We start from the raw sequence: 72,089 nt of genomic DNA, 5'->3' as shown, positions 1-72,089 counted from the left end.
TGTGAAAACTGAACAGTGACATTCCCTCGGTACCTATTTCCAAGCACCTTAAAAGCATACCCCGCGTGTTAGCCATTTTGTCCCTGGGAAAAAAAGCCTCGGGTTATCCACACGATCAATGCCGCTCATCATCTTATACATATAATTATAGTAGAAACGTCCGATCCTATTCAATGGGATCTCCCTGATGAAGTGTGTCGGCCCGGAACATTGACTGTTTACTCTTTTGCATAGATTCTGCCCGGCTTGCTGAGCTCCTTAGGATTGTGTGGGTATTACTTTGATTTACAGCGTCTGCAGATGTTCCCCAGTTTGCGATTAGACTTGGACAACAGTCAACAACATTGGAAACTGCGCTGCCTACACGAGGCAAAATTAACCCCAGGTCATTACCAACTCCGGAATGCGATGGTCTTGTCATTTAATCTTGCCAGGCAATTATGTTGTAGTCTTTAAGCTACTCAATCTGATTGGGAGTTAAATTGGACAAGGCTAGAATGACGTCGCTTGGGATTCCCGCTGCTTTGGTGTTCACGGTGGCCGGAGATGGAACACAATCCTTACGTATCACTGGAAACATTATTTATGATAAAACATTGAGTTAGTATTAACTGGCGCGAGGTGCATAAATCTATTCAGCGCTCGAAAAGATATCTGTCATGTCGACTGTTACTTCCGTCAGCACCGAGCGAGGAGAATCACCGGTGTTGTATAACACTGATCGGTGGCAGGACAGACATCAGTGCGACGGAAGTGGAAATGCGAAAGAGTCAGTATCGTTCCAAAGAAAGCGGTACAACATCTTTCAAAGTAATTTTAATTCATATTTCCAGTATCATTCATTTATTTTTCATACATCGATACAACTTCCAGATAGAGCTTAGTTAATTGGAGAGAGAAAAAAAATAAACAAATAACTTTTTATCGTAGCTCTGGAAGTTGATTAAATTTCAGTGTACATTGATGATCGATATAAATATATGTTCCTGCAATGAGATTTCCTTTGCTCAGTACGCGACCGGACGGAAGGTGTGGTCAGACAGAAACAGAGAACAGAGGGAAAGAAAGAGACTGTGACGGGGCCTCGGGATGTGAACAGAGATAAAGCCGGAGAGATGCGGGAACAACGAGGGAGCAGGTCGGAGATGGAGATGGGGTTGACAAAGAAGGAAAATAACGCACACACACTCTGTTCCAGTCCGATCATGTTTCCCTCACGGTGAAACTCACTAGTCCACGATGATATTAGATTTTGTTCAGATCGGGACCGGACGTGTGGACGGAGAGAAACAGCGAATAGAGGAAACAGATTTTCACGGGACCTCAGGATGTGAACGGAGATAAATTGGCAGATATGAAAGGACAAAGCGGAACAGTCCGGAGATGGAAAAGCAGTTGGATAAGAAAAGAAACACACACACACACACACACACACACACACACACACACACACACACACACACACACACACACACACACACACACACACACACACACACACACACACACACACACACACACACACACACACACACACCTCCGCTATGTTTCAGTCTGATCACGTTCCCCTTGCCGGGGTGGGGGAAGGAGTGAGGGAGGACAACGTGAGGGATATTGGGAGTAAAACACCGTGAGCGTCACTGAAAAGGACGAATCAGAAACAACGGAGAGAATAGAGAAAAGGGAGAGGATTCCTCCTAACTGGACCAACACAGAGTAAAACGCTGTCAGATGTTATGGAGTTTATTACAATAAAAGAAGAGGGACCTGACTATATAGACCCTCCATCGGGGTGAATTACAGCTGAGGTGACCGCTACATATTCCATATTCGATGAAGGACACATTTCACCTGTACGGGGTAAACAGCGAGTGAAATATATCATCACAAAACGCATGCGTATTTCACAGCGCTCAGTTGTTACCCGTGGTTCTACATATCGGCAAGTGGATAGATTATGGAGGAAACATGGTGTTTGACTGAAATCTCCCTCAGAAAGAAACAAATCGCTCTATGATTTAAGGAATTTGGTTAAGAGTTTCAGCGGGTATTTCACCGCGTTCATCAGCTCCTCTCTGAACTTGCTCTGAGTCACGGCGTAAATACATGTGTTGGTGCAGGAGCTGAGGATCTGCAGCATCATCGCCGTGGATTCTGCGATATAAATGGGATCCGTGGCCGAGTAACGAGGGCTGTTTGCAATCCGTATGTAAATATCAAATACTACCCGTGTTAACCACAGAAATATAAAACTACCGGTTATACTGAATAGTAAAACCACCGATTTCCTTCGGTTCTCCATCTCCGGGTCCTTGTCATTCTTTCCGATACTGCGGCCCCGGAAACCCATCCGGACTTTATTGGCGGAAAAAATCCGTCTAACTGTCAGAGCATTGAACAATAAAATCAGAACAAACGGGAGACAAGGCAGGAAAATACGATGAATCATCTCAAGTGCGGCCCACGAGGGAGACGTATAGAAACTCTCTTTGGTCACACAACCATAGAAAACGCCATTACTTATTAACCAAGGATCCAATGTAAAGTAGAAAGGGATACTTTCTAAACAGCCCAGAACACTCACTGTCCCGATAACCACAGACGCCGTTCTTTCGGTGCAATATTTTGTTTTCAGCTTTTCACAACAAATGGCCACAAATCTGTCACAGGTGAACGCGACTGTCAGCCAGACAGAGACCCCGGTGCTTGCTAAAAGCAGGCAACGAACAACCCTGCAAACGGGAGTTCTATAGAGGAAGGAAGACCTAAAGTATATGAAAACAGTCCACTTCAGCAGAGGGTCAGAGATAACGACCAGGAGATCGGCCGCTGCCATTCCCAGCAGGTAGTGAGTGATGCATTTGGAGAGACCGCACTTTCCTCGGGACAGGATAACAATCGCCACCAGGTTAACTGCAAGAGGGCGAGAAAGAAGCAGAGAAATTACTGACTTGTCAGGTAATACAGGAAAAATTATAATAGTCTTAGACTTGATCTTGTACTTTTTCCCCCTGCTACAAATGGTGGAATCCGGACATATGAAGCCACTGAGAGTGTGAAATATCGGCATGACGGAGAACTTTCCGCCAGTTCTGTAAATGGGTTAAATTGACAGCTGTCTTAATGCCCCCTTGTCCGCAGTAAATATCACTGGCTCTGACCGGCAGAGGAATGAAATGAAATCCACATCTGCAGAGTCCCATTCGCGTCGTTCCGTCACTCAGTCACGCAATTCACAGTCGATTTATACGGACAGAACAGAAGGTCGGCTGGCTCCCACGGATACAGTATAGCCCGGTGTCCTCCTGTGCAGACATTTCCATTCACAATTATTACATGATATCGAGCCAGCAGAGAGGATTTCAGTCAAAGGCAGCATCTCGGCTCCAATATGGAGCGCTGCCTGCTACGAAAGCAATGGGATTAATATTGTCAGCGCCTTCCGCCCATCACTGAAATGCGGGGACTGGGCAGGTGGCTGTGGAAACAAGTAGCGAGAGTAACACTTCAGAACATCGGAATTAACTCTCAGTTTCCGCCGGTTGCAGGTTTGACAGCGGCTTACCGGGAATCCCATCGGCTGAAATAACAGGGTAATAAATGTCTTCAATCCGCCAGATTACTGGATATCCCATTTGAGTGACGCAGTGAACGCGATTGCTCCGAATTCCACAGCTCGGCAAGACACTCTGGGCTGACGTACTGCAACAGGCTCTGATTTATTCAGGGGATCGATCTCCAGTGACAAGGTTCCACATTTGAGGGTTGTTATTGAACAAACAAATTACATCACCGGCGGTGTCTCAGGTGCAAATACTGTTGGCATGGAGCAGGAACACGTCAGTATCACTGGCATTACCTCAGTCAGATCCCTCTGTAATACGACCAAAATGTGCAATGAGACCAGTAAATGAGCAGTGAGCGGCTTCATTTGCAACATTCCACAGTTGAAATAGCAGCGGTCACGCCGGCTCACATTTTCCAACCTGAAACTTTAATTATGATTCTCTTTCCACAAGCATCCCGGAATCGATGTTTCCAGATATAAAACATACCGGCTGTGTACAGAGACACCCTGTCCAGTTCCCCATCAGTCACCAAACCCACCCCACCCCGTCCCACTATGTGCCACCAGATATAAAACATACCGGCTGTGTACAGAGACACCCTGTCCAGTTCCCCATCAGTCACCAAACCCACCCCACCCCGTCCCACTATGTGCCATCAGATATAAAACATACCCGCTGTGTACAGAGACACCCTGTCCAGTTCCCCATCAGTCACCAAACCCACCCCACCCCGTCCCACTATGTGCCACCAGATATAAAACATACCGGCTGTGTACAGAGACACCCTGTCCAGTTCCCCATCAGTCACCAAACCCACCCCACCCCCGTCCCACTATGTGCCATCAGATATAAAACATACCCGCTGTGTACAGAGACACCCTGTCCAGTTCCCCATCAGACACCAAACCCACCCCACCCCGTCCGACCATGTGTAATCAGATATAAAACATACCCGCTGTGTACAGAGATACCCTGTCCAGTTCCCCATCAGACACCAAACCCACCCCACCCCGTCCCACTATGTGCCATCAGATATAAAACACATACCCGCTGTGTACAGAGACACCCTGTCCTGTTCCCCATCAGACACCAAACCCAGCCCACCCCGTCCCACCATGTGCCATCAGATATAAAACATACCCGCTGTGTACAGAGACACCCTGTCCAGTTCCCCATCAGACACCAAACCCACCCCACCCCGCCCCACGATGTGCGATCAGATATAAAACATACCGGCTGTGTACAGAGATACCCTGTCCAGTTCCCCATCAGACACCAAACCCACCCCACCCCGTCCCACTATGTGCCATCAGATATAAAACACATACCCGCTGTGTACAGAGACACCCTGTCCTGTTCCCCATCAGACACCAAACCCAGCCCACCCCGTCCCACCATGTGCCATCAGATATAAAACATACCCGCTGTGTACAGAGACACCCTGTCCAGTTCCCCATCAGACACCAAACCCACCCCACCCCGCCCCACGATGTGCGATCAGATATAAAACATACCCTCAGTGTACAGAGACACCCTGTCCAGTTCCCCATCAGACATCAAACCCACCGCACCCCGTCTCACTATGTGCCATCAGATATAAAACATACCCGCTGTGTACAGAGACTCCCTGTCCAGTTCCCCATCAGACACCAACCACCCCCCACCCCGTCCCACTATATGCCATCAGATATAAAATATAACCGCTGTGTACAGAGATACCCTGTCCAGTTCTCCATCAGACACCAAAGCCTCCCCACCCCGTCCCACTATGTGCCACCAGATATAAAACATACACGCTGTGTACAGAGACACCCTGTCCAGTTCCCCATCAGACACCAAACCCACCCCACCCCATCCCACTATGTGCCATCAGATATAAAACATACCCGCTGTGTACAGAGACACCCTGTCCAGTTCCCCATCAGACACCAAACACACCACACCTCGTCCCACTATGTGCCATCAGATATAAAACATACCCGCTGTGTACAGAGACACCCTGTCCAGTTCCCCATCAGTCACCAAACCCACCCCACCCCGTCCCACTATGTGCCATCAGATATAAAACATACCCGCTGTGTACAGAGACACCCTGTCCTGTTCCCCATCAGACACCAAACCCAACAGACCCCGTCCCACTATGTGCCATCAGATATAAAACATACCTGCTGTGTACAGAGACACCCTGTCCAGGTCCCCATCAGACTTCAGGGACATCGATGTTCTCCTCAGTGTGATGAGTTTCTCCATGATTATGATTACTTCCGTTATCTTGAAGTCCAGATCTGCCCCCCCCCCCCCTTAAACTCTCTTCTCTGTTGAATCTGACTGAGGAACAGTTAGATGCTCAAATACTGTGGCGTTCTATTAGCTGTAGGAATATAATGGGCTGATATGTCCATTGACTGTGGGTTAAGAACGAAACCAGCAACGGGTTTGTCTCTGGTGAAAATACAGGCATCATTGAACAGAATATTCTCTGTCATGTATAGATTCCACTCGGTAAACAGAGGTCTTCATCTGCTGCTTTAACATAGAAATACACGTGTCCTTGTCATTCCCTCCGAGGTGCCCTTGTAGAAATAAATGCAGGATCGCCAGGTAAGGTCACATCATCAGATAAGGTCATATTAGAAACCGTTGTAATCACGTTCACGCGCGCACACACACACACACACACACACACACACACACACACACACACACACACACACACACACACACACACACACACACACACACACACACACACACACACACACACACTCACACACAAATAAACGGTAGGTCCTCTGTTAAATTATTTGCCTATTTCCCTGTCCATTCCCTTCTCTTCTCCCACTGAACCCGTTAACCAGGGTATTTTACGACCAATCGTATCATTTATAAAAGGATAGAGGAAACAGAAAAGATATTTAAACAGCCGCAGTACCATATTGCAAAACCTAGAGAAAGAAAATGAATAGTGAGTTGGGAGAATATAGCGTAATTTCTCAGTCTGCCGGAGAGCAAAGTATTTATTATGCAGTAAGCTTCAAGCTGAAAATGAAGAGAGAGTTCATATGCATTTCACATGAAATAAAGAACTGTGAGAGAGAACGGCAACAATGCAGAGATAAGCAACTAACGGGAGACTTTCAGTCGGATAATAAGAGAGTGTTGGTTTAAATCTCGACTTGATTGTCACCGGTATAATGTTCAAGTGTGGTTCATTTTATACCCACCTGTCTCCGGGGCAATGTGAGAGTGCGGGGTTCATTTTGTAGATATCAGAACCCTGGTACAGATTGAGAGCGTGGCCTTCTGCATGTGCAACTCTCTGGTTCAGTATGCGAAAATGCATTTTACTCTGTATCTATCAGTCTCTGCGACAGTGTGAGAGTTTGGGTTTCATTCTGTATCTGTCAGTCTCTGTTACAGTGTGAGAGTGTGGGTTTCATTCTGTATCTGTCATTCTCTGCTACAGTGTGAGAGTATGGGTTTCATTCTGTATCTGACAGTCTCTGTTACAGTGTGAGAGTGTGGGTTTCATTCTGTATCTGCCAGTCTCTGCTACAGTGTGAGAGTGTGGGTTTCATTCTGTATCTGTCAGTCTCTGTTACAGTGTGAGAGTGTGGGTTTCATTCTGTATCTGACAGTCTCTGTTACAGTGTGAGAGTGTGGGTTTCATTCTGTATCTGCCAGTCTCTGCTACAGTGTGAGAGTGTGGGTTTCATTCTGTATCTGTCAGTCTCTGTTACAGTGTGAGAGTGTGGGTTTCATTCTGTATCTGTCAGTCTCTGTTACAGTGTGAGAGTGTGGGTTTCATTCTGTATCTGTCAGTCTCTGCTACAGTGTGTGAGTGTAGGGTCCTGTCTGTATCTGCCTGTCTCTGCTCGAGTATTACGTGTGTCGTCTCAGTCCTGTACCTGTGAGACTCTGATTCAGTGTGAGTGGGTCTATTTTACCTCCGTCTTTCCCGCTGTTCCTCAAATTCAGTAAGTACTCTGAAAATATATTCAGTATTCCCTGAGCTATTTTTTGAACAGGTGTCTCCTGCATTTGGTTTATGTTAAAATTGTGAGAGAGACAGTGCACTGATGATGATGATGGTTGTATGGAGCAGTACATTCTGTGTAATGGAGTCTTATGGCAAGCAGACCGTTCGGCCCGGCATCATTCTGCATGCGATTCGTTCTTAAACTACATGGAGCCAAACGAACAGCACCTGATCCGTATCTTTCTATGGTTTGTTAAAACAATCTCTAAATGCTGAAATAAAATAAGGAAAATAAATATTTTTAAATATGTTAATTAAATAAGTGCAGAACTATATTAATGAATTGATTGAAATAAAGCCGACAGACGCTGCGAGTTTCATGTTGGAGCAGCATTTATATGCATTTCTCTCATCACATTCTACAGGGGTTGTATTGAGAGCATCCTGAGCATCTGCATCACTGCCTGGTTCGGAAATCTCACCATCTCAGATCGCAAGACCTTGCAGCGGATAGTGAGGTCAGCTGAGAAGATCATCGGTATCTCTCTTCCCGCCATTTCGGACACTACCCGCTGCATCCGCAAAGGAAAGAGCATTATGAAGGACCCCACACCCCTCATACAAACTCCTCTCCCTCCTGCCATCTGAGAAAAGGCACCGAAGCATTCCGGCTCTCACGACCAGAGCATGTAACAGTTTCTTCCCCCAAGCTATCAGACTCCTCAATACCCAGAGCATGGATTTACACCAACTTACTGCTTTCTACAGTGCCTGTTGTCTCGTTTATTATGTATTGTAATGCCTGCACTGTTTTGTTCACTTTATGCTGTCCTGGGTAGGTCTGTAGTCTGGTTTAGTTTTATTCTGTGTTTTGTTTTTCTTACGTAGTTCAGTGTAGTTTTTGTACTGTTTCATGTAACACCATGGTCCTGAAAAACGTTGTCTCGTTTTTACTGTGTACTATGCCAGCAGTTCTGGTCGAACTGACAATAAAAAATGACTTGACTTGACATGAACAGTTCTAAATTGCGCCCTTCACCGTGTATTCCGCACTCTTATGTTTGTCGATTCTGTCACATATTCCTCAATGTGCACCTGTCCATGAATTAACTAGAGTTATTTCCCACTCACAAATAATATTATATTCATTTCGATTTTCTTATCTGTCAGTCTCTGCTACAGTGTGAGATGTTGGGGGTCAGTCTTTATCTGTCAGTCTCTTCTCGAGCATTTCGTGATCCATATCAGTCCTGTACCTGTGAGCTTCTGATTCAGTGTGAGCGGGTCTATATTCCTCCTTCTTTCCCGCTGTTCCTCAAATTCAGCAAATACAGTTAAAATAGATTCTGTATTCCCTCCGCTATTTTTAGAACATCAGTCTCCTGCAGTTGGTTTATGTTAAAATTGTGAGAGAGGCAGCGCACTGATGAATGATGACAGTTTTATGGAGCAGTACATCCTGTGTAATAGGGTCACATGGCAAATAGTCCGTTCGGCCCTGCATCTGTCTATATGCGATTCGTGATTCATTGCTGAACCACATAGAGCCAAACGAACAGCACCCGATCCGAATATTTCTATGGTTTGGTAAAATAATCTCTAAAATGTCGAATAAAAATGAGAAAAATAAATATTTCATTAATTTAATTAAGTAAGTACATACCTAAATTCATAAATTGATTGAAATAAAACCCACAGAGGTAGCGAGTTTCATGTTCGAGCAGCATTTACATGCATTTCTCTCACAGTTCTAAATTGCTGCCTTCGCCGTGTATTCCGCACTCTTATGTTTGCCCATTCGGTCACTTATTCCTCAATGTGCACCAGACCATGAATTAACTAGAGTTATTTCCCACTCACAAATAATATAATATTAATTTCGATTTTCTTATGACAGCCTCAGACTGCTCTGTAATATGCCATGGATTTTTCATTGATAAAATAGTGACAGCCTTGTTCCGTGCAGCACTGAGAGAGTTTGTGAGTGGGAATGCGAGGGAAGCTCAGTTTCACATTTGGAATCATCCAAAGCTGCTCACTGCAGCACGCGGTTGATGGAAGAATCCTGAGAAATTGGCGTCACTGATTACGTCACTGCACAGCCGGGAATGTTCCCCCCGTCAGGGACATGGTGGGCGGAAGAGTTGTTCCTGTGTTGCAGGATACAGTGTCCTACATTACATCCATCAGTGCAGAAGAACGAGATGAATGTAGGTGAATGGACAGAACAGATTGGTGAACAGACTGATATTACAAAGGGAACACATCACCTGGACGTGTTGGGATCATGGAACAGCAGAAAACAGGAACAAGCCCTGTGACTCACCACTCCTGCGCTGAACAAGATACCGAATGAGACTAAACTCTGTTCACTGTCCGGTACCCATCTCCATTCATTCACTGCATGTCATGTGCTGAGCCATCAGCGTCGTAAACAACAATGTATTACCGACTGCCGATTTTCCAGGCACCCACCATTATCAGTGAAAAACAAACTTGTCCCGCGCATCTGGACACTTCGAAGCCCAGAGGCAGAAGCAGGAAGATTTCGGAGCAGGGCTGGGCACAGTTGGACTGTGGCTCACAATTCAGGTCCCGGCAACTTAGGATGGATGTGGACGTCTCCGTCATGTAGCCGAGAATATTCCTGGGAATATTTCCACCGGTAAGGGTCCTCAGACGCAGGTTAGACTGGAAAAGCTGTTATTACTCGTCCTGGAGCAGAGAAGCCGAAGAAGTGTACAAAGGATGTAGTAGATCCAGTCAAGAAGAAAGGAAGAGCTTACGAAAGGTTCAAAAATCTAGGTAATGATAGAGAGCTGGAAGATTATAACGTTAGCAGGAAGCAGCTCAAGAAAGAAATTAGGAGAGCTGGAAGGGGCCATGAGAAGGCCTTGATGGACAGGATTAAGGAAAACCCCAAGGCATTCTACAAGTAGGTGAAGAGAAAGAGGATAAGAAATGAGAGAATAGAACCAATCAAGTGTGACCGTGGAAAAGAGTGTATAGAGCCAGGGGAGATAACGGAGGTACTTAATGAGTACTTTGCTTCAGTATTCACTACGGAAAAAGGATCTTGGCGTTTGTAGGAATGACCTACAGCGAAATGAAAAGCTTGAACATGTAAATATTAAGGAAGAGGATGTGATGGAGCTTTTGGAAAGCATCAAGTTGGATAAGTCACCCGGACTGTTCAAGGCCTACAGCAGCAACGATCCCCAAATCATCCAACGCTACATCGACGATTGCATAGTTGCTGCTTCCCGCACTCGTGCTGAGCTCGTCCATTTATTCAACTTTGCCTCCAACTTCCACCCTGCCCTCAAATTTACCTGGTCCACTTCCGACAACTCTTTCCCCTTTCTCCATCTCTGCCTCCATCTCCGGAGACAGTCTATACGCTGGTATATTTTATAAACCTACTACCTCACAGCAGTCCGGACGGTACCTCTTTCTACCCTGCCATTTGTAAATAAAGCCACCCCTTCTTTCAGCTCCTCCGTCCCCTCTGTATCTGCTCTCAGGCTGAGGCTTTTCATTCCAGAGCAACTGAGATGTCCTCCTTCTTCAAAGAAAGGGGCTTCCTCTCCCCCAACATGAACTCTGCCTCACCCGCATCTCTTCCATTTCACACACATCTGCCCTTACACCATCCTCCCGCCGCCCCATCATGGATAGAGTTCCTCTTGTCCTCACTTACCGCGCCACAATGCACATTCTGCACATAATTACACATATCTTCCACCACCTCCAACGGGATCCCACCACCGAGCACATCTTAGTGGGGTGTGTCAGGAATGGACAGGAGGAGGAGTATAGGAAACTGATACAGGACTTTGTGATATGGTGCAACTCAAACTACCTGCGTCTCAATGTCACCAAGACCAAGGAGATGGTGGTGGACTTTAGGAGATCTAGGCCTCATATGGAGCCAGTGATCATTAATGGAGAATGTGTGGAGCAGGTTAAGACCTACAAGTATCTGGGAGTACAGTTGGACGAGAAGCTAGACTGGACTGCCAACACAGATGCCTTGTGCAGGAAGGCACAGAGTCGACTGTACTTCCTTAGAAGGTTGGCGTCATTCAATGTCTGCAGTGAGATGCTGATGATGTTCTATAGGTCAGTTGTTGAGAGCGCCCTCTTCTTTGTGGAGGAAGCATTAAGAAGAAGGACGCCTCACGTCTTAATAAGCTGATAAGGAAGGCGGGCTCTGTCGTGGGCAAAGTACTGGAGAGTTTAACATCGGTAGCTGAGCGAAGGGCGCTGAGTAGGCTACGGTCAATTATGGAAAACCCTGAACATCCTCTACATAGCACCATCCAGAGGCAGAGAAGCAGTTTCAGCGACAGGTTACTGTCGATGCAATGCTCCTCAGACAGGATGAAGAGGTCAATACTCCCCAATGCCATTAGGCTTTACAATTCAACTGCCAGGACTTAAGAACTTTTTTTTTTTAAAGCTATTATTAATGCTTTTTGAGTTAGTGATTTAGATGCATATCATATTATTACTGAGTTAAGTATTGTATGTACAACAAGTGTATGGGACATTGGAAAAAATGTTGAATTTCCCCATGGGGATGAATAAAGTATCTATCTATCTATCTATCTATCTATCTATCTTCCCATCCTCATACAACTCCCGACCATTTCTGCTTTCTGCAGGGATGACTCCCTGTGTGACTCCCTAGTCCTTCCCCACTGATCTTCCTCCTGGCACTTATCATTACAACTGGAACAAGCGCAACGTCTGCCCTTGCACCCACCTCCCTCAGGCCCCAAACAGTCCTTCCAGGTGTGGCGACACTTCACCTGCGAGTCTGTTAGGGTCATCTACTGTATCCGGTTGTTGAGAGCTTCTATATATCAGTGAGACCCAACGTAGATCGGAAGACCCCTCCCCCTCGTCAAGCACCTGCCCCGAAAAGCGGTGGCCTCCCATTTCAATTCTGCTTCCCGTTCCCATTCTGACAAGCCCGTCCGCGGCCTCCTCTACTGCCAAGGCGGCGACACACAGGTTCGAGTACTGACACCTTGTATTCCGTCAGGGTAGCCTCCAATATTATGGCATGAACATTGATTCCTCTAACGTCTGGTCATTGCCCACACTCACCCCCACAACTTCTTCACCATTCCGCATTCATGTCCCCCTTTCACAACTTCTTACCTGATTATCCCCACAACTTATATATAAATAACAATACCTCATATCCTGAAATAATGGAAAGGCTGAACTGCTGGGAACAACAACGTTTTCAGGAAGTTCAATCTATTCATGTGCTTGTGGAGCAGGTGTGGATTTATTTTCGGAATGTCAAAATTACTTGACCCTTTCGACCGAGCGGTAGAGACTTCTAAAATGTTTCAAAACAAAAGTAGCGGGGGAGATCAAAAGAACTTCCAACTGCTCTCTGAATCGGGTCTGGGTCACTCCGTAGATAAATGTATTCGTGCAGCTGCTGAAATTCTGAATCACAGAACCCCAAAACTGTGCCTGAAAAAGCCGAATGGACATTTCCAGGTCTGTGTAGAGGCATCGCATGAGAATGAAGACCAGAGTGGTTGTCGCCCAACAGAGAAGGAAACTCGCCGACAGGCTGAAGAGCAGAATGATGGATTGTCTCCGACTCTCCATCTCCGGATCTCGCTGTTTCCCGCAATTTCCCCGTCCCTTCAGCCCCCTGCGGACTCTGCTCGCCGCCAGTATCTGTCTGACGGTCAGAGCATTGAGGGTCAAAATGAGGAAGAAAGGAAGTAACGGATTCAACAGACGGTCCACCCAATAAAACCCCTCAAACGATGGCGAGAAAGGCACTACAGGTCTACTGAAACAAATCCAATTACCCCTCACCAACAACGCTATTCTTTCCATATACATGAAATAAAATGGTATGTTTATAAAAAAGAAACCGAGAGATAGTGCGCCCATCACCATACCCGCAATTTTGGGGGTGCAGTATTTTGCTTGAAAAGTGGGCGAGCAAATGACCACAAAGCGATCGAAAGTGAAAGCGACAGTAAACCACACGGAACAGTCAACGGTCATGTGACACAGGACGTAGTGGACAAGGCAGAACGGAGCGTTGTACAGGCAGGACTCCGTAATGAAATCCGTATGCTCGACCCAGATGGTACAACAGGACTTCGATAATCACCACCATTAGATCCGCCGCAGCCATCGCCACCAGGTACCGCGTGACGCATTTGGAGAGACCGCAGTTTCCTCGGCTGAGAATGATGATCGCCACAAGGTTAACTGCAGTGAGACAAAAAGGACCAAAATTAAGAATTTAACAAAACCAAACACATTTTGCGTGGAGATACAGCCATGATCTGTTCGCTTGAAGTAAAATCCGTTGTTCATCTCTGCTGGACATTATCAGTGGAAGTAAAGAATACCTGTGTTTTTGCGGTTTGTTTGAAAGCCTGACCGCAGCACAAAGCGCTTTACAGGAGCACCTGCTGCTTTGTCTCCTCACGTTCACCGATGCAGCAGCGATGAGTAGAGTCCAAGAATGATAGATCTCAGAAACGATCCCTTCGGCCCATATCTCCATGCCGACCGGCACGGCCATCTGAGTTGATCGCGTTCGTTCGGGTTTGGATCACATCTCTCTAAGGCTTTCACATTTGTCAAATTGCCCAGGTGTATTTTAAATATTGTTAATGACTCTCTATCGCCCATTTCCTTTGTCAGGCTGTTCAATACACAGAACAACTTCTATGTGAGAAAACGTCGCTCGGAATCCAACTACTATTCTGCCCTCTGATCTTAAATATACCCCCTTTTGTTCGCGATCACCCAACCACACGGAGATGAATGACTGTATCTATACATTATCATAGCTTTATGCATCTTTATTGAGCCATCCGCGAATTGCCTGCCTCAAAGAATAAAATGCCTTCTGCCGAACCTCTCCCTGTAACTCAAGCCCTGGAGTTCCGGCAGCATCTTTGTAAATATCTTTACATTCCGTTCAGCGTACATCTGCCTTTCCTATAACAGGGCGACCAAAACTGTTCACAGAACTCCAAGCGTGGTTTCTCCAAGGAGAGGGGGAGTGTAATTGAAGTGCGCATCTACGCTTCTTTCGAGAGGCTTTAGTTATTATTCGATTGCAAGGTCAGATTCTGAAACCAAGATCTCGCACCCCAGCAACCTTCCCTCTGTTTTATTTTACTGATTCAGGGACAAACCATTTCTCTGAACAAAACATTGTTACCCGGTCTTAAAAGTGCACGGCACTTGTAATGTTTTTTTAAATATGTAATATCCATGTCAAACAATGATAAAACACAACACAACACAGGTAAATGCAGTCAGGAAGTCACCTCTGACAGGGGGTATGCCAAAGTGAAATGTTCTGACTGAACGGCGTTGGTGGTTTCTGTCTTTATTGTGACCATTTCTGACAGTGTTGCAACCTGAAATAATGACAACGCAAATAGGTTGAAGCTCTAAAATGTTCCAATGTAAATGTGGTACGTTTAGTATTTAGCACATTTATGGATTATATTCAGTAATACAGTTAATTTCACGGTATTTCATAATTATATTAACAATGATTTCAAAAAAATATTTACAGAGTGACCCATTTCAGTTCTGGCGCAGCTGCGTACACGCGCATCTGCGAGGGAACAGTGCTGACACCAAGGAACATAGATCAGAATTTGAGACTGGAAAAACTTGGGAATTGTCAAAGAGTAGAAAATGGAGCGTCCTTTAATTGAACAGTGCTGGGAGGGGAAAATAGAAGAGGAAAATGAGTTTACCTTTCAGAAACAGGGAAGAGAAATTCTTGGTAAAAATTGATAAATTTCCAGTTGGGCGCACAGCCGCTGGAAGATGCGTGCGCGAGTGTTTGAGGAGCGACAAGAGTCTCTGGATCACAGCCGTGGCGGCGCATCGTTTATGGTGACATGGAATCCGACCGCACGGTTAGATCTTTAGACGAGTCTCTTTCACCCTTCCCTAACAAGCCGGCCTCGGTGATGAAGCACACGACACTACTGAGCTGCTTAAAGCCGCATTTGTTTCACAAATGTCCTTTAGGGATGGAGAATATTCGCCTTTATCTGGATTTTATGTGACTGTAGACCCAAGAATGCTGCGGATTGTTACGTTAATCATCCGATCGGGAAAATTAGAGAGACAGTAATAATATCAGAATTGCCTGTGATGCTCACTTCCCGTGAACCTGAACCAGAAAAGGGAACAGAATTTCACAAGTTGAAATCAAAGATATTTCCTGCCAGTTTAAACTTTAATCTTCTGCTCACGTGACAGGGTTGGAAGGAATACGGTCCGCTCATGACGGGAGGTTTCGATAGACATGGATTGTGTGTGTTACGTCCGTGCAGGTCGAGTTCTCACGTCACAGCTGAGAAGACTACAGGCAGTTCCAGTGACAAGTCTGCATGAACCAGGTTAAAATATTAACAGGGCGCAGGAGATTGAGAGGAACGAGACGGCATTTTAGGGATTTTTAATAAACACCGATTAAAATCACATCAGCAGTAGCAGAGAGCGGCGGGAGGTCTCTGCTTCCGTATAAGTAATCGAAAGGCACTTACCCGGGATGCCGACAATTGTAATCACTGTGTAACAAATAACCCTGTCTTCAAACATTGTTAATCCAAGGCTGTTAGTATTTGCAATTGTTTTCGGAATATTCCCAATTTCTAAATATCATAAAAGTTGTAAATAGCCACTAAGTAAACTCAAACAGTTATAACAAAGCCCAGAGAGCAAATTTCTTTTACGCCTGCAAAGTAAAACCCTTCACCGATCGCACGTTGTTGAGAGTCCACCGCGTCTGGATGTTTCCGTCCTCAATCTAGCTGAAGCACAGAATGACATTCTTTCTTAGAATAATCGGTTACTAATGATGAAAACAACTTGTACATTACTACTATTTACTACTAATAATTACTACTAATTAGCAATTATTTCTCTGTTTTAGCGAACCATAATGCCAATGGGGAAATAACACGCCTTATTTCATTGAACTGAAAACAACACCAGTCTTGAAGCCTCAAGTGACGGCTAACGCTGGGACTATATCACCTTTGCCCAGTAACTCGTTTTATTGCACATGTTAAATACAGCAAAATAATACAGAAAGACATGGCAAAAGTAAAGGCAAACAAATGAGGTGACAGCAAATTTCACTTTTGCCCAGTAACAAGCCTTATTGCATTTCGTTGTAGCTGTCGTCCCTTTCATCGGTGAAGACACAGCGGATGTAGGAACTGTTTCCAGCGTCACCCCTCTGTGGGAGTGGGGAAGATGTTGTGCAGTGGTGCATTGGGGCCACCCGGTGGTCTGTGTGTCCGTGTGTGTTGCTATTGTAGTGGCTGTGAAGCTGGTATTGTGGCGGTGAAAAGTACTCGGGGTGAGCCATCATATTACTCATCACTGCAAATCCCTCTGCAACAGAGTTAGTCAGTTTTTCAATGTTCGTCGTCAGTCGGGTCATACTATCCGTGAACTCCCTGTCGGTTGCCTCCATACGCTCCGGTGTTTGCTTTTTTTAGCTCCTCCTGCGCGAGAGCAAACAGCTGTCCGTCGTTTGGCAATTTCCTTTTCTCGTTTTTCTAGCCGCACCAACGCGCAGCAAATCCTTCACGGCGAGATTCGACAACAAACATGTCGCTTGATTTCGGTAAATGTGGCCTGCGCATGCCCAGTAGGAGAAGATTCGCCCAAATAACCATTTTAATGTGGACGGAGGTACATTCAAAAACGCCTGGTGTGGACGCCTATCGTTTTTACACGAAACCGGCGTTTTCAAAATTATCCGGTATAATGTGGACGTAGCTTATGAATCACTTACTTTGCTACGGTGACTTTTTCCTGGATATGATACATTGACATTAATGTTTTGCTTTTTGGCGCAAACCCTCACTGTTTGCACTGTCACCGGAGTCAGTCGCAAACACAGATGTTGGCAAGTATGTGGCGCGAAATGCAAACCAATGACCCCAGCATTACAGACATTGTCCGCTGCTGTACCCGACAGAGAGAAAAAATAGAAAGCATTGTATCAACATCGGTGTAAATGCAAATAAGTACCAGTAAAGATATTACAGAGTAACCAGGTTGGATTTCAGAAAGAAATTGATTCAGGGAAAAAGTGCGTATTAAGCTGCTAAAGTTATGTATGTAAGTGTGTACCTCTAATATATCTTATAACGTATCTGTATAAAGTTTCCTACTCGTTCTGTGGATCTTGAAACGATGAAGTAACGGACAAAGCCGATGTTGAATCCACCTGAGGAACAGTGAGAAGCTGAACTTCTGTGGCGCGCAATTCGCTGTAGGAATACAATGGGCTGATAAGGCTGCCATTCACTGCCCTGTGGGGTACGAGCACAACCATCCACACGTTTCTCCCTGGTGGGAATACCGGCATAATTTAACAAAATACTTTCTGCCATCTATAGATTCCAAACCGATTCTTCTCATGGTTGAACGTAAAAATGCCCGTGTTCTTGGCATTATCTTCGCAGTGCCGTGCAGAAATAAATGCAGGACCGACAAGCAGGGACACACCATCACATAAAGCCTTATTATAAGCCATTATTAGCAGGCACACACACACACACACACACACACACACACACACACACACACACACACACACACACACACACACACACACACACACACACACACACACACACACACACACACACACACACACGCGCGCAGGTAAATGAGTATCATCACATGTATTAAATTCTTTGTCGATCTCCCAGTTCATGCCTTTCTCCTTCCAGTCGGAACGCGTTGAACCCGATATTTCACGGTGGAGTCAGTATATCGATTAAGGGATTGAAGAAACAAAACCGACATTGAAAGAGCTGCAAGGGCATGTTGTAGAAACAAGGATTATTCACAGCAGAATGAAAGAGGAAGAACAATAGATTGTGAGAACAGAGTAATAGGCCAGTCTGCCAGAGAAAGGAAAGGATTGAGCATGCAGTTGGTTACAAAGTGAAAATGAAGAGAGGGTTACAGTGCTACAGTGTGAGAGTGTGGGTTTCATTCTGTATCTGTCACTTTCTGCTACAGTGTGAGAGTGTGGGTTTCATTCTGTATCTGTCAGTCTCTGCTACAGTGTGAGAGCGTGGGTTTCATTCTGTATCTGTCAGTCTCTATTACACTGTGAGAGTGTGGGTTTCATTCTGTATCTGACAGCCTCTGCTACAGTGTGAGAGTGAGGGTTTCATTCTGTATCTGCAGTCTCTGTTACAGTGTGAGAGTGTGGGTTTCATTCTGTATCTGTCAGTCTCTGCTACAGTGTGAGAGTGTGGGTTTCACTCTGTATCTGTCACTTTCTGCTACAGTGTGAGAGTGTGGGTTTCACTCTGTATCTGTCACTTTCTGCTACAGTGTGAGAGTGTGGGTTTCACTCTGTATCTGTCACTTTCTGCTACAGTGTGAGAGTGTGGGTTTCACTCTGTATCTGTCACTTTCTGCTACAGTGTGAGAGTGTGGGTTTCACTCTGTATCTGTCACTTTCTGCTACAGTGTGAGAGTGTGGGTTTCATTCTGTATCTGTCAGTCTCTGCTACAGTGTGAGAGTGTGGGTTTCATTCTGTATCTGTCAGTCTCTATTACACTGTGAGAGTGTGGGTTTCATTCTGTATCTGTCAGTCTCTGCTACAGTGTGAGAGTGTGGGTTTCATTCTGTATCTGTCAGTCTTTATTACACTGTGAGAGTGTGGGTTTCATTCTGTATCTGACAGCCTCTGCTACAGTGTGAGAGTGTGGGTTTCATTCTGTATCTGTCAGTCTCTGCTACAGTGTGAGAGTGAGGGTTTCATTCTGTATCTGTCAGTCTCTGCTACAGTGTGAGAGTGTGGGTTTCATTCTGTATCTGTCAGTCTGTGTTACAGTGTGAGAGTGTGGGTTTCATTCTGTATCTGTCAGTTTCTGCCACAGAGTGAGAGTGTGGGTTTCATTCTGTATCTGTCAGTCTCTGCTACAGTGTGAGAGTGTGGGTTTCATTCTGTATCTGTCAGTCTGTGTTACAGTGTGAGAGTGTGGGTTTCATTCTGTATCTGTCAGTCTCTGCTGCAGAGTGAAAGTGTGGGTTTCATTTTTTATTTGTCTGCCTGGGCTTCACCGTAAAGGGTGCCGTCTCAGTCCTGTACCTGTGAGACTCTGATTCAGTCTGAGCGAGTGTATCTTTTCTCATTCTTTCCCGCTGTTCCGTGAACCCTGAAAATACTCTTAAAATAGACTCTGTATTCCATGAGCTATTTTTAGAACACGAGTCTCCTGCAGTCGGTTTATGTTATAATTGTGAGATGGACAGTGCACCGATGAATGATGATGGCTGTATCCAGCAGTACATTCAGCGTCGTAGAGTCATATGGCAAACAGACTATTCGTTACTCAACCACATACAGCCAATTGAGCAGCACGTGATCTGTAACTTTCTGTGGTTTGGCAAACCAACCTCTTAAATGTTAAATGAAAATAATCAAATTAAGTAAACTCATTAATTTATATAAATAAGTGAGTAATTAAATTAATAATTTGATTGAATTAAGACCAACCGAGGTAGAGCGTTTCATGTTCCAGCATCATTTATATGAATACATTTCCTCTCAGCAAATCCAAATTGTTACCTTCAACGTGTATCTGCTCTCTCATGTTTGCCGATTCTGTCACATTTTCCGCAATGTGCACTAGACAATGAATTTATTCGAGGTATGTCCAACTCATAAATAATATAATATTCATTTCGGATTTCTTATGATAACTTCATACTTGTCTGCAAATGTCATTCATTTACCATTGATAAATGTGTGTCTCCGTTTTTCTGCGCAGCACTGAGAGTTTCTGAATAGGAATGCGAGGGAAGATCAGGCTTCACATTTGGAATACTCCAAGTTCCACATTGCAGCATCCGGTTCATTGATGACGTCCTGAGAATTTGGCGTCACTGGTTACGTCACAGCTCATCCGGGAATGTTCCGCTCGTCAGGGATAGGGTGGACGGAAGAGAAGGCTCCTGTGTTGCAAGACACCGTGTCCTATATGACACAGTGCTGAAGAACGAGATGAATGGAGGAGAATGGATAGCTGATAATTAATAGATTGATATTACAATCTGAACAGGTCAGCTGGAGATGTTGGGATCCTGGGAACAGTACAGCACAGGAACAAGCCGTTTGACTCAGTACTTCTGCGCTGAACAACATACCAAATGAGGTTAAACTCTGATGACTGTACATGAACCATCTCCCTTCATTCACTGCATACTGATGTGCTTTGATTGAATATTTACCGTTATGGGAAGCTAGAGGTTATATCTCAAAAGATGGCAAACCAGTACCATCAGCTCCCTTGTTGAAGTAAATATTTGAGAAGGGAAGTGGAAACACTGATGGACTAAAAAGGTGGAGGCTCAGTTACAGACTTCCCCGGAAGGGACTAGGAAGGCTGGTGAGTTCGCCAAACTAGAATCAAGCTGGGTGGTGAAAGGGAATCCAGATGCAGAGGTAGGGATGACAGAGAAACCAGCAAACTGTACACATATTGACTTAGTCATGACACATTAACAGGATCAGGAGTTAGCAAAGGTAAAAAGAAGCGAGAAATCTGAAGAGTTTGGGAAACATCCAGGGGTATAAGCACGGAATGGGATTGTAATTAATAATAGTAAATTTGTAGTGCCGGAAAGAAAGAAACGAAGAGATGTATTGGCACCATAGCAATTGTGAGCATCAAGGTTCAGATAGAACTATGGAACAGTTGAAGAATCTGTGCTGGTGGCCGAAATTGCGAGGAGATGTACATTATTGTAAGAATTGTTTGATTTGTGCCTAGTGATAACATAGATAACTCGGCTAGAGAAGCAGTCTTAAGACACGTCCCGTAGACGGACCACGTGTTAATTTGAATGTTTATTTTGTTGCATCTTCACCTTCATCCCCTGGAGGACTGAAATATATCCTCGGGATAGGGGATGCGTTCACGAAGTGGATAGAGGCTTGCGCAACTAGATCATGAAAACCGCTGATGTTACAGCCAGGATTTTGTCCGAGAGAGTGTTTCCCCGTTGGGGATTGCCAAGGACCGTAGAATCAGATCAAGGTCCCCGCTACACCGCAGAGGTTACACGAAATCTAGTGAAACTGTCTGGGGTAAAACGGAAGTTCCATATGCCCTATCGAACACAGTATCGATTGTTGAACGGATGAACTGGACTTTAAAGACGATGTTGTCTAAAATGGCTAAACGGCTCCTGGGTCACTGTCTTACACTATGTTCTTATGATAGTCCTCGCCAGAGAAGCATCCTCTCCTGCATTTACACGTTTTAAGTTGACGATCGGGAGAAAAACTAAAGGGTTAGTATTCCTGCTTGGCTACATTTATCACTGACCGAGTATGATACATTGGAAAGGACATGTGCAAGCAGAAATTAATTGACTGCATTAAGGAGGTCCATTATGATGCCGTCCATAATATGCGACGAAAGAAACGGCAGAGAGAAGATTGTTTCGAGGTGCGAGCAAAACCGCGGGCGTTGGAAATAGGACAGAGCGTTATGATGTCATTGCATCAGCCGAACCCCTTTACACCTTCCAGATTTGTCGACACAGAGCCAGTCCATCAGTATATCAAATCCAGACCGCTCCAAACAAGTTGGGGTGGTATCATGTTAACCAACTCAAACCCCTTGGAGATAGTCAATGTCCTCTAGTAGCTGAGTTCCAGAAAACCTATTGTCAATGGGATGTTCTGCTCCGAGATGAGATTATCCTGTTAGATTTACGTTTCAGGCAATCGACGGTGATGTGGATGAAGGAGTAGTTGCCCCCTCAGTGAGTTGGGCGACTACTTCCAGTTTGTACCCGGAGGATCGAGACAGTTCACATCTCTGCACTCGCCGGAGCCAAAGCGGACACACTGGAAGAGAGAAACAGATGGGAGAACGTGCTTGTTGCGTGGTCTTTTGGAAATAAAGTGGGCGATGATTTAACTGATATGAATGGATTTTAACAAGGCTTAAATCTATCCATGGTAGGACGATTCATAATGTCAAAAGGTTTGGTATGCAGGGAAAGTCGCTGATGGATTCTGACCTGACTCCCACAGAAGACAGAGGATAGTTGTAGATGGAGCGTTTTCTCCCTGGATTTTGGTGACAGGTGTCCTGCAGAGATCTGTTCTGAGACCGCCAGCTTTTTGTGTTTTATGAACGATTTGGATGAGGAGGTGGTAGGGTGTTTTATTGTGTTTTCAATGACGTGGAAGTTGGTGGAATTATGGATAGTATAGAAGATAATCAGAGTTTACAACAGGACAGTGACAGGACGCAGAGCCGCGCTGAGAAGTTCTAGATGGTGCTCAACCCGGAAAGGTACGAAGTGATTCTCTTTGGAAGGATGAATCTGAAGGCAGAGGTGATACTTTCTAGGGTCAACCGAGGGCCGCACATTAACATGAGTTCCACAATGGAAACAGAGTGGTGAGACTTTCCCCAATAAGCCGAGGGCCGCTCATCGCTACGAGTATCACAATCGGCACGGAGCGATGCACTGCAACAGCAGAAGGAAGTGTGATTGACAGCCGAGCTTAAACGCATCCTGTGTTCTTCACATCCATATAGTGACGCTCGAAAGGCAATATACCTGACAGTAAATCAGGAGGAAAAATTTACAACTTAAGGATTATAGTCAGATTGGATGGTTGTGACTAGTGGTATCCCACAAGGATCCGATCCTGGATCTCTACTTTTTGTGATTTTTATTAACGACCTGGATGTGGGGGTAGAAGGTTGGGATGGTAAGTTTGCAGACGACACAAAGGTTGGTGGTGTTGTAGATTGTGTAGAGGATTGTCGAAGATTGCAGGGAGACATTGATAGGATGCAGAAGTGGGCTGAGAAATGGCAGATGGAGTTCAACCCGGAGAACTGTGAGGTGGTACACTTTGGAAGGACAAACTCCAAGGCAGAGTACAAAGTAAATGACAGGGTACTCGGTAGTGTGGAGGAGCAGAGGGATCCAGAGTTACATGTCCACAGATTCCTGAAAGTTGCCTCACAGCTAGATGGGGTAGTTAAGAAAGCTTATGGGTTGTTACCTTTCATAAGTCGAGGGATAGAATTTAAGAGACGCGATGTAATGACGCAGCTCTATAAAACTCGAGTTAGGCCACACTTCGAGTACTGTGTCCAGTTCTGGTCGCCTCAGTATAGGAAGAATATGGAAGCATTGGAAAGGGTACAGAGGAGATCTACTAGGATGATGCCTGGTTTAGAGAGTATGGATTATGATCAGAGATTAAGGGAGCTAGGGCTTTACTCTTTAGAGGGAAGGAGGATGAGAGGAGACATGATAGAGGTGTACACGATATTAAGTGGAATAGATAGAGTGGACGGCCAGCGCCTCTTCCCCAGGGCACCACTGCTCAGTACAAGAGGACATGGCTTTATGGTAAGGGGAGGGGAGTTCAAGGGGGATATTAGAGGATGGTTTTTCACTCAGAGAGTGGTTGGTGCGTGGAATGCACTGCCTGAGTCAGTGGTGGAGGCAGATGCACTAGTGAAGTTTAAGAGATTACTAGACAGGTCTATGGAGGAATTCAAGGTGGGGGGTTATATGGGAGGCAGGGATTGAGGGTTGGCACAACATTGTGGGCCGAAGGGCCTGTGATGTGCTGTACCATTCTATGTTCTATGTAATGACAAATAATATCACAGTCTGGAAACCTGCAGATTGTTCACAGATTTCACTTGTTACATTTGTTCAAAGACAGAATGGATGGAAAAATAGTGATAGTATTGTGGCAGGTTCGAGAATATCTCTAAAGTTAAACAGACTACATCGCACGTCACGGGTATGAGGTGGTCAAGTCATTCACTGAGAGAGGGCAGGTTCCTGCCAAACGGCCCATGTGTGCGTTGGAAAACATTGTTCTTCAAACTGTCCACAGCCCTTGCTAATTTCCCGAGGACACGTTCCATTTTCGTTCACAGGTCTCTGGAATATCGCTGTGGATCTTTTACAGTGTTTGGAGGAATATGGGCAGTGTATTTTTTTGTAACACATGTCAGCTGTCACTGTGATTTCCATCGCTCAAACCCCCGGAATGACTGGAAAGAATGAAACAAAAGAATGAACGAATAAGAAGTGTTTTATACCCTTTAATAAAGAAGTGTTCTCCATTTCACCGACCAGAACAAACTCCTTCCCTCAATTTCAGAAGCGAATGTGATCCGTCAAATGTTACAAAATAAATCGACTTCAAGATGAATGCCTACTTTGAAAGCTACACAGATATGAAAAACATATCCTATTTAAATAGCTGAAGCCATATATCATGGAAAATAACATGGGAAATTCACATCATATTTTGTTTTAACGAACGAAAAGATGAATGACTGTTCCCCGTTAATAGAGAAGTGTTCTTCATTTCAGCCGCCAGCTCCTTCCCACAATTTCAGAAGCGAATGTGCACGATCAAATATTACAAGATGAATTGACTTCAAGATGAATGCCTGTTTTAAAGCAACAATGATATAAAATTATGCTACTTAAATAGCTGAAGCCGGGCATCATGGAAAATAACATGCAAAATCCGCATCATGTGTTCTTTTAATATAAATGGATTGCAATATCCCTTGAGGAGTCAACCTCGGGATACGGGAGCAGTGAGTAAAAATAGTTTAACGTAAGTGTTTGTGCAGTTGGTTGTCACTAATGTCCCTGACGTGATAGCCACGCTAATTGCCTCAGTGGAATTGCTCTCTCCTCAATAAAAGTCTGCTAAACCGATCACCAGTCCATCTGAGCAGCTGAAACGTTCTGTACAACTGAACGCTGCTTCTGACGGAATATGGGATATGCGGCGATTTATTACATCGCGGCCATTTTCCATCCCACACTTGTAGCCGTCGGTGTCCCCGGTAAGATGCCGGAGCTGGTTACTTTATGTATGGTGCCGTCGTTACTCTGCTGCGGTATCCGCACTGTTACTGAGCACAGATGCTACCGTCGGCTGAAACGTGTTTCCAGGAGTGGAGGATTCGGGCATCTAATGGTTTTATTTTCATTTTCCATATTTCGATCGCAGTGTTTTATTCTTTTGTCAATTAAGTTGGTGCTGATATTGTCAATGTTTCATAATTTCACCTCGCTAGAGTTTCTCTGCTTTTCCAGACCCGAGTCTCTATCAGTACAGACACTTCGTTCTTATAACAACGTGGCAGCTTATTTAATGGACGGTCCAGTCTATTTTCGACACGTAGGTCTGTTCTTTTGTAAGTCTGTAAATGAGAACTCGTGCTTTATATCTCTTTGACTGCACTTTGTCACCGCTACAAGCAATCCCTTCACCTCTAATAATGGAAACGGTGTAGTTGACAGGAGCAATCGACTGCTCACCGGTATGGGAGTCCTGGAACCCGGATGCCTCGCTCTAAACTGTGGGAAGTTCGCCAGTCCACTGGCACTCACATCCGTCATTGTCCTCCAGCCGGAGTGCAGCGACCGAGACCGCACACACTGCATTCCCGCTTTCCACTTCCAAACAGACCATACCCTGCATAGCATCGGTAGAATGGGGGCATTCACACAGCTGACCATATTTCTATTTTATGTCCAAATTTCTTGCAGTTAACTTAACGGCGATTGTGATTCTCTCTCGGGGCAAATGCGGACTCTCCAAATGCATCAACCGTTACCTGGTTGGAATGGCAACAGCGGATCTGATGGTGGTTATCGTTGTTGCTTTAGTGGAACAGACCAACAATATCTACATTTATTCCAGATCCCTGCTCATCACTCCCGTGTGTGCTCTGACACTTGTATTTCGGGTTGTAACGAGGGACTGTTCTGTTTGGTTCACGGTCAGTTTTACCTTCGATCGCTTCATCGCAATATGTTGCCGAAAGCTGCGGGAGCGATACTGCACCGAGAGAACAGCAACGGTGGTTATGGTGACCGTGGTTATAGTGATCTGCGGGACAAGGGTCCCGTTATACTTTGCCATTGAACCTTACGTCATCATTGACAACATGCCGTGGCGGTGCACCGTCACATATGAATACGTTACTTCACCCGTGTGGAGAGGATACGAATTACTGCTAAGTTTTTTAACACCATTGCTACCCATTGGATTAATCCTGGTGTTTAATGGGTTAACCGTAAGACATATCGTTGTGGCGAATAGAGTCCGCAGAAGGCTTCGGCACAGCAGCGACAATCAGAAAGATGGCGAGGTGGAAAAACGCAGAAAATCTATGATTTTACTGTTTTCTATATCAGCTAATTTCATATTATTGTGGATGCCCTAAGTGGCCCATTCTCTGAAATGGCAAAAGCAGAACTATTTTTACGAGGACAGATATTTGGGTTCCCCGGTATACATCTTACAACAATTTGGTTTCATGTTGCAAATTCTCAGCGTGTGCACCAATACTTGTATCTATACACTGACACAGAGGAAATTCAGAGAAGAGCTGAGGAATGGAATGATGTATGTGTTTACATTAAATGGCCATCTGTGCAGATAACGCCCGTGTCTTATGACAATTCAGCGGTGTTTTCAAATAAAACCGTTTTACAATGAACAGGTTTGGCACAAATGTCATAAATTCAACCAATCACATGCCTGATCATCCGGAAATTGCAGAATTGGCGGAAGATTGCTCAGTTCATACAGTTCAGGTTTGTAGCAATACAAACTCTCAACGCTGCTGGCGTGATTGTTACATCGGTTTAAGTATGGCATAATTTCTCAGTTGTGTGCTGGAAGGATTCATGTCACTATATGAGGACAGGTGGACTTGCGAACAGTCCGAACTGGATCTAATATTAGAAAGGGAAACGGGTCAGGTGACACACCTCTTGGAGGGTCAGCATTTCAGAACGATAGGACAGAACTTTCCTCCTTTTTACCTTATCCAGGGATAGGACCAGAGAGTATGGAAAGTGTTTAATTGGGGGTCAGCGATTTATGGTGCTATCTGGCAGGAGCTTAGGAACGTATATTGGGAAATGATGCACTCGGGGTATTGCACAACAGATATGTGGGGATTGTTTAGGGAGCACTTACACGGGGTTCAGTATAGGCTTGTCTCGGTGACGCAGGGAAAGGATGACAGTGTAAAGTAACCCTGGGAGACAGGAAAGTTGGAACACGTCAAGAGGAAGGAAGAACGATACTTACAGAACAGGATGAAAGGATCAGGTAAGGCTATAGCAAGTCATAATGCAGACAGGAAGGAATTTAACAATAAACTTAAAAGAGTGATAGGGGGATTTGAGAAATCCTTGACGAGATGCACTGTGAAGAACAGGAGGGGACTGGGGAGAGTGTGGGCAAATCAGAGGTAAAAGTGGAAAACTAGCGCCTGGAGTCCAAGGTGCCTGGTCAAGCTCCTCACTGAATACATTGATCAATGTGAACACAGCGTCAAAAGGCAGATATGCACGAATATGCCGACGCTGAGAAAGAGGATGCGCTGGAAACTTGGAAAACATTATGATAGATGATATCCCACTGCCGAAAAGGATATGGTCAAGGTAATAGATGATTCCCAGATACCGGAAGGGATATACTCCAGGTAATTATGGAAGGCGAGCTCAGATATTGTTGAGCTTTTGGACAGGATATCTGTGTCTTCGCTGGCGACGGAAGTAGAACTAGATGATTGGAGGGTGGAAAATGTTATTCATTTATTGACGAAAGATAATAGGGATAGTTGTTTGGAATTATATACCAGGGAGACTTACATCAGTACTGGGTAAACTACTGGAGAGGATTATTAAAGAAGGAACTTAAGAATATTTGGAGAAACGTAGTCTGGCTACGGAGAGACAACATGGCATGTTGTCCTTTATGAGCCAGATTGAATTATTTGAAAAAGTGAAAATAAAACAAACAGTAGAATCAGAACAGTCGATGCGGGGGCATTAATCTTGGTCAGGCGTTTTACCAGTTCTCCATAGTGGACTCGTTCAGAAAGTCAGGAGGCATGGGGTTGATGGAAATCTGGCTGCGTTGATTTAGAATTGGCTTCCTAACAGAAGGCAGATGATGCAGTAGACAGAGTGAATTCTGGTTGGAAGACCAAGGGCAGTCGTGTTCCTCATGGAGTGTCGAAACTTCGGTACACTTTACAACTCTATTGCGAGTCTGCAGTTCCAGTGCTCCAAGAAATAGGGCTGAGGAAATGATCGATTTAATCCGACCACACAGCAGCACCTGGATAATTTATGCAATTAGGGTTGACGACGTCAGCAAATCGCTGAGCGACTGACTGCACCAGCGCGTTTCTGAACTGACCTGTCATTTACATATTACAGGGCAAATGCTACAATGACTTCAAAGCATCGTTTCCAGTGGAGCCCTACAACTTAAAACCAGCATTTCAAAGTGTTCAGCAGCGGCTACTGGTGCTTATTAAATGAACCAGCCTTCCAAAATGCCAATCCGAATTCCCAATTCAAGTACACACCAATTTACCCAAAAGCCAATTTACCTCTGAATCGTGGTTTTATCATATCGGGTGTAGATACGCTCATACTTCGATCCATTTAACCCTGAATCCACATGGCCGGTGTAGAATCCGTGTCTCCCTCTGAAATCTATAATAAATGAAACATACAAAACTACACAAACTAAAAACGCAGCGAAGGCAAAGCAAATAATCAGGCTCACTCTTGTCTCCCTTCAAAACCATCGCAGGCAATTGGAGAATACAGAATAACCACCCAAATTACTTCAGTGTTGCAAGGACAGAGGGATCGAACAGCATCAACGACTTTCTAGATTGGTCGGTGTCGTGTGACACTGAAGTTCTAACCCAGATACACAGTCAGACAGCCAGAGGAAACCACTGCACAGAAACAGGGTCTCCAGCCCGTCAGGTCAGTGAGGAATTATTTAAACTGCCTACTGCCATAGACCTCACCCGGACCGTGCCCATCCATATCCCTCTCATCCGTGTACTTCTCGAATCATCTCTTAAATATTGGCATCGGAATCTCAATTACCATTTGTGTTGGCAGCTCTGTCTACACTCTGACCACCCTCTGGGAGAAGAAGTTTCCCCTCATGTTTCCCTTAAACATTTCACATTTCACACTTCACCCATGATCGTCAGTTGTATTCTCGCCCGATATCAGTGGAGAGAGTCCGCTTGCATTTACACTCTCTATACGCCTCATAATGTTGTATACCTCAATCAAATCTCCCCTTAGTGTTCTACCTCGGGAATAAACTGCTAATTGTGTAATCTTTCCTTTTAATTAAAAACTTTCAGTCCGTCCCGGCAATATCCGTGTAATTTTTTCTGCATTATTTTAATCATATTTTCATCTTTCTTGCACACAATATTTCAAATTAGGCCACAATAAAGCCTTAAACAGCAGCAAAATAACGTTCCAACTCCGGTATTCAGTACTTTGGTCTATGTGCGAAAATCAGTTTTTACGACCCTGTCTACCTGTGCCGCAACTTCCATTGAATTATAGACCTGCATTCCCAGATTCGCTGTTCTATCGTACTCCTCAGTGCCCTGTTTCTCATTGTGTCCGACCAACCCTGGCTGGTCCGCCCAAAGGGCAACATCTAACACGTGTTGCGTTAAATGCGATCTGACATTTTTCAGCCCATTTTTCCAGCTGGTCCAGATTCCGCTTCATGCTCCGGTACTCTTCATCACTGTCGACTACACCCGCAATGTTGCTGTCATCGGCAAATTTGCTGGTCCAGATAACGACATTATTATCCAGATCGTTGAAATAGTTTAAGAATAACAACGGGCACAACAACGATCCCTGGGACACTCCATTCTTTACAGGTCCCCAGTCAGAGAGACAACCATCCATTACCACACTCTAGCTTCCCCAACATAGCCAATGGCGAATCCATCTTATTACCTCATCGTGAAAGCCAAGTGACTGAACCTTCTCGAACATCCTCCCATATGGAACCTTGAGAAATTCCTTGCCTAATTCCCTGTAGACGGCATCCACTGCCTTGCCTTCCACACCATTCCTGGTGACTACCTCGTAAAGCTCCGTGAGATTGATTAGACATGACTGACTACGCACGGGCCCATACTGACTATCGCTAATGTTCCTGTTTGTCCAGATACTTCCTTTCATACCCCATGACCAGCGTAGTCTGAACACCGAGGGCAATTCCTCATTACATAATACTTGGCGAGTCTCTTCCGAGCAAAGCTATCGAGATCATCCAGCGGTCGGGACTGACATTTATGGACTATTGATGTTGTTTTTTTAATTCTTCTGCACTTTAGTATCCGACGCATTGAGAGTAGTCTGGACAAGCAAGGCGTCATAGCTCTAAATAATTATTCGACTTACTTAACTATAGCAAGATTCGGTACGCTCGATCGAGCATAGAACATTGAATATTACTGTACAGTATACGAGGTTGGATAAGCTTTCAACTAAGTTCGATCTAACACTTCCTCCACCTCCTCCCCCCGCATCTGAATCAGAATCAAAGGTTTCAAAGATATATTTAAAGAATCAGAACCAGATTTAGTATCACAGCCATACGTCGCGAAATTGTTAACTTTACGGTAGCAGTACAATGGAACACAGGATAAATAAATATAGAGAAAACAAAACTGAGAGACAGGTGGCAGCGGGGAAAAACGCTGTTCCTGAGTCGCTGAGCCTGAGCTTTCAGGCTTCTGTATCTCCTTCCCGGTGGTAACACTGTGTAGAGGGCACGTCCTGTTAGTGGGCAATGTTAATGATGGACGCCACTGTGACAAGGATCATCCCTTGTAACAATGATCAATGAGATACAGAAAATCTGTATTTACCAACAAGTATCTTTTATTATTTTTACTAAAAGCACGCATATTTACACATTATCTTCCTGTGTGCACCCTACTGGAAACTCTGACACTCCATGAACAGTCAATGAAGAGAAAAGGTATTATCCGGGGAAAGAGTCTACGCTGGCAAGGCATTCCATAGAAACATAGAAAACATAGAAAACCTACAGCACAACACAGGCCCTTCGGCCCATAAAGTTGTGCCGAACATGTCCCTACCTTAGAAATGACTTGGCTTCCCCATAGCCCTCTATTTTACTAAGTTCCATGTACCTATCCAAAAGTTTCTTAAAAAGACCCAATCGTATCCGCCTCCACCACTGTTGCCGGCAGCCTATTCCACGCACTCACCACTCTCTGAGTAACATCGAACATCTCCGCTGTACCGACTCCCCAGCACCTTCAACCTGTATCCTCTTGTGGCAACCATTTCAGCCCTGGGAAAAAGCCTCTGAATACCCACACGATCAATGCCTCTCATCATCTTCCGATCCCCATGTTCCCGATCTCCACGTGTCCGTGTGGTCCTAATTTTCGGCAATGGTTGCTCTCTGGCCGCTGGAGAGTTATTACCCCTGCATGTTTGAATCTCCGGAATCTTATATTGTTCCTCATCAATTGAACCATTGGATCCCCAAACCATTGGCTCAAGATCAACTGACCTACCTGGGCCACCTATTTACTGATCATTGTACAGAGCTACAGCCAACATATTGTACCTAGCTCTGCCCACCCCAGCCTTGTGTATTCGTATGTTTACACCCTGACTGGTCCGAACCAGTTAAATGTGGCAACCCGGACCGAGTCTAACGAGACTACAGATTGCTTCTTTGATATGTCTGGCATTTTACATAACAAGTAGCTGCTCCTCTGAGCATGGTCTCAGGTTTATTGCTCTGATTAGATTGTCCCAGAGTCAAGAATCAGCTCAGAGCCCACGCCCTTCACATAACAAATGGCGACTTGTTTGAGAATGGTCTCAGGTTTAGCAGATCATTACCTGAAGCTTCCTGTGTCCACATTCAGTTCCTCTGATTAAATTATTCCGGTGCAAGAATCAGTTCATAGCTCACAAAATGGGAGGAAACAGAGAGAACTGGCTTGTCTGCTTCCCCAGTCCTTGATCAGTCTGTAGTTTCTTCTGGCCAACAGTGTTTTATGAGCCATTCAATCTGACACGACGGTATTTTTCTCGGGTCTGCTGTCGTCTGAATGCACCAGGGTGGATGATGGAGGTTTTGCAGAGATGCTGAGTGCTGTATGGGTCCAAGGGGTTTACAGAAATGCGGTGTGATGTAGGGGTTGCAACGGTTTCGTTACGTCCTCCGTAATAGGTTAAAAGAACCAGCATAAATGGAACACACCTGGAGTCTGGTATTGCTACAAACAAAACTCAATTTATTAGTATCTACGTAATTTAGTAATATAAAACCAGATAAATCAAATAGGTAAGCAGAGTTTATGCATATATAAGTGTGTAAAGATAAAACCTCAAACTTTTTCAAGCTAAGGTGGTAAATGATACAGTCTTACAATGGTATAGGAATGACGTCAGCTCAGTTCGGGGTGTTAACTTGAGTAGAATTGAGGAGAGAGAGAGAAGTGATTTGTTTCCCAAGTAAGCCGATGCCGTCGATCGTTCCGTTGTCCTCTGAAGTCCTGTTAAAGTTACCTATTGTGACCACACAAATGGGTACCGTCTTCACGCGGTAAAGCTATCAACCCAGGCAATGGGTAAACACTCCGACATCATTCCACCGGTTTAAATTCTGCGATCAATATCAACTTTATTAAATTGTCAATAGTCTCTTTCACCCTTTTTGAGGTAGTTCAACGATCAAAGTACACCCGTTTTTAATGGGCAAACTCCACATAGGTTTGATTCCAAGACTTCCTCAAATCTCTGAACTTTTGCCTAAACGCCTCCGGAAGCAACTCGTAAATCTTAAGCACTGCATCTTCCACTGTGGCATAATCGTCTGACTGTTGAAGGGTCAGGGCAGAATACGCCTGCTGAGCCTTCCCCTTCAACACACTTTGTAATATGACGGCCCTCTGATCCCTCGGCCATTTCCGACTCCGGGCCACCTTTTCAAAGTGTAGGAAATACCTGTCGACGTCGGCTTCATCAAATGGTGGTACTAACTTAATTTATTGGCTGACATTAAACGGCACCACCAGCTCATTACCCCTACCTGGCGTTTGATCCTGTCGCTTCCATTTTTCTCTCTCTCGAACTCTCTATCTAATTTAAGTCTCTCTAACTTCATTTGTTCCAGTCACAACTGGATCCCCTTTTTACCTAAATGAAACACCTTTAACTCCTCCTCACTAAATTCTCTCGTAGAAATATAGTGCTCGGCTATTATCCTTCGGAGTTCTCCGTTTGTCATACCCTTCGTTGCCTTAAGTTTCAATTCATTAACAGCTTTCCACAATTCATCCTCTGTAGCTTTCTTCAAAGCTGCATGGTCTGAATTTTCAGAAATTGCTCAACATCCATTTCTGCTGTTTTCCACACACTAGCCAATCAAAGGAGAGTGATCAATAAGATTGATAATCTGGCAATCAACAAGCCACTAAATTTTCAGAATAGCTCCCAACAATTTGTTCATATCCGGGACGCAGGCCCCAGTTTTGTTATGAACCCCGTAACTGGTTAAAAGGGCCAGCAGAAATGGAACACTCCTGGAGTCTGAGTCTTTTGCTACAAACTCTATTTTATTAGTATCTACAAAATATACTGAATATAAAATAATGTAAATCAAACAGGTTAGCAGAGTATGTGTGTATATATTCATATATATACAGAGAGAGCGAGCGAGAGAGAGAGAGAGAGAGAGAGAGAGAGAGAGAGAGAGAGAGAGAGAGAGAGAGAGAGAGAGAGAGAGAGAGAGAGAGAGAGAGAGAGAGAGAGAGAGAGGGAGAGAGAGAGGTGCTTTGTCTTCCAGGTGCCGATGCCGTCGATTCTTCCCACGTTGTTCTCCGAAGTCTCCGTTAAAGTCACCGACTGTGACCACACAAAAGAGAGTTCCGTTTTCACGCGGTAAAGCTGTCAACCCAGGCAACAGTTAAACACTCCGATAACTTTCCGCCGGTCACCCCCTTACCACACTGCGAGCAAAACCCACCCTTTCGTGGGCACTGAAAGCTCAACCAGTGTATATTTCTTCTGTATTTCTGTCCGTGTCTTCCGTGTGTCTGTGTGTCTGTCTGAAAATCTAGCTGACCTTGTATATATCCCAAACATGCTGAACATCAGCTGTACATTATATAGCTCCGCCCTTCCGTAACCATGGAGACTCACGAGCTGTTCGGTGCTCTCTCTCTGAATCGGTGTACACCCACTTTCTTTCATTTTAAAGTCATAGTCCATATTAAATATACATTAGGATCCCATCACAGTTTTTACAGATAGCTAGGGGTGTCAGCACACTTATCCACCAATGTGGAAATGTAGTTTACTTGCAGTAACAAACTGGCATGTTTATCTGTAACAAAATGAAACCCGTATCGTGTCGGAGTGTGTTGCTAATATTGTTCGTGCATCATTACGCTGAGTGAACCTGAACCTGAGTATTCCATCTGACACTTCATTGTCTGTTCTTCAAACCGGTCTGAGTCCTTCTGCAGACACCCACTTTGCCCTAAGTTGCCTATCCGGCATCGACCTTCGTAGCAACTACAAAGTCTGTCACCAAGCCACCAACTCTGTCATCCAAATCGTTGATTTTAACATGAACAGACGCAATCTCATTACCGACTCCAGAGGAACGCCATTGGTTACCGGTAGCAAACAGAATAGGCTCGCATTGTTCTAAATCTTTGCCTCATGCCGGTAAACCAATCTTCGATCTGTGTCAGTATCTTTCCTGTAATACCATGAGTTGTGATCTTGTTTGGCAGCCTCATGTGCAGCAAGTCGTTAAAACCATCTGAAAATCCAAGAGAAAAACATCCACTGCCTCTCCTTTGTCTATTCCGCTTGTTATTTTGTCAAAGAATTCCAAGAGATTTCTCAGGCAATATACACCCTGAAGAAAACCATGCTGAATTTGGCCCACTTTAGCATGCGCCAAGTACCCCGAAAAATCATCCTTAATGGAATCCAACCACTGAGGACAGACTAACTGTTCTATAATTTCCTTTCTTCTGCCTCCCTTCCTTCTTAAAGAGTGGGGTGACATTTGCAACTTCCTAGTTCGGCAGAAACATTCCAAAATCAAGACACTCTTGAAAGATCATTACTCATGCTTTAAGAGAAACATGTGGGGGAAGGTCTTCACTCAGAGGCGGTGGGAATGTGAAATATGCTGCCAAAGCAAGTGGCAGGGTCGATTTTCAACATTTCAGTGAAGTTTGAATGGGTGTACGGATGGGAAGGAATGGATGACTATGGTCCCGTTAGATGATGCTGGAACATGGCAGATTAATGGCTTGGCACAGACTAGAATGGCCGAATGGCATTCCATGCGTTGTAATGTTCCATGACTCTAATACCTTCACAAACTCTTCAACTACCTCTTTCTGAACACTGGGGTGTACATCATCAGGTCCAGGAGTCTTATCTACATCCAGGCGTTCCAGCTTCTCATTAGTAATGGCATTTATACTCACTTCTGTCCACGATACTCTTGAGTTATCGGCATTTTTGAAAAAGTAGATGATATGTAAGAGTAAGAAGTGTAGTGGTCAGGGGAGGAAGAATAACAAGGAGGTACTTCATCCTTGAAACTGGGAGATGGGAAGGGGTGTTAATTAAAAAGCCTCCTGAGGATATGTTTTTCTTAACTAAACCAGAATTGAGCACTGCATGCCGGCATGTGTAAAACTAATACAAAATACACACCACTAAACTCAAATGAGAGCAGAATCCGGAAACATGGAGAAATGGTCACTATGGAAGATCAAGTGAACCACTCATGTCCGTCCATAGAAGACATCCCAGCAACTTGAGCACACAATTTCCTAGCCAACTGAGAAATGAGAGTGCTTCGCGACCGCTGTACCTCAAGTTATACCAGCTCGAGCTGAGAAACAAGTAAAATATAATAATTATTATTAGAGGTTGACAAACCCTGTATAGAGAGTCGCTCACTCCTTCATCATTAAAGGTAGAAGAATTAATTAAATAAATAGAACTATATTTTAAAGAAAAAGACATGAACTTTAGACAGGATCAGTGCAGAGCAAAATTATGAACGTTGTAATAGAGGTTGCAATGTATGAACCAGATCAGCCAGATACAATGTAACTGAGAGATGGATATTAAACATAAGACCAAAAGACATGGGAGCAGAGTTAGGTTATCGAGTTTACTCCGCCATTTCATCATGGCGGATCGAAATTTCCTCTCAGACCCAATCTCCAGCTTTCTCCCTGTATCGCTTCATGTCCTGACAAGTCAAGAATCTATCAACCTTTGTCTTAAATTAGCACAAAGTCGTGGCCTCTACAGCTGCCTGTGGCAACGGGTTCCACAGATTCACCACTCTCTGGCTAAACTCATCAACGTTGCAAATTGACGACATGCTATTCAGAAAATGTCTCCTCTGGTCCTAGAATCTCCCACCCATAGGGCACAGCCCCTCCACATCCAGCCCATCAGGGACATTCGATAGGTTTAAATTGTATTACCTATCAAAATCCCTTTATATGACATGGTATTCAATCCTGGAATCATTTTCATAAACCTCTGTTAATCTCACTCAAGTGTTAGCCCATCCTTTCTAAGAAAAGGGGCCTATAACAGCTTATAATCTCTAAGTGAGCTTTTGTGCCTTTTTCACCACACAGCCAGTATGTACAGGCCACGTAAGGTCCTCGGTGATGTGGATGATAGGAACTTAAAGCTGTTCACCCTCTCAACCCCAGATCCATTGATGTCAATAGGGGTTAGCCCGTCTCCATTCCTCCTGTAATCAACAACCAGCCCCTTTTGTTTTTGCGACACTGATGGAGAGGTTGTTTACTTGACGGCACTGTGTCACAGAGATAACTCCTTCCCTGTAGGCCACTTCGTTAGTTTTTGAGATTAGTCCAATCAACATCGTATCGTTGGCAGATTTAATTAACAGATTGGAGCTGTGGGTGTCGATACAGACATGGGTATACTGGGAGTAAGGGAAGGGACTCAGTACATGGCCCTGAGGGGCTCCTGTGATGAAAGTCAGAGGGGTGGAGGTGAGGGAACCCACTCTGACAACCTGCTGGCGATGTGAGAGGCAGGGTCAAGGACGAGATCTCAAAGCTTCCTGTCGGGCCTGGGGGGAATTATGGTGTTGAATGCCGAACTGTCGTCCAAGAATAGCATTCCCACATAAGCATTCTTCTTCTCCAGATGTATAAGGACGGTGTGTAGAGCAGTGACTATTGTGCCGTCTGTCGATCGGTTGAGTCGGTAGGGAAATCATAAAGGGTTCAGCACCCTCCTTTCGTAAAACGGTTACATACATTAATGACACAAGCCCGCGTCAGTCACCAAGTAATATCAATGCCCCGCTGTGTCCCCACAATCTCGTGTCATTCCCCATACCCATCCCATTGCCACACTCTCTGCCCACTGCCCCTTGTCAGGGTTCAAGTTAATCACTCTACCCGCTCTCGTCCCACAGCTCTGTGTCATTTCCCGAAGTAATTAACTGTGTAAGTGGAATTATGGAGATATTAGGCTGGAACATCAAAGCATAAATCAGGAACGGATATGTCCTGGAAAATGCATAAAGGAAATGTCAGTGTGTTTTAGGCTGCACTTACATGGGGTTCTGGACAGGTTTGCTCCATTCAGACAGGGGAAGGACGGTAGGGTGAAGGAACCATGGTTGACAAGAGGTGTGAAACATCTGGTCAAGAGGAAGAAAGAAGCTTTAGGAAGCTGACCTCAGGATTAGAAAGCAAGGGTCAGACATTACCGTAGATTTGCAAAGTAGCCGGGGACAAATAGAAGAATGGAATTAGGATCACTAGAAACGTCTACAGAAGACCTGCAGTGGCTTTCAGGAAAGCCCCAAGCCATTCTAGATGTATGTGAAGAAAAAAAGATGACTGGAATGAGTGTAGGACCTGTCGGGGATAGAAGATGAACCAAGCCCCTGAGGTCGGGGGAAGAAAGGAAGGTCCTGAATGAAGACTTTAGTTCAGTATTCACCAGTGACAGGGATACTTGTGAGGAGAGCGTTAAACAGGCCGATGTGCGACAACATACCGAAGTTAAGAGAGAGGATGTACTGGAACTTTTGGAAAAAAAGTACAGTATGTTAAATACGTCTTCTTATGTGGTCGGGAGAAAGCCTGAGTGACTGCGGGAAGCGGTGAGTCCTACTTCAGTGATGGGCAAATTATCAGAGAACTTTCTTAGAAACAGGATTTGCGAGAATTTGGAGAAACATTACCCAATTTTGGAGAGTCAGTATGGCTTTGTGAGGGGCAGATCATGTCTCACGAGTCTGGTTCAATTCTGTGAGGATGTGACGGTTCTACCTACAGTTAACAATGGCAGGACCTTTCAGAAGACTTGAATATCCTGGTACAGTTGGCTTGTGGATTCAGGACTGACGCCCCTGGAGGCCGAGGGTAGTTGTGGATGGAGCGTTTTCTCCCTGGATGCTGGTGCCAGTGGTGTCCTGCAGAGATCTGTTCTGAGACCCCAGGATATTTGTGCTTTAAAATGATGTGAATAAATAAGTGGAAGTGGAAGTGGAATAAATAAGTGGTTCATTGTATTTGCAATGATGTGGAGGTTGGTAGAATTAGGGATAGTATAGAAGGTAGTCAGAGTTTACAACAGGACAGTGACAGGACGCAGCGCAGCGCTGGGAAGTTACAGATGGAGTTCAACCCTGAAAGGTACGAAGTGATTCACTTTGGACGGATAAATTTGAAGGCTGAGGTGATACTCTCTCGAGTCAACCGAGGGCCGCACATTAGTACGAGTTCCACAATGGAAAGAGAGTGATGAGACTCTCTGCAATAAGCCGAGGGCCGCTCATCAGTACGAGAACCACAATCGGCACGGAGCGGTGCACTGCAGGAGCAGAAGGAAGTGTGATTGACAGGTGAGCTTGAACACTTCCGCTGTTCTGCACACACTCATAGAGACGTTCGAAAGGCAATATACCTGACAGTAAATCAAGAGGAAAAAAAATACAACTTCGTGGCAAATGATACAACAGCCTGAGAACCTGCTGATTGATCATAGATTTTGCTTACTATATTTGTTCAAACAGAGAATGGATGGAGAAATAGTGGTAGAATTGTATCAGGTCTGAGAATATCTTTAAAGTTAAACAGACTGCATCGCAGGTCACGGTTATGGGGCGGTCAAGTCCTTCACTGGCAGAGGTCAGGTTCCTGCCAAACGGCCCATGTGTGCGCTGGAAAACATTGTTCCTCAAACTGTCCTCAACCCTCGCTAATCTCCCGAGGACACTCTTCCTTTTTGACGACAGGTCTCTGGAATATCGCTGTGGATCTTTTAAATTGTTTGGAGGAAAATGTGCAGTGTATTTTATTGTAACACATGTCAGCTGTCATTGTGATTTCCATCACTCACACCGCCCAGAATGACTGGCACGAAGGAAAGAAAAGAATGAACGAATGTTTCCCTTTAATAAAGAAGTGTTCTCCGTTTCACCCGCCAGAACAAACTCCTTTCCTCAATTTCAGAAGCGAATGTGCCCCGTCAAATATTCCAAATAAATCGACTTCAAGCTGAATGCCTGATTTAAAAGCAACAATGACAAAATATATCTTCATTTAAATAGCTGAAGCCAGGTATCATGGAAAATAACATGGAAAAAAAGCACATCATATTTTGTTTTAAAGTAATTACATTGCAAAATCCCTTGAGGAGTCAAATTCATGACAAGGGGATTGAGAGAGTAAATCTAGTTTAACGTAAGTGTTTGTGTAGTTGGTTGTCACTAATGTCCCTGACGTGATCGCCACGCTAATTACCTCAGTGGAATTGTTCTCACCCCAATAAAAGTTTGCTAAACCGATCACCAGTCCATCTGAGCAGCTGAAACGTTCCGTACAACTGAACGCTGATTCTGACGGAATATGGGATATCCGGCGATTTACTACATCGCGGTCATTTTCTATCCCACACTTGTAGCGGTTGGTGTCGCCGGTAAGATGCCGGAGCTGGTCACTTTATGTATGGTGCCGTCGTTACTCTGCTGCGGATTCCGCACTGTTACTGAGCACAGATGCTACCGTCGACTGAAACGTGTTTCCGGAATGGAGGTTTCAGGCATCTAATGGTTTTATTTTCATTTTCGTACTTTGTTCGAAGTGATTATTCTTTTGTCAATTACGCATATACCGATATTGACATTGTTTCATAATTTCACCTCGCTAGGCTTTCTGAAGTGATGCTGTTCTCTGCTTTTCTAGGTCCGAGTTTCTATCAGTGCAGACACTTCGAGCTTAAAACAACGTGGCAACTTATTTAAATGACTGTCCAGTCTATTTCCGACACGCGGGTCTGTAAATGATAAATTGTGTTTTGTATCTTTTGATTCCACTTTGTCACGGCTGCAAATAATCCCTTCAGCTCTTTCACCTCTAGTAATGGAAATGGTGTTGTTTACTGGGACGATCGTCCGTTCACCGGTACGTGAGCCGTGGAACTCAGATTCTTTGCTCTAACCTGCCCAGCCGGAGTGCAGCGACGCAGACTCCCGCTTTCCACTTCCAAGACCCAACCCTGCATACCATCGGTAGAATGCGGGCATGCAGGGAGATGACCATATCTCTAATCTCTTTTCAAATTTCTTGCAGTTAATTTAACGGCGATTGTGATCCTCTCTCGGGGAAAATGCGGACTCTCCAAATGCATCACCCGTTACCTGGTTGGAATGGCAGCAGCGGATCTACTGGTGGTTATCGTTGCTGCTTTAATGGAACAGACCAACAATATCTACATTTATTCCAGAACCCTGCTCATCACTCCCGTGTGCGCACTGACACTTGTATTTCGGGCTGTAATGACGGACTGTTCTGTTTGGTTCACGGTCAGTTTTACTTTCGATCGCTTCATCGCAATATGTTGCGAAAAGTTGCGGGAGCGATACTGCACCGAGAGAACAGCAACGGTGGTTATGGTGACCGTGGTTATAGTGAGCTGCGGGAGATGTGCCCCGTTATACTATGCCCTTGAACCTTACGTCATCATTGACAACATGCCGTGGCGGTGCACCACCACATATGAATACGCTACTTCACCCGTGTGGAGAGGATACGAATTACTGGAGAGCATTTTAACACCATTGCTACCAATCGGCTTAATACTTGTGTTTAACGGGTTAACCGTAAGATATATCGTTGTGGCAAATAGAGTCCGCAGAAACCTTCGGCACAGCAGCGACAATCAGAAAGATGCCGAGGTGGAAAAACGCAGAAAATCGATGATTTTGTTGTTTTCTATATCAGCTAATTTCATATTATTTTCGATGCCCATGGTAGCCCATTCCCTGAAATGGCAATCGCAAAACTTTTTTTACGAGGACAGATATTTGAGTTCCCCGGTATATATCCTCCAACAATTTGGGTTCATGTTGCAATTTCTCAGCATGTGCACCAATACTTGTATCTATACACTGACACAGAGGAAATTCAGAGAGGAGCTGAGGAATGGAATGAAGTATGTGTTTACATTAAATGGCCATGTGTGTAGATAACGTCCGCCTCCAATGGCAATTCAGCGGAGTTTTCAAACAAAGCCGTTTTACAATGAACAGGCTTGGCAAGTATGTCATAAATTCAAACATTCATATGCCTGGTCATCCGGGAATTGGAGAATTGGCGGAAGATTGCTGACGTGATACAGTTCAGGTAGGTAGCAATACAAACGCTCAATGCTGCTACCGTGATTGTTAGATTGGTTGAATTATGTTACAATCTATCACAGACACTCGCCTGTCTGTGAAAGGTACATAAGATTCGCTAATGTACATAGACTAATTTTACGTACTTAAATAAACGCTGGTTGCGCGAACATCTGAACATGATATGTGTCTGACAGGAAATTATAAATTGACAATGTCAATGGCCACTGAAATGTGTCAACAGGGCAGGGTTGGCTTCAGGGTTTTCCGAGTTTTAGGTGTTTCAAAATGGACAGGGTCGTTTAACAGAGTGTAAAGTGAGTGCGATATGAAACCAGGGATAGTATCGCAGCTGCAGAAAGGGAGGACAACGTGGAGCGTTCGTTTGTTGATAAACTGTGAGACGAACACAGAAACATGAAGGACGCGATCTCTCCGTTTGGAGTATTCTATACAGCCGCCCACAAGTTGAACAAAAATGAAAACGGCGACTGAAACAGGGAGGTACCGATCGGGAAGCGGAACTTGGACATGTGTCATGTTATTGGCAAGGGCAACTGAAAGTTCCCTAATATTCTTTGGCACATCCCCAGGGTAAAAGGTTTGGTTATGACAGAAATCCTCAGTTGTGTGTTGGAAGGATTCATGTCACTATATGAAGACAGGCGGACTTCCATACGGTATCTAATATTAGATAACGAAACGGATCAGGTGACAGATCTCTCCGCGGGTCAGCATTTCAGAACGACAGGGAGAACTCCCCAACATCCACCCTGCACGGGGATAGGACCAGACAGCATGGAATTATTTAATTGCGATATATCGGGCTACCTGGCAGGAACTTGGGAAGGTAAATAGGAAAATGATATACTCAGGGAAATGCACAACACATATGTGGAGATTGTTCAGGAAACACTTACACGGGGTTCAGTAAAAGCTTGTCTCATTGAGGCAGCGAAAGGACGATAGCGGAAAGTAACCCTTGCTGACAAGAAATTGGAACAGCTTGTCAAGAGGAAGAAAGAAAGATACTTAAGGTTCAGGAAGAAAGGATCAGATTGGCTTAGGGCGAGTAACAATGTAGATAGAAAATGAATTTAACAATGGACTTCAAAGTTAGAAGGGGAGTAGAGATGCACTAAGATAAGTGAAGAACAGAAAGATGACCAGAGAGAGTGTGGGCAGATCAGATGTAAAAGAGGAAAAATTGTGTCTGGAGTCCAAAGAGGCCCTGAAGCTCCTCACTGAATACTTAGGTCAATGTGAACACAGCGTCAAATGGCAGATATGCCAGAACCTGCCGACGCTGAGAAAGAGGATGCGCTGGAAACTTGGAAAACGTTATGATAGATGATTCCCCGGTGCCGAAAGAGATATAGTCCAGGTAATTTTGGAAGGCGAGCAAAAATATTGCTGCACTTTTGGACAGGATATTTGTGTCTTAGCTGGCCACGGAGGCAGAACTAGATGATTGGAGAGTGGAAAATGTTATTCATTTGTTGACGAAAGATAATAGGGATACTTTTTTTTAATTATAAGCAGGCAGTCTTACAGCAATAGTGGGTAAACTACTGGAGAGGATAATCGAAGAAGGAATTTATGTGTATTTGGAGAAATGTAGTCTGGTTAAGGAGAAACAACATGGCATGTTGTCCTTTATTAGCCAGATTGAGTTATTTGAAAAAGTGAAAATAAATCAAATAGAGGAATTAGAACAGTCGATGTGGGTGCATTAATTATGCTCAGGCTTTTCATCAGCTCCCCATAGTGGACTCATTCAGAAAGTCAGAAGGCAAGGGATCGAGGGAAACCTGACTGCGTTGATTCAGAGTTGGCTTCCTATCCGAAAGCAGATGATGTGGTAGACAGAGTGAATTCTGGCTGGAAGACAAAGGACAGCCGTGTTCCGCATGGAGAGTCGAAACGTCGGTACACTTTACAACTCTATTGCGAGTCCGCAGTTACAGTGCTCCAAGAAACAGGGCTGAGGTAATGATCGATTTAATCTGATCACACAACAGCACCTGGATAATTTATGGAATTTGGGCTGATGACGTAAGCAAATCGCTGAGCGATTGACTGCACCAGCGCGTTTTCTAAACTGACCTGCCATTTACATATTACAGGGCAAATGCTACAATGACTTTACAACCTGATTTCCAGTGAAGCCCTAGAACTTAAAACCAGCATTTCAAAGTGTTCAGCAGTAGCTTCTGGTGCTTATTAAAAGAACCAGCCTTCCAAAATGTCAATTCCATATTCCCAATTCAGGTACACACCAATTCATCTGAATTCCAATTTACCTCTGAATCGTGGTTTTATCGTACCGGATGTAGATACGCTCATATTTCGATCCATTTAACCCTGAATCCACATGGCCGGTGTGGAATCCGTGTCTCCCTCTGAAATCAATAATAAATGAAACACACAAATCTACACAAACTGAAAACGCAGCGAAGGCAAAGCAAATATCTGGGCTCACACTTGTCTTCCTTGAAAACCATCGCAGGCAATTGGGGAATACAAAATAAAAAAATTCCAAAGTTTCCATCTTCTCATGCTATAACCATTCAAGAACAGTATCAACGACTTTATAGATTGGTCGGTGCTGCGACACACTGAAGTTCTAACCCAGACATACAGTCAGACACCGATAGGGATCCACTGCACAGAAACAGGGTCTTCAACCCGTCAGGCCACTGAGGAATTACTTAAACTGCCTACTGCCATCGTCTGAACCCGGACCGTGGCCATCCATATCCCAGTACTTATCCAATCATTTCGTAAACATTGGCATCGGAATCTCAATCACTGTTTGCGTTGGCGACACTGTCTACCCTCTGACCACCCTCTGGGTGAAGAAGTTTCCCCTCATGTTTCCATTAAACTTTTCACGTTTCACCATTCGCCCATGATTTCTAGTTGTATTCTCACCGAACATCAGTGGAGAAAGCCCGCTGGCATTTACACTCTCCATCCGCCTCATAGTGTTGTACACCTCTGTGAAATCTCCCCTCGGTCCCTACCCGCTTGGGAATAAAGTGCTGACATATGTAACCTTTCTTTTTAATTAAAAACATTCAGTCCCGGCAATAGCCGCGTAATATTTTCTGCATTCTTTCAGCCCTTCTAGTCTATGCCGACCTGTTTTTGTTGTTACTGCCTGGTTCCAGCTACCTGCACCAGAGCCTCCATACACCTCCCATCCACGTCCTCACCCAAATTCCTCTTGAGTGTCTCAATCAAACCCACATCCTCCACTTCCACTGGCAGCTCATTCCACACACTCACCAACATCTGAGTGAAGAATTCCCCTTCAGGTTCCCAGAAAATAATTCGCTTTCACCCTGAACGTATGTCCAATGTCAGGGTGAGAGGGAGGACGGGGCAGAGAGGGAAGAAAGTAATGGGGAGGGGTGATCGAGCGCGGAGAGTGAAACAGAGCGGAGAGGTTATACTTAATATCTTTCAGAAAAAGTAATTGTTTGAACTTGCGGCAAACCTACTCTCCATACCTTGTACATTCTCAACCAAATTATTGATCTAGATGACAAGTAGCAATGGTTGATATTCAAAGTAAATGTTATTATCAGAGTACATATATGTCACCACATGCAACCCTGAGATTGTTTTTCCTACAGGAACGCTTAGCAAATCTATAGAATAATAACAGGATCAATGAAAGATCAAGTGTAGCATTGAATTCAACAAACTGTGCAAATGCAAATATCATTAAACATCAATGAATAATGAGCGCAATGGGGTGTAACCCTGGGGAACCTCACTAAGCCCGGGCCTCGAGTCCAATAAACAGCCTCCCACCATCACTCTCTGCTTCCTACCATCAAGACAACTGTGCATCCAGTGAGCCATCTCTCCCTGGATCCCGTGTGATCTGACTTTCCACAGCAACTTACCATGTGAACCTTATCAAAGGCCTCACTGATGCCCATATCGGCCACAATCCTGGGACAGCGGTGTCACAGATCAGAGGGCATGGACTTAAACAGAGGATGAAGAGGTTTGGACGGATCTGAGGAGGAGATTTGTCACTCAGAGTGTAGTTGGAATCTGGAACACACTGCCCGAGGTGGTGGTGGAGGCAGGTCCCTTCACAACATTTACGAACAGGATGAGCATTGAAACTGCCGAGATACAGTCAGCTATGAACCAAGTGCTGATAAATGGGACCAGTGTAGACAGTGAGTGGATGGTCAGAACAGGTATGGCCGGCCAAAGGCCTGTTTCCGTGCTGTGTGATCCACCACTCCGGACATGCTAAATTAACGATGGTGGCACCGCAAGGCATTGATTTCAAAACTCCACACCCCTTTCCAACCTGAAGTAAACCAGACTGAACCCCTTTGTCACCACTGGGAATATCTGTTTCTGTCAAGGTAACATACAAATTGTTCACTTTTGCTAAACAACTAGCAATTGATGAAGTTTCTGTGTCTTCTTCCATTAATGTTGCTGCCTTACAGCAAAACTAACCCTCTCACTGTGTCAGAATCAGTGATTAAATCAGGTCACAAACACTGTGCTTTCATCCCTGCACGTTATAACTGGAACCATCTCACTGAGGGTCTGATGGAGACATGGGATCACACCTCCCCTGCTTCTGACATTTCAAATACCCTCAGAATGGTTTTCTGATTCAGTCTGAAGGTTACAGTACATTCAGCTCGTCGTCAGACCTGACAAACCATGTCTTCCCACAGCTGGTTCCACCTGTTGGTGTGTCCTCTTTCCTCCACCTCCAGGGAAGCTGCATCTCCACACAAACTCCTCACTTGAGACGACTGTCTATACCCGTGACACAGGAAATCACATCATTGTCACTCTCCTGATACCGTGTCTGACCTGCTCACCCCCGGGTATCCTCCCTCAACAAGCTTCTCCCTCAGTCACCATCTGTGAGATTATTTAAAAATACAATCACTGTAAAACGATCTATTAGACAGCTCCTGTACCCCTCCACCCCGGACGATGGTTTGCTGATTAAAACTGTCTCTCCTCAGCCCCTTCCAGACACTGGGGCTTTGTAACAAACACAAAGTTAACAGCAAGATTAGACAGTAATTCATTTGAAGAGAGAATTGCTGTTTCCTGAAAGGACACGCGAGCGTCCGATACAACGGAGCAGATCCTCCCCTGTTTACAACTCTATTTGACCCAGGTCACGGAACGTCCGATCATCCCACTTTCTCACAACAGCAACCCTACCCACACCTCCCCCCTCCCCCCCCCCCCCGATTACAGTCCACCCATAACCTCTACCCACACACACACAGACAGATCCCCTTCACCCTAAACCCCTCCCAGCCTGTGAACCACAACTAACTGATCCCACAGCCCGGAGCCTCCAGCCGTCCGGCAGAGCTCGTTCCCGGCACTTTTCATAGAAACATAAAAAACCTACAGCACGATACAGGCCCTTCGGCCCACAAAGTTGTGTTTCCACGGCAGCCGGCCTCCAATTTCCGCAAACCCGAGATCAGACCCTTCTTCACGGACGCCTAAACAGAATAATAGCTACGGTCGGCACTGCGCCTGCGTTTAGCAGGAGGTTCTGGGCTGCACCAGCCGTGGCCGGAGGTCCCGACAGAGGGACCAGTGGCCGGAGGTCCCTACAGAGGGACCAGTGACCGGAGGCGGGAGAGACAACGGAGAGGTAAATCACAAACACGACAAAGTCTGCAGATGCTGGAAATTCAGAGCAACACAAACAAAATGCTGGCGGGACTCAGCAGGCCGGGCAGCATCTATCAGACAGAAAAATCAAACTCCCACCCCACCCCCCGCATAAAAAAGAACGTCATCCCGATCATCAACCCCCAAAACCCACCCCTCCCGCACAAAAGGGAACAATAAAATCGACCCCCGATAAAAAGAAAAAAACCCTACCCCGCACAACTGCGGAGTAGCCGGTTTCACCAATGTAGAGGCGGACGCATCGGGAGCAGCGGACACAACGGGCGACCCCGGAAGATTCACAGGTGAAGTGTCGCCTCACCTGGAAGGATGTTTGGACAACGGAGAGAGTTCGGCCGTTCGGCCCTTTCACTGTGACACCCCGAACTCCACATCAAATCCGTCCAAACGAATCTGGGTGAACTTTAATGACCAATAAATATAATCCTCTCAGCGATCAGCTGTCTGAGTGATTCCCTGACTCTGAGAGGAAGGGGTATCTATGGTCCACACTGTCAGGGTGTTGAGTTTACCAGGAGTCAAAGACTGCAGGGACGAGAGGTTTTCTGTTGACTAATACACTGTGTGAGGACCCCGCTGCCAATTCTGGTGTTGTGACCCGAATCGAGACAAACACCACGCTGCCCACTCCACCAACAACACGGCACAGCCGGACACATAACAGGGGACTTTACATCTCACAACACTGGATTCAGTGATGAAACCCGTCATTAATGTTGTTGTCCCACTGAAAAGTCCATTAAGGTGCTTTTAAATGCCAGCGCAATCCCACAGGTGACGTCACACACGGGCTTCCCACACCGGGATCTGCCCTCACGTGCGCGGTGTCTTACGTCACCCACGCGCTGCTGTGCTCGAGCTTTATCGGTTTAACGGCTGGGCTAATAATCACGTGACCAGCCCCTCCCCCACCGCTGTCAACAGAGGATTGAGGAGCTGCGCTATTCCCATTGGTGCGAAGCGATGTCAATCACTGATTACAACCAGTCGCGGAGGCGGACAAGCCGAGTGGGCGTTACCCCGCTGAGTCCGTCTCCCGCTCGAGCGCCGACCGCCTCCTCAGAGTGGAGAAAACCTCAAAGTAAATGTCCGCTTGTGAAGCGTCTCCTGCGGCCGGAGTCTGATGTATCGCTGAGAAGTAGGAGGAGACCGCTCGGCCCGTCGGTTTGATGCCGGTTCCCCGGGGAGGGGGGATTTTATTGAAAGGATGAAGATGGTGAGAGAGGGGGCGGACAGGATGTTTGTCCCGGTGGGGACAGGAGGGGCTCATCTGTGGAAATGTCTGAGCCCACGATGGTGTCGAGCAGAGGGATTCACCACATTGGGGGCAAACACCGGCAGACTGTTGCCCTGCAAGCGGGGCCAATGGTCCGGGCAAAGTGACAATTATTTGTGTTTTGTTGAGATTGTACCTGGAATATGGTGTAAAATCCCGCTCCCCATACTAACACGGGTTATACAGACCAAAGGACAAACTGCCGGAGGAACTCAGTGGGTCGGACAGCATCTGTGGAGGGAAATGGACCGTCAACATTTCGGGCCGAGACCCTCCCTCTGGACTGAGAGTGGACGGGAAATAGAGAAAAGAGGTGAGGGGTGGGGATGGGGCAAGAGCTGGGGAGTGAGAGGTGGATCCAGGTGAGGGGGGAGGTGGGAAGGTGGAACTAGTGACAGGGGGGGGAGGTGAGTGGTTGGGGCAACACGGGGCTGCAGAAGATGGAAATTAATTCCATAGAGGATTAACAAAGAGGTTAGAGAGTATTTGTTATAGAGAGTGTAATGAAGATTCACCAGACCGATCCCTGGAGTGGTGGGGTCATCATATGAAGAAAGATCAAATGTGATAACCCTTTCATTTAGAGAATCGAGAACTGAGAGGTGAACATATTGAAATGCACAACATCATTACTGGTTGAACCAGGGATCCCAGTCTCTGAAACAGGGATGGATTGTCCGGGACTGAGATGAGGGGAAATGTCTCCATTCCAAGGCTGATGAATATCTGTAAATCCCCTCCACAGAGGGCGGTGAAGACTCGGTGATCGTCCTCACATAAAACAGAGGGCGGCAGATGTGTGGAGACCGAAGGGATGGAGGAAATGCGGATCGGACAGAAACATGTGGCTGAGATGGGAGAACAGCCGCCATCTTGCTGATGGTTAGAGCGGCTGAATGGTCTCCTGCTGTTTCTCACTTGATGTTTCAGTGTTTCTGTCCAGTGAGACTGGAGGAATATGAACAGAAATTAGTGTTTGTAAACACAGAACTGATATAAATGAAATGTGAATATTTCCTGATTTGGTCTAAATTATGTTTTGGACCGGGATGGGAATCGAGCCCGTGACTCTGTGACCTGGGGGTGGAGGGAAAAGGATCGGTGTAGATATGGTGTGGAAAAGTAGACATGTATCTGGTGTAAATATGGAATAATGTGGGGAATGCAGCGGATGGGTCGGGCAGTGTGTGAGGGGAGAGGAGCAGAGTCACCGGTTCAGGTGGGAGTCCCTCCACCCGTCACCTGATCCTGTTTCCTGTTCACGTTTTTCTGCAGATCTGCAGCATCTGCGGGTCACTGCTCTACGTGTATGTGTAGCTTCATCTTTCCCCGTTCAGACAAGGCAGTGAGATCCAGATCTGTCACATCCTCTTATTGTTGGTGGACAATTTTTTTTTCTGCACGTTTCATTCACTGTTTCGACCTTTACTCTCTGTGCACCCATGACTTGTGTTGCCACCCACAGCTCCAATCTGCTAATTAAATTTGCTGACAGCACTATATTGATTGGCCTAATCTTAAATACTGATAACAATCAATCAAATGCTTCTGACAAGGCTCAGTCCAAACAAACTTTTCACCCTTCTTCAGGAGATTGGTCAGAGGAAGAGCGATATCAGCAAAGTTCTTACAGAACTTATGATAATATCCATCCATTCCCAGAAACCTTCTAAGATCCTTCTTAGCAGTCAGAATAGGAACTTGAGAAATTGCCTGGACTTTTGCCCGAACAGGAGCCAACTTCCTTTGACCTACAACATAGCCAAGACAGGTCACACTGGCATGGCCAAATTCACTCTTAGCCAAGTTAACTGTAAGGTTGTCCAATGAAAGCCTGTCAAATAGCTTTTCTACTGCAGAGCTATGCTCTTCCCAAGTGCCACTCCCTGTAACTAAGTCATCAATATAGGTATCTGTGTGTTCTAACCCTCGAATTACAAAATCAATCATTCTCTGGATGTTCCTGGAGCATGTTTCCTTCCAAAAGGCAAAACATTGTATTCATACAACCCAGATGGTGTCACAAACACAGGAATTTCTCTACCTCTGTCCGTCAATGGAATACACCAATACCCTTTCAGCAGATCAATCTTTGTAAGAAATTAGCTTTTCCAGCCTTATCGATGCAATCATCCACCCTAGGGATAGGATAGGCATCTGTTTTTGTTACTGCATTTACCTTCCTATAATCAGTGCAAAATCTAACAATACCATCACGTTTGGGCACAGTAATGCAGGGTGACTCCAATCTCATTTTGAAGGCCTAATAATACCATTCTCCAGCAAATACTCAATTCCCTGGTCAGCCAGTTTACACTTTTCTACGTTCATGCGAAGTGGGTGTTGTTTAATCAGTTTGGCTTGACGAACATCTACATCATGTACCACGACCATGGTTTGCTTGGGAACAACGGGAAATAAATCTTTAAACTTCAGAATTAATTCCTTCAGCTGCTGTTGTTGCTTTGGCTGCAGAGGAGACAACTTGTTAGCAATGTTTTCTGGAACAACCGAGTTCATTCGCCTAACTGGGACCATGTTTGGCTTGTGAAAAGTCTCAGACGAGTCAATTGTTTCATTCTCAGGGTTGCCAGTTTCATTTGTTTTGACAACAACACACACAGATGGTACCTGCTGTCAAAACAGGCTTTATCATATTTATGTGTACCACCTGTGTTAGTTCAAGTCAGTTGGGTGTTTTAATAACATAATTCACATCATTAATTTGAGAGACTATTTCATACGGTCTATTGAATTTCGCCTGAAGTGGATTTGTCAACATAAGGCAAGCACCTTATTTCACACCTGGTATTTTCTTTCGCGAGCACTGTTATCAAACCAACACTTCATTTTGTTTTGAGAAATCTTTAAGTTTTGTCCCGCTAGACTACAGGCTTGGTGTAGTTTATTTTTGAACTTCAAAACATAGTCTAACGAATTAACATCAATCCACTGTTCCTTTTAACAAGGTCAAAGGTCACTCTGCGACCAAATACAAGTTCAAATGGAGTAAAGCCCAGTGATTCCTGTACTGACTCTCTTTCTATGGACAAAAGCAAATGTATTCCTTCACTCCAGTCTTTTCCATTTTCAACACAATATGTCTCAATCATTGTTTTGAGAGTAGAATGAAATCTTTCTAAAGCCCCTTGTGATTCTGTATGGTATGCAGATGATGCAATTTGTTTTGCTCCCAGTTCAGAAATTACCTGCTGGAATAATCCAGATGTAAAATTACATCCTTGATCAGACTGGATTTCTTTAGGCAAATCGAATAAAGTGAAAATCTTGGTAAGAGCCTTGGCCACAGATTTAGCTTTAATATTTCTGAGAGGTATTGCCTCTGGGAATCTGGATGCAGTACACGTAATAGTTAGCAGATACTGATGGCCAGCTTTAGTCTTTGGCAATGGGCCAACACAATCCACTATAACTTTGGAAAAGGGTTCACCGAATGCAGGTACAGGCCACTGGGGTGAGCTCATTAGGTTTACCCACAACTTGACAAGTGCCTTTTGGAAACTCTTATTCAGGGTAAACATAACTTTATGAGTTAAAGCAAACTGATCTGCTAATCCAGCAGATTCCTGCTTAGTGGCAGCATTATTTCCATCTAAATACGTCTTTATGCCATCAGGGACGCACCTTCTGAATTCTTCAATTAAAACCAACTCTCTCAAGCTGTTAAAATCATCATTTACATGTTCAGATGTGCACCAGGGGTCAATACACACAAATTTCTCATAAGCAAATTCCCTATGTCTGGTTCACAGATTTCTTCAAATTTCTAAACTTTTGCCTGTCTGCTTTTGGGACCAACTCGTAAGCTTTGAGCACAGCCTGTTTCACTATGTCATAATGTGTGGTGCGTGGCCATGTGGTTAAGGTGTTGAACTAGCGATCTGAAAGTCATAAGTTCGAGCCTCAGCCGAGGCAGCGTGTGTGTCCTTGAGCAAAGCACTGAACCACACACTGCTCCTGCACATTTATAGCCCAGTGGCGATGATTGGGGCAGCATAAATGAATAAATAATAAGCTGCTTCAGCAACTGTCAAAGCAGAATAGGCTTGCTGAGCCTTCCCCTTAATTACACTTTGTAAGAGAATTTTCTTTCTGCTTTTCTGCCTCTCCAGCCTGAAACTGCCTCTGCCTTTCCAGAGCCTCCCATCTTTAATTTTTCTAACTTGTACTGGAGCTCAAGCTCACTAGGTTTACTTTCAGGAAACACCTCCAATTCCTCCACTTTAAATACACCCTCAGATACATAATGTTCAGCTATTATCCTCTGCATCTGTACCCTCCTCATTGTCAATTTCACCTTAGCAAGTATTAACGTTTTAGCAATACTCAATCCTTCTGGTGTCCTCTAATGCCTGAGAGGTTCACATTTCCAGATATCTATCAACATCCATTGCTGCTGATTTTCCACACACAAATAAATCAAAAGGGATTTCCCCAATGAAATCGATATTAAATCAATCCTTAAATTTGTTCATATCCCAGACGCAGGACCCATTTTCTTACAAACCGTAATGCTTTAGAAACGAACCAGCAGCAACAGACTACTCCCAGTGGCCACACATTTTAATTCCATGTCCTATTCCCATTCTGATATGTCTATCCATGGCCTCCTCTACTGTCAAAATTAATCCAAACTCAGGTTGGAGGAACAACACCTTACATACCAGCTGGGTAGCCTCCAACCTGATGGGATGAACATTGGCTTCTCTAACTTCCGTTAATGCCCCTCTTCCCCTTCGTACGCCATCACTGACATATTTAATTGTTTGCCTGTTTTCCATGTCTCCCTGGTGCTTCCCCACCACCTTTCTTTCTCCCGAGGCCTCCTGTCCGATGATCCTTTCCCATCTCCAGCTCTGTATCACTTTCGCCAATCACCTTTCCAGCTCTTAGCTTCATCCCACCCACTCCAGTCTTCTCCTATCATTTCGCATTTCCCCCTCCCCGCATTACATTCAAATCTCTTAGTATCTTTCCTTTCAGTTAGTCTTGACGAAGGGTCTCAGCCTGAAACGTTGACAGTTCTTCTCCTTATTGATACTGCCTGGCCTGCTATGTTCCACCAGCATTTTGTGTGTGTTGTTTGAATTTCCAGCATCTGCAGATTTCCTCGTGAGTGTTATGTGTATAAATATAACTCCCAAACTATTGAGCTCGGGGGAAACAAGGTTTGGAGTCTTGAGATGGTAAAGTATGAAAGTTCTGTTCAACCACAGAATAGGTGATGAGAGAGAGATATTTGTAATCCAGGGTAAATGTTGAGAGAAGGCAATTATGTCGTATTCCACAGGTTACATGGTGGTAAATTGATACCAACAGTCGCTGTAGATTTTATCTGTCATCCTTCCAAATCCACATACTAATTATCACCCGAAGTGACTTGTCATAATTGGTATCATCTTAATGAATTACCACACCACAGCCAGGCAATGGTTAACACATAAGTGGTCTCCACAGGATACCCCAAATCAGATCCACTCCTATGAGTCAAATGAGGTGACAACCACACATTCGATGTACGGTGAATCGATAATTAACCCACCCTTGTGGGCAAAGGAAAGTTCCGAACAGTGACCCTTGGCCACTAGTTCCCTGGTTTCGATTCTTCCATTTTTCCTCCTTCGTCTCCGTTTGACTCTGAGTGTCTGTGTCCTCGGTTAAAACTAAACAAGCTGCAAGTCAGACACATTTGCCTTCTTAATCTCTCTCTCTCTTAAAATGACAATCCACAGCAAACAAAACCTAGGGATTCATAACAATGGCCACTCCCCATTGTGTGCTGACAGGTGTGCCAGTAGGTGGGATGACTGAGTGAATCCTTTCCCACATTCTCAGCAGGTGAACGGCCTCTCTCTAGTGTGAACTTGCTGGTGTCTCCGTAGGGTGAATGACTGAGTGAATCCCTTCCCACAGACTGAGCAGGTGAACGGCCTCTCCCCAGTGTGAACTCGCTGATGTACCAGTAGGGTAGATGACTGAGTGAATCCCTTCCCACAGAATGAGCAGGTGAACGGCTTCTCCCCAGTGTGAACTCGCTGATGTACCAGTAGGGTAGATGACTGAGTGAATCCTTTCCCACAGACTGAGCAGGTGAATGGCCTCTGCCCAGTGTGAACTTGCTGATGTACCAATAGGGTAGATGACTGAGTGAATCCTTTCCCACATTCTGAGCAGGTGAATGGCTTCTCCCCAATGTGAACTCGCTGGTGACTCTGTAGTTGGGATAAATGAGAGAATCTCTTCCCACAGACTGAGCAGGTGAACGGCCTCTCCCCAGTGTGAACTCGCAGGTGATTCTGTAGGTGGGATGTATGAGTGAATCCCTTCCCACAGACTGAGCAGGTGAACGGCTTCTCCCCAGTGTAAACTCGCTGGTGTCTCTGTAGGTTAGCTAACCGAGTGAATCCCTTCCCACAGACTGAGCAAGTGAACGGCCTCTCCCCAGTGTGAACTCGCTGATGACTCTGTAGGTGAGATGAATGAGTGAATCTCTTCTCACAGACTGAGCAGGTGAACGGCCTCTCCCCAGTGTGAACTCGCTGATGACTCTTTAGGGCGGAAGAGTCAGCGTATCTCTTCCCACATTCTAAGCAGGTGAATGGCTTCTCCCCAGTGTGAACTCGCTGATGTCTCTGTAGGCTGGATAAATTAGTGAATCTTTTCCCACAGACTGAGCAGGTGAACGGCTTCTCCCCAGTGTGATCTCGCTGATGTCTCTGTCGGCTGAATAAATTAGTGAATCTCTTCCCACAGACTGAGCAGGTGAACGGCTTCTCCCCAGTGTGAACTCGCTGATGTACCAGTAGGGCAGATGACTGAGTGAATCCTTTCCCACAGACTGAGCAGGTGAATAGCTTCTCCCCAGTGTGAACTCGCCGGTGTCTCTGTAGGGTGGATGAGCGAGTGAATCTCTTCCCACATTCTGAGCAGGTGAACGCTTTCTCCCCGGTGTGAACTTGCTGGTGACTCTGTAGGTGGGATAACTGAGTAAATCCCTTTCCACATTCTGAGCAGGTGAATGGCCTCTCCCCAGTGTGAACTCGCTGGTGACTCTGTAGTTGGGATAAATGAGTGAATCCCTTCCCACAGACTGAGCAGGTGAATGGCTTCTCCCCAGTGTGAACCCGCTGGTGAGCCATTAGGTCAGATGACTGAGTGAATCCTTTCCCAGAAATTCAGCAGATGACCAGCCTCTGCCCAGTGTGGTGTGAACTGATTGGTGTGTCCACAGGTGGGAAGACCGACTGAACCCCTTCCCACACACAGAACAGGTGAATGGCCTTGCCCAGTGTGAATTTGCTGATGTACCTTCAATTGTGATAACCGAGTGAATCCATTCCCACTGTCTGAGCAGGTGAAAGGCCTTTCTCCTGTGTAAATTACAGGCGTGCCAATTGGTCAAATGACCGAGTGAATCCTTCCCCACAGTCTCAGCAGGAAGGATGGTCAATTGGATCCCTTGCTCCACTTCTTAAATATCTCGACAGAGACAACAAAACTGGCGTGCCATGTTTGAGCTTCCTGGAGACAAATTCCTTCTCATTTTTAACCTGTAAAAAGATTTACAAAATCCATCAATGGGTGTAGTTCAACATTTCAGATGAGATCACTTGAGTTGTCAAGGTGTGATCTGGTATCACACTGTTACAGTGAGGTTCAACGAAAGTTGGACAGAGAAATCATCTCCTGACTGGGCAGAGTGCTGGTATCTGGAATGACCATCAATTCCCCGATGCTCTTCCTGTCTCTACAAGAATGGGGCATTTCTGCCGTCTCCTGGCTCAGTTTCACTCTCTCCATTGGTATTATTCCCTGTTCCCACTAAGCTGCATCTGTTCCTCACCCCACAGTAACTGAAACACTCTCACATAAATAGTTTTTCTTGACGTGCAGCTGGGATCTTCTTTTTATGTATTATTAACTTAAAGTGCCACAGTTTTTTTAAAAAAACTATATATTTAATTGTGTTTTTAAGTAATTACAAGTGTGGAAAAAAAATGTATATATCCCTTCTCCCCTCCCCTCTAACTTCCCTATATCAAAAGAAGAGAAAGTTAGAAAGAAAGAAAAAGAAAGTGCCTGGTTGTTGGAAGATCTCCACATGCTCCATGGAGTTCTTAATAACTTTAGTATGTATATTTATTTCTTTCCCCAAGTAACCAATTGTTTCATCTTCAGAGCACCTATATATTTAGTCCTGTCTTTTGTAAATAAGGGCACCAAATTTTCAAAAATGTTTCATATTTATCTCTTAAATTATAAGTAATTTTCTCTAATGGAATACAGCCATAGATTTCTTTCTTCCAACAATCTATACTTAAATATGTATCCGATTTCCAAGTAACTGCAATAGCCTTTTTGGCTACTGCCAGTGCAATTTTTATGAATTCTTTCTGATATTTATTTAGTTTGAGTTTCGGTTTTATCCCTTCAATATCACCTCATAAAAGTAATATTGGACTATGAGGAAGTTGTATTCCCGTAATTTGTTCCAGTAAAATTCTTAAATTTGTCCAAAAATGTTGAATTTTAGAACAAGACCATGTAGAATGTAAAAATGTACCAGTTTCTTGGTTACATCTGAAACACTGATCAGATAAACTTGGATTTAATTTATTTATTTTTTGTGGTGTAATATATAATTGATGTAGAAAGTTATATTGCACTAATCTTAACCGAACATTTATTGTATTTGTCATACTATCAAGACATATTCTTGACCAATTTGTTCCTTCAATTTTAATATTCAAATCACTTTCCCATTTTTGTCTTGACTTATGGACTCCTTGTTTAATTGCCTGTTTTTGAATCAAATTATACATACAAGATATAATTTTTTTAATATTTCCTTTTCGAATTAAAATTTCTATTTCATTAGATTTCGGCAATAACATTGTTTAACCTAGATTTTCTCTTATATAAGCCCGTAGTTGAAAGTAACAAAATAAAGTGTTACTTGATACTTTATATTTATTCTTTAATTGATCGAATGACATTAATATACCTCCTTCAAAACAATCTCCTATGTATCTAATCCCTTTTTGAAACCAATTATATAAAAGTTGATTGTCCATTGTAAAAGGAATAAGTCTATTTTGAATTAAAGATCTCTTTGCTTATAAAGATTTTTTTGTCTCATCATCAACATTTATCTTATTCCATAAATTAATCAAATGTTTTAATATAGAAGATTCTTTCTTTTCCCGTATCCATTTAGATTCCCATTTATATATATAAAATCTTCTGGTACGTTTTCTCCTATTTTATCTAGTTCTATTCTAATCCATGCCGGTTTATCTTTCTCAAAAAAAGATGCAATAAATCTAAGTTGATTTGCTTTATAATAATTCTTAAAATTTGGAAGTTGTAACCCTCCTAGATCAAATTTCCATGTCAATTTTTCCAACAATATTCTTGACATCTTACCTTTCCAGAGAAACCTCCTCACATATTTGTTTAACTCTTGAAAAAACTTCTGGGGTAATTGTATTGGTAATGATTGAAATAAATATTGTAGTCTCGGGAATATATTCATTTTTATAGAATTACTCTACCTACTAATGTTATTGGTAATGCCATCCATTTATCAAGATCTTCCTGAATTTTTTTCAAAAGTGGTGAATAATTTAATTTGTATAAGTTTTTTATATCATTATCAACTCTTATACCTAAATATTTTATACCATTTGCCGGCCATCTAAATTGAGTTATTAATCGACATTGACTATAATCTCCATTTGTAAGAGGTAAAATTTCACTTTCATCCCAATTTACTTTATAACCTGATATTTTCCCACATTCTTCTAATCTATAAGATAATTTACATAATGAATGTAATGGATCTGTTAAATAAAGTAGAACATCATCAGCAAATAAATTAATCTTGTATTCTTCCTGATTAACTCTGAAACCCTTAATATCTGGGTCCATTCTAATTAATTCAGCTAATGGCTCTATTGCCAACACAAACAAAGCAGGTGATAATGGACAACCTTGCCTAGTTGATCTTGTTAACTGAAATGGTGTCGAAATTTGACCATTTGTCACTACTTTAGCTTTGGGATTAGTATTTAAGGTTTTAATCCATTTTATAAATGATGTTACTAATCCATATTTTTCCAATACCTTAAATAAAAAATCCCATTCCAATCTTTCAAATGTTTTTTCTGCATCTAAAGCAACTGCCACACTCGTTTCCCCCCTCTTTTGCGCTAAATGGATTATACTAATTAACCGGGTTACATTATCTGCCAATTGTCTATTTTTGATAAATCCTGTTTGATCCATATGCACTAATTTTGATAAGCATTTAGATAATCTATTAGATTAAAAAAAATTTTTAAACTTTTTTTATTGTTTTCAAATTTTATAATCAGTATTTAATAAAGAAATAGGTCTATATGATGCTGGCTTTAAAAGGTCTCTATCTTTTTTTGGCAATACTATTAAAATAGCTGTTGAAAAAGATTCTGGAAGTCTATGCGTTCTTTCCGCTTGATGTATTAACTCCATAAAGGGAGAAATTAATAAATCTTTAAACTTTTTATAAAATTCAGGCGGAAAACCATCTTCTCCTGGAGATTTATTACTTTGAAGTGATCCCAGAGCTTCTTCAACCTCCTTCACTGTAAAAGGCATACCTAATCCCTTCTGTTCTTCCGTATTTAATTTAAGTGCCACAGTTTTAACGCCATATGAAAAATTCCTGCTGAAATGACTGGTTGATTCACACAGCTGTCAAAAGGGGTTAGAGTGAATGTTTGTATTATTTCAGTTCTTGTCCCAATCATAGAAAATTTCAACACAGATACAGGCCCTTTGGGCCATCTAGTTTGTGCTGAACTATTTAAACAGCCCACTCCCACACCTCTACCATCCAGGTACCAACACAAACCTCTTAAATGTTGAAATCGAGCTCGCATGCACCACTTGTGCTGGCTGCTCATTCCACAGCAGGATAACCGTCTGTGTGAAGAAGTTTCCCCTCATGTTCCCCTTAACATTTCACCTTTCACCCATAACCCATGGCCTCTGGTTGTCATCCCACCCAATCTTCGTGGAAAAAGCCAGTTTGCATTAACACTATCTGTGCCTCCATATCACAATCAAATCTCCCCTCAATCTTCTGTATTCCAAGGAATGAAGTCCTGATTTGTTCAATCTTTCCTTATAACCCAAGTCCTCCAGACATGGCAACATCCTTGTGAATTTTCTCTGAAATCTCTGATCTTCTTTTACATCTTTCCAGTAGGTAGGTGACCAAAACTGCACACAATACTTCAAATTAGGCCTCACCAATGTCTTCTAGAAGTCAACATAACATCCATCTATTGTTATCAGTACTTTGGTTCATTAAAGGCAATGAGCTGAAATCATTCTTTCCATCCCTATCTACCACTTTCAGTGAATTAAGGACTTGTATTCCCAGGTCCCTTTCTTCCACAACACTCCTCCGTGCCCGACCAATCACTGTGAAAGACCTCCCTTGGTAGGTCATACCAAAGTGCAACAACTCACACTGGTCTGCATTAAATTCCATTTTCCATTTCTAAAACCATTTTCCCACCTGGTCCAGATCACACTGCAAGCCATGATAGTCTTCTCGGAGTCCGCTAAACCCCCAGTCTTGTTGTCATCCTCAAATTTGCTGATCCAGTTAACCACACTATCATCCAGATTACAGATATAGATGACAAACAACAACAGATCCAGATCTAAACATAGTCTAACAAGTTAACAGGTACATCCCCATCAATCCATTGTTCCTTTAACAAGGACAAAGGTCCCCTCACTCTACAACCAAATACAAGTTCAAATGGAGTAAATCCCAGTGATTATTGTACCAATCTTACTGTGAACAAAAGCAAATGTATTCCTTCATTCCAGTCTTTTCCATTTTCAACACAATATGTCTTAATCATTGTTTTGAGGGCAGAATGAAATCTTTCCAAAGCCCCTTGTGATTCTGGATGGTATGCAAATGTTGTAATTTGTTTAGTTCCCAGTTCATAAACTACCTGCTGGAATAACCCAGATGTAAAATTACTTCCTTGATCAGACTGGATTTCATTCGGCAAACCAAATAAAGTAAAAAAAAACTTGGTAATAGCCTTCGGCAGTTTTACCTTTATTATTTCTGAGAGGTATTGCCTCTTGGAATCTGGATGCAGTACACATAATAGTTAGCAGATACTGATGGCCAGCTTTAGTCTTTGGCAAAGGGCCAGCACAATCCACTATAAATTTTGAAGAGGATTCACCGAATGCTGGTTGAGACTACAGTGGGGCCACTGGGGTGACCTGATTAGGTTTACCCACAACTTGACAAGTGTGACAGGTTCTGCAAAAGGTCACAACATCTGTCCTCAAATTAGGCCAGGAACATTTTTTGATAATCCTGTTTAGTTTTATTCAATCCAAAATGTCGACGTAAGGGTATACTGTGGGCCAAAGTTAAAATTTCAGTCCTATAAACTTTAGGAACTACAACTTGGTGAACAATTGCCCATTCCTCACTCGAAGGTACAGCAGGTAGCCTCCACTTCCTCATTAGCACTCCATCCTTGAGATAATACCCTACTGGCACTTTCTTAATCTCATCATCTGAGAGAGCTGTTTCTTTTAAAGCTTCAATATCAGGGTCTTCGTTCTGTTCTGCTATAAACTCCTTCCTAGACAGGGATAAATCGTTCTCATCCGACTTACTATCTGAATCCTGTTGAAACAATGAAGGCAGAAAAGTCCCTGACTGGTCTTCATAACCTGCATCCCGATTTTGGCTATCATGGGTATCAGAATCATGCTGCACAGAACCGTCTGCATCAGCAGACTGTTTAGCCATACTTCAAGTTACTGTGCAGGAAGGATAAATGTTAAAATCCATCTGTGGGTCGTCAGTGGTTGGGTTAGTTGTCAACTGCACTGCAGGAACAACTTTACCATCTGCCAGGTCATTCCCTAACAGCAAAGTAATATCTCCCACCGGTAAACTGGAGCATAATCTGATCTTAACAGGTCCCGAAACCAATCCTGACAGTAAAGTTACCTTGTGCAATGGCACGGAAACCATGCCGCCCCCAATGCCTTTAATAAGATTTACCTCAGCAGTGTTAGTCTCATCACCAAACTTTAGAACGCTGTCTAACGTACAGACAGACAGACATACTTTATTGATCCCGAGGGAAATTGGGTTTGGTTACAGCCGCACCAACCAAGAATAGTGAAGAAATATAGCAATATAAAACCATAAATAATTAAATAATAATAAGTTAATCATGCAAGTGGAAATAAGTCCAGGACCAGCCTATTGGCTCTGGGTGACTGACACTCTGAGGGAGGAGTTGTAAAGTTGATGGCCAGAGGTAGGAATGACTTCCTATGACGCTCAGTGTTACATCTCGGTGGAATGAGTCTCTGGCTGAATGTACTCCTGTGTCTAACCAGGACATTATGGAGTGGATGGGAGTCATTGTCCAAGATGGCATGCAACTTGGACAGCATCCTCTTTTCAGACACCACCGTCAGAGAGTCCAGTTCCACCCCCACAACATCACTGGCCTTATGAGTTTGTTGATTCTGTTGGTGTCTGCTACCCTAGCCTGCTGCCCCAGCACACAACAGCAAATATTATAGCACTGGCCACCACAGCCTCCTAGAACGAGTGACTGAGGAGCCCCAGTAACTCGAAGAATTTTCACTGGTACCGGGGTTGACCATTCATTTACTAATACAATCCCATCTGACATAAAATGTTCGAATCCTTTCTTAACTCAGACCTTAACTGAGCCTCAACAGAATGTTCAGAACCCTGTGGGTTTATAGGTGCTTCAACATAGGCATTTGGGACTGCCTCCTTTTCCTTTTTCTTCTTCAGGACAGAACAATTAGCCATCACATAACCAGCTTTCCTACAACAGTAACAAGTAAGACCAGAATATTTCTCCTTCAACTGCTTCCCTTCATCCTTACTCTTAGCACTAGTCCAAACTTTAATTTCTGGTTTGCCCTGGTTATCCCTGCTACTCTTTTGGAAGCTCTTATTCGGGATAAACTTAACCTTAGGAGTTAAAGCAAACTCATCTGCTAATCTAGCAGACTCCTGCAAAGTGGCAGCATCCTTTTCATTTAAATATGTCTTTATGTCATCAGGGACGCACCTTTCGAATTCTTCAATTAAAACCAACTCTTTCTATCTGTAAAATCATCATTTATATTTTTATACAAAACACACAGACTTCTGAGAAGCAAATGCCAGATAAGTCTGATTCACAAATTTCCAAATTTTTTCCTGTGTGATTCTGGGAGCAACTCGTAAGCTTTGAGCACAGCCTGTTTCACTATGTCATAATCAGCTGCTTCATCAACTATCAAAGCAGAATAGGCCATGGCCTCCTCTACTGTCAAGATGAAGCCACACTCAGGTTGGAGGAACAACACCTTATCTACCGGTAGCCTCCAACCTGATGGCGTGAACATTGACTTTTCTAACTTCCGTTAACACCACTCCTCACCTTCTCACTCCATCCGTGATATATTTAGATTTTTTGTTCCCTCTTTCTCTGCCCATCACTCTGCCTGTTCTCCATCTCCCTCTGGTGCCCCCCTCCCCCTTTCTCCAGTTTTGTATCCCTTTTGCCAATCACCTTTCCGGCTCTCAGCTTCACCCCACCCCCTCCGGTCTTCTATCTTTCACATTTCCCCCTCCCCCTCCTACTTTCAAATCTCTAACTATCTTTCCTTTAAGTTAGTCCTGACGAAGGGACTCGGCCCGAAACGTCGACAGTGCTTCTCCTTATAGATGCTGCCTGGCCTGCTGTGTTCCACCAGCATTTTGTGTGTGTTGCCCAAACTATTGAGCTCAGGGGAATCAAGGCTTAGAGTCTTGAGATGGTAAAGTAGGCAAGTTCAGTTTATCCACAGAATAGGTGATGAGAGAGATATTTGTAATCCAGGGTAAATGTTGAGAGAAGGCAACTATGTCAAATTCCTCAGGTTCCATGGTGGCAAAATGAGAGAACAGTCGCTGTAGATTTTATCTGTAATCATTCCAAAATCTCACATACTAATTATCACACAAAGTGACTTGTCACAAGGGGTATCATCTTCAAGTGAATTACCACACCACACCCAGGCAAGGGTTAACACATCAGCAGTCTTCACAGGATACCCCAAATCAGATCCACTCCTATGGATCAAACGAGGTGACAACCACACATTCGATGTATGGTGAATCGATGATTAATCCACCCTTGTGGGCATAGGAAAGTTCCAAACAGTGATCCTTGGCCATTAGTTCCCTGGTTTTCATCCTTCCATTTTACCTATTTCATCTCCGTCTGACTCTTGAGTGTCTGTGTCCTCGCTTAAAACTAAACAAGCTGCAAATCAGACTGAATCACCTTAATATCTCTCTCTCAGAATGACAGCCTACAGCAAACGAAACCTAGCGATTCATAACAATGGCCACTCCCCATTGTGAACTGACTGGTGTGCCAGCAGTTGGGATGACTGAGTGAATGCTATCCCACATTCTGAGCAGGTGAACGGCTTCTCCTCGGTGTGAACGCGCTGATGTCTCTGTAGGCTGGATAAATAAATGAATCCCTTCCCACAGTCTGAGCAGGTGAACGGTTTCTCCCCAGTGTGAACTCGCTGGTGACTCTGTAGGGTGGATGACTGAGTGAATCCCTTCCCACAGACTGTGCAGGTGAACGGCTTCTCCCCAGTGTGAATTTGCAGATGTCTCTGTAGGCTGGATAAATGAGTGAATCTCTTCCTACAGACTGAGCAGGTGAACGGCCTCTCCCCAGTGTGAACTCGCTGGTGACTCTGTAGGGTGGATGACTGAGTGAATCCCTTCCCACAGACTGAGCAGGTGAACGGCTTCTCCCCAGTGTGAATTTGCTGGTGTCTCTGTAGGGTGGATGAATCAGTGAATCTCTTCCCACAGACTGAACAGGTGAATGGCTTCTCCCCAGTGTGAACTCGCTGGTGTCTCTGTAGGGTGGATGACTGAGTGAATCTCTTCCCACATTCTGAGCAGGTGAACGGTTTCTCCCCAGTGTGAACTCGCTGGTGACTCTGTAGGGTGGATAACTGAGTGAATCTCTTCCCACAGACTGAGCAAGTGAATGGCTTCTCCCCAGTGTGAACTTGCTGATGTCTCTGTAGGGTGGATAACTCAGTGAATCCTTTCCCACATTCTGAGCAGGAGTACGGCCTCTCCCCAGTGTGAACTCGCTGATGACTTTGTAGGTTGGATAACTCAGTGAATCTCTTCCCACATTCTGAGCAGGTGAACGGCTTCTCCCCAGTGTGAACTCGCTGATGACTCTGTAGGTTGGATAACTCAGTGAATCCCTTCCCACATTCTGAGCAGGTGAACGGCCTCTCTCCAGTGTGAACTCGCTGATGACTCTGGAGGTGGGATAACCGAGTGAATCTCTTCTCACAGACTGAGCAGGTGAATGGCCTCTCCCCAGTGTGAACTCGCTGATGTACCAGTAGGGTGGATGACTCAGTGAATCCCTTCCCACAGACTGAACAGGTGTACGGCTTCTCCCCAGTGTGAACTCGCTGATGTTTCCATAGCGTGGAAGAGTGAGTGAATCCCTTCTCACAGACTGAGCAGGTGTACAGCCGCTCCCTGGTGTGAACTCGCTGGTGAGCCATTAGGTCAGATGACTGAGTGAATCCTTTCCCAGAAGTTCAGCAGATGGCCAACCTCTGCCCGGTGTGGTGTGAACTGACTGGTGTGTCCACAGGAGGGAAGACCAACTGAATCCTTTCTCACACACAGAACAGATGAATGGCCTTGGCCAATGTGAACTTGTTGATGTACCTTCAATTGTGATAACTGAGTCAATCCACTCCCACTGTCTGAGCAGGTGAACAGCCTTTCTCCTGTGTAAAATGACAGTTGGTCAAATGAAGAACGGTCGATTGAATCCCTTGCCCCATTTCTTAAACATCTAGACAGAGACAACAAAACTGGCATGCCATGTTTGAGATTCCTGGAGACAAATTCCTTCTCATTTTTAACCTGTAAAAAGATTTATAAAATCCATCAATGGGTGTAGGACAACATTACAGATGAGATTACTTGAGTTGCCAAGGTTTGATCTGTATCACACTGTTACAGTGAGGTTCTACCCAAGTTGGACAGAGAAATCATCTCCTGACTGGGCAGAGTGCTGGTATCTGGAATGACCATCAATTCCCTGATGCTCTTCCTGTCTCTAAAAGAATGGGGCATTTCTGCTGTCTCCAATTTGTGCCTTGGCTCAGTTTGACTCTCTCCATTGGTATTATTCCCTGTTCCTGCTGAGCTGCATGGGTGCCTGGTCCCACAGTAACTGAAACAGTCTCACGCAAACAATCTTTCTTGACATGCAGCTTCTTTTATGTATTATTAACTTAAAGTGCCACAATTTTAAAGCCATATAGAAAATTCCTGCTAAAATGAATGGTTGGTCCACACAGCTGTTAAAAGATCTTAGAGTGAATTTTTGTAATATTTCAGGTTCTTGTAGAAAAGTACAACACAGAAACAGGCCCTTTGGGCCATCTATTTTGTGCTGAACTATTTAAATTGCCCACTCCCATATCCCTACCATCCAGGTACCTATACGAACCTCTTAAATATTGAAATTGAGCTCACATGCACCACTCATGATGGCTGTTCATCCCACACCCGGATGACCGTCTGTGTGAAGAAGTTTCCCCTCATGTTCCCCTTAACATTTCACCTTTCACGCTTAACCCATGGCCACTGGTTGTAGTCCCACATCAATCAGTGGTAAAAGCCAGCTTGAATTTACACCTTCACTTTAGTTGAAAATACTCAACAGGCGCTTTCTAAATAGTCACCTATGTTGATGTCATTGACAGGTCAAATAAATGCTATAAAAATGGTTATTCTACCAAAATTTTTATATATATTTCAAGCAGTTCCCTCTTTTGTTCCAAAAACATTTTTTGATAAAATAGATTCTTTGATTTTATCTTAGGTTTGGAATAATAAAAGCTCTAGAGTAAATAAACTTTCATTACAAAAATCAAAAAAGATGGAGGACTGGCTTTACCAAAATTTAGATTTTATTATTGGGCAATTAATATTAGTTATATTATTTTTTGGATTTCTGATACAGACGACCAAGATCGCCCTTCATGGTTACAGTTGGAGGAAAATTCAGTAATGGGGTTTTCGTTAGCTTCTTTATTAGGAGCTCCTCTTCCGTTTTTGTTCTCCAGAATAGGTAGACAAGCTCTTAACCCTATTCTTAAAACATACTTTAAAAATTGGGTTTCAATTTCATAGATTTTTTTAATTAAATGATTCTTTACTTCCTAGTAATATTTATTCTAATTTCTTTTTTATACCATCAACTTTAGATAAGGCTTTTTTAACATGGAAAATTAAGGGAATTAAAACTTTTTTAGATTTGTTTTTACAAGACTGTTTAATGTCTTTCTCACAGTTAATGGATAAATATGATATCTCTAATACACATTTTTTCAGGTATTTACAGGTTAGGAATTTCTTACGCGATTTTTTACCGAATTACCCCTTGGCCTGCTCTTCAAATTTGGCTTATGTTATTTTTCAGTTTAAACCTTTTCAAAAATGATTAATAGCTATCATTTATAAACAGTTAATGAATGCTCGCATGTCACCTAATGATAGGGTTCAACGTACCTGGGAAGTAGAACTTTAACATTCACTTTCAAATAATCAATGGAGTAAAATTTATTATTTAGTCAATAGTTCATCTATCTGCACACAACATATCTGAATTCAGTTTAAGATAGTACATAGGGCCCATATGTCCAAAGATAAATTGGCGCATATATTTCTGAATATAAGCCCTATTTGTGACAGATGTAACACAGAAATGGCTACTTTAACTCATATGTTTTGGTCATGTGTAACTTTAAATAATTTTTGGAGGGATGTGTTTGGAATATTATCGAAAGTTATAGATATGGATGTTCAACCTAATCCACTTACAGCAATTTTTGGGATTATTCCAGAGGAAGCAAGCAAAGTGTCTGCTTCCACCCAACATGTGATAGCTTTTTCAACTTTACTAGCTAGGAGAGCTATTTTGCTACATTGGAAAGAATCTAACCCACTTACTATTTTCTATTGGCTCTCCTCCATTATGTCATGTCCAAGCTTGGAGAAAATTAGAAGCCGAACATTTGATACATCCTTTAATTTTGAACAAGTCTGGCGACCTTTTATTCAATATTTTCACATGATTTAATTTATTTTTATTTATTTATTTTTTAAATTCTCTTTGGGGAAAATCCTTATCCATGAAGGTTTGGAGATGACTGGAAGGATGTGTTTCTCTCTCTCTCTCTCTCTCTCTCTCTCTCTGCTTTCTTTAATTCTATCCTCAATTAGACTGCCCAATCTTTCTTTGTCTTTCCTTTTTTTCTCTTTCTTTTTTTTTGTTTTTTATTTCAGTTTAGTTAGTGTATTTTTTCCCTTATCAATAAAATCTCCAATCCTTTTTTTATGATTATTATGAGGAGTTGTAGTTTTTTTTACCATTGTATATATAACAGCATAATATTTTACTTATTTGATTTTGATATTATATAATTTTTGTTTTTACTATTGCTGTTTATATGTCTTTTATATTGTCTACTTGTTAAACTCCTCTTCTGATTTGTATATTCTTTATTTGGAAATCAATAAAAAAGATTGCAAAATGAATTTACACCATCTATGCCCCTCTTTCACAATCAAATCGCCCCTCAATCTTCGACATTCCAAGGAATAAAGTCCTGAGAAGATGAACTGATCTCTAAAAGTCATGAAGTTAAAGATGAAACATTATTTTCAACATTTTAAGCAAGATTAGAGTATTACTTTTGTTTTTACAATTTCAGAGTGGAAAAAAAAAGGAAAGGAGCACCATGCAAAAGTTTGGGAACCCCAAGAGATTTGAGCTCTCAGATAACTTTTACCAAGGTCTCAGACCTTAATTAGCTTGTTAGAGCAACGGCATGTTCACAGTCTTCATTAGGAAAAGCCAGATGTTGCAAATTTCAAAGCTCTATAAATACCCTGACTTCACAAACCTCGTCCCAACAATCAGAGCCATGGGCTCCTCTAAGTCCCTGCCTAGCACTCTGAAAATTAAAATACATGATGCCCACGAAGCAGGAGAAGGCTATAAGAAGACAGCAAAGCATTTTCAGGTAGCCATTTCCTTAGTTCGTAATGTAATTAAGGAATGGCAGTTAACAGGAATGGTGGAGGTCAAGTTGAGGTCTGGAAGACCAAGAAATCCTTCAGAGAGAACTGCTCGTAGGATTACCAGAAAGGGAAATCAAAACCCCCGTTTGACTGCAAAAGACCTTCAGGAATATTTAGCCGACTCTGAAGTGGTGGTGCACTGCTCTACTGCGCAGGGATACCTACGCTTGAGTGCTAGGCAGGGACACCTATGACTTTCATGGAAGAAACATCAGAAGAAAACCTTTCCTGTGCCCTCGCCACAAAATTCAGCTTCAGATATTTGCAAAGGAACATCTAAACAAGCCTTATGCATTTTGGAAACAAGTCCTCTGGACTGATGAAGTTAAAAAAGAACTGTTTGGCTGCAATGAGCAAAGGTATGTTTGGAGAAAAAAGGGTGCAGAATTTCATGAAAAGAACACCTCTCCAACTGTTAAGCATGGGAGTGGATTGATCATGCTTTGGGTTTGTGTTGCAGCCAGTGGCACGGGGAACATTTCACTGGTAGAGGGAAGAATGAATTCAATTAAATACTAGCAAATTCTGGAAGCAAACATCACATCGTCTGTAAAAAAGCTGAAAATTAAAAGAGGATGGCTTCTGCAACAGGATAATGATCCTAAACGCACTTCAAAATCCACAATGGACTACCTCAGGAAGCGCAAACTGAACATTTTGCCATGGCCCTCACAGTCCCCCGACCGAAACATCATCAAAAATCTGTGGATAGACCTCAAAAGAGCAGTGCATGCAAGACGGCCCAAGAATCTCACAGAACTAGAAGCCTTTTGCAAGGAAGAATGGGCAAAAATCCCCAAACAAGAATTGAAAGATTCTTAGCTGGCTACTGAAAGCATTTAGAAGTTGTGATACTTGCCAAAGGGGTTGCTACTAAGTACTGACCATGCAGGGTACCCAAACTTTCACTTCAGGCCCTTTTCCTTTTTTATTATTTTGAAACTGTAAATGATGGATACAAAAGAGTAATCTTGCTTAAAATATTAAAGAGTGTGTCATCTTTAACTTTATGCCTTTTGGAAATCAGGTCTTTGTTTTACTCGCTTAGCTATTCACAGGAACAGAAAGGTGCCCAAATTTTTGCATGTCACTGTATGCAATTTTCTTGCTAAATGATGCTTTAAAAAGTCGGACTTCCAAATATCACTCCCCTTCTTTCCACTTGCAAATTCTCCAGCAATTTTTGCATCACCACAATACACACAGGTAACACCAGTTTCTGTATTGGGCATAAATATTTCCCCTGAACCCTCCCTCAGGTGACTGACGGTGATGAACTTGGTGATGCCAATGAATATGAAGGGAAGGGCAGTAGTCTGTCTCATTGGAGTCTGGCACTTTTGTGATCTGAAAGCTACTTGTTGCCCAGGGCAAAGTTGTTTGATGTCATTATGTACCCAGACAGAATAGGTCAAAACATATCCTCACGTGTAGAAAACTCCAGAACAAGCAACACACACAAAATGCTGGAGGAACTCAGCAGGCCGGGCAGCATCTACGGGAAAGAGTACTAATGCTGAGTTCCTCCGGCATTTTGTGTGAAATTCCTCCGGATTTCCAGCAGCTGCGGTTTTCTCTTGCTGCGGTTGGAGGCAGAACAAAGGTGATTTTCTCAACAGCTGATAGAAAGATTTTGTTCTCTTTTTTCCGAGTTCCTAATCCTTGCATTCAGATTGCTCGAGCTCAGCTCTGTCTGTGAGATCTATCTGCTCCCATTCCCTGATTAGCCGGAAGCTCCCCGGGGCCCGCGTACGGATCGTGGGGCTGAGAGAGAGGAAAAAGACCTGCCTGTGCCGAGTTTGCGGGCTACAGTCTCCGGTTCTCACAGCAATTGTCACTCAATTAGAGTCGAAAAAGCCCTTACCTTTCCGCTCCTCCCGACATTTTGTATACTGCGCGCATGCGTAGTTATCGGAGACGGCAGCAACCCTGCGCCTGCGCATTTGATCGGTGCTTCAAACAACAGCGAAATTTTAATCGCGCGGCTTTATGGGTACTCACGGTGCCATTAAAAAGTTCTGCAGTCTTCGGTTTCATGTCCATATCTCAGTTTTTTTTGTGTGTAGAAAACTCAGCAGCTTTCTTAACGCAAAAAGCGGCTCCCATAAACGATACACTCAATATCAACAGGCATTTCGTGTATCTAATGCCAAAGTTCACTCCCCTTACAAATGCAGATGTGAAACAAAAGAGATTCTGCAGTTGCTGGAAATACAAAGACGCACACACACACAATACTGAAGGAGCTCTGCAGTTCAGGCAGCAACTAAGCAGAGGAGTACACAGTCTAGACATGCTGAAGGGGCTCGGATTTAATGCTGCCCATTTATTCCTCTCCACATTTGCTGCCTGACCTGCTGATTACCTGCAATGTTTTGTAGAAATTAACCATTTTGTTTTTCAATTAACCAGTTTCCAAATGTTTCTCATCTTTCATTCATAGCCACATCCTGCTGATCTGGTTCCTCTTCCTCCTAATGCTCGTAACCTCCAGACCCCATCTCTTTCCAGAGCCCCAAAGCCCTGATTGGTGCTGGTAACTCTTTGGTTTCTGACTCTGCTCCACTGAAGATTC

At 43.9% G+C, this 72,089-nt stretch overlaps 1 protein-coding gene across 1 annotated transcript; it reads right to left on the bottom strand.

Annotated features, from left to right (window-relative positions):
- Positions 1 to 47,749: 47,749 nt before the first annotated feature.
- On the bottom strand, positions 47,750 to 71,457 carry LOC140723893 (uncharacterized). Its single transcript, XM_073038433.1, has 4 exons — positions 71,379 to 71,457; positions 64,807 to 65,612; positions 55,203 to 56,369; positions 47,750 to 47,860 (listed from the first exon to the last, which is right to left on the bottom strand). The coding sequence occupies exons 1-4, from the start codon at positions 71,455 to 71,457 to the stop codon at positions 47,750 to 47,752; spliced, it is 2,163 nt and encodes a 720-aa protein (XP_072894534.1).
- Between the last annotated feature and the right edge of the window lie 632 nt (positions 71,458 to 72,089).

Source organism: Hemitrygon akajei, unplaced genomic scaffold (assembly GCF_048418815.1).
Source record: "Hemitrygon akajei unplaced genomic scaffold, sHemAka1.3 Scf000144, whole genome shotgun sequence".
Classification (NCBI taxonomy): domain Eukaryota; kingdom Metazoa; phylum Chordata; class Chondrichthyes; order Myliobatiformes; family Dasyatidae; genus Hemitrygon; species Hemitrygon akajei.
The sequence above is the reverse complement of the archived record's forward strand: the minus strand, read 5'-3'. Positions and strand labels throughout refer to the sequence as shown.

What these genes read in the sequence shown, in the direction of transcription:
- LOC140723893 (XM_073038433.1), bottom strand. Translation starts at nt 71,457, where the DNA reads ATGCGCAGGCGCAGGGTTGCTGCCGTCTCCGATAACTACGCATGCGCG. An exon ending in ATGTCGGGAGGAGCGGAAAG is followed by an intron (nt 65,613 to 71,378) that starts GTAAGGGCTTTT and finishes TCACCTGCTCAG; the next exon opens with AATGTGGGAAGGGATTCACT. An exon ending in CTCAGTCATCTACCCTACTG is followed by an intron (nt 47,861 to 55,202) that starts GTACATCAGCGA and finishes GTCCCTCTGTAG; the next exon opens with GGACCTCCGGCCACTGGTCC.